The following is a 60,948-nucleotide window of genomic DNA, read 5'->3' as shown; positions in this document are numbered from 1 at the left end:
ATATTTATTTTAATAACATATATGACATTATATTTACAAATGATTAAAGCTAATAGCGTGTTTGTGACATTTTGTTTAGATCATATATGTGTGAACTGTGTACAATAATTATGTATATATAAATATGCACACATGCATGTATAATTTGAAGGAAAAAATATGTATATATATTAAGTATTTATTTTTATATATAATTATAAATAAATATACAGATGTATATACACATGTAAACATTTCTTAAATATATACATGCATGTGTGTGCATTTATCTATACAAAGTTATTATACACAGTTCACACACATATATGATGTAAACAAAAACTTTTATTCTGCTATAGATTAATCGCGATTAATCGTTATGCATCCCTATTCCTTACCTAATTTAAATAGCAGTGTAATTAGCGACATAATGTACAGGCAGATGGTTGTTATTGGGAAATGAGCCCCTGTCTGGGGGGCAGATCATATTGTCGGTGCTTATTTTTGCGATAAAAACCGGCTGCCTATACATTATCCTTTAATTAAAGGGGTAGTTCACCTTAAAATGAAAATCCTGTCATCATTTCCTCACCCTCATGCTGTTCTGAACCTGTATGAGCTTCTTTATGAATATCTTTAAGATATTCTGATAAATTATGTTAAGCACACAATTGACTATCCATTGACTTCCATAGTAAATGTTTTTTCTACTATGTAAGTCAATGAATACCATCAACTATGTGGTTACCATTATTTATTACATTTTCTTCTTTTGTGTTACTCTTACAGGTTTAAAACAACCTTAAGGTAAGTAAATGATGACATCATTTTTAAATTAGATGCTTTTGTACCTTATCTTGCATCCGAGTTGAGTGGACTGGAGAAGTGTGTGCTGGAGAACTGCTTTTGAGAAGAGTCCTTGATTGTCACCTTCTACATGCATAACTCCACCTATATATTTATAAAATATAATCTTACAATTCCCATATACATGATAGCAAATGCTCACACTGGCTTAAAGGCCTACCCCAAGGTGATCCTGTAGTATGGTCCACTCCAGGAATAGCAGAGATGTTTGCCATTTCTAGGCTCCATTTAAAGTTATCAGTACTGATGTCAATCCATCCACATGTATGTTCGTCAAAGTCACAAGAGCCTATATAAAAATACATTTTCCACTAAATGTTACTACAAAGTACATAAAGGAAAACATAATATCAGTCTGATTTCATAAGAGAATTTGAATTAAACATGCACTGTGACAGTAATGTAGTAACTACCACAAAACTCTTCATCTGATCCATCTTTACAGTTGATGAGAAAGTCACAGACTTGCTCTATAGAAACACATTCCTCTGACTGAATGCACTTGAACTGTCCATCAGGACAGGTGGCCAAGCCTGTTGAAACTGTTTACAAAATGCAAAATACATAGCAGTGAGAAAACAAAGCTAGCAACTGTATAAAGACATCAGAGCCAGAAATTTGGAGACAGCATATATTTCATAATGCAAGATGTAACAAGAAGACATTTGGCCTTACAGAGTAGCAGTAAGAGTAGTCCTCTCATTCTGAAGAGGATCAGAGTTTCTTCATTGAACTGCTTTGTTCCTCGAACTTCTCTGTGAATGAAACCTATGGGACATGTCACAGTGACAAGAGATCAGTCTTTATCTCAATCATTTGTAATGAATGAAGGATGTTTATCAGTGATCTGGGTCAAAGTTCACTGTGTACTCAGCAACCTCAACTGTTACTTTTCAGACACCTGCTTTTATGGTTTTAATTGCTTCCTGAAGCAAGATTACAAAATTATCTTTAGTCTCAATGGTATTCCAGCAGTTGTTGGTAACAAGACAAACAATAGTTTGACAGCAAGCTCTGTATATCTCTAAATGTGTGCAATGTTAGATTTAATAGTTTAATTTGCAAAAGGCGGGTAGTCCATCTGAACAGGAGCAACAGTCAACAGGTTCTTAACACACAACTATGATTAAATATTATGTATAATGTATATAGTGCAGACTACAATGAGTATACAGTCCAGTGTACTGGTTACTGGAAGTACTGTATCACCTACATTAGGCAATAGTGTGTTTATATGGAGGATTCAGTAACAGACGCTGGTTCCAAGAAGTGGATTTATGAGCCAGGCAATTATGTATAAATGTATTATCTTCATATTCTACATCTTTTACATTTGCTTTTAAAGAGGTAAATGGCAAAAAATGCGAAGAAAAAAAGAACCTACTGTATTTAGATTAACCTTTGTTTTGTGATTCTTTGACCCCTTGAGGTTATTGAGCAACATATACAGTACTAAAGATATATACTGTAAGAGATAATGCAAGTCTTAAACTTTGTGCACAAAGTGTTTATACATCCTATAATTTAATTGAATGGGGGATGCAGTTTACAAAATTGGGACATGACTGAGAACATGATGTTCTGTCAAATGAAACATTGCAATTGTGCAAATGTGTGGGATTCTTCTTACTCATAACGCTAAGCTTCAATGCCAGTCAATGCATGTCTTCCAATGACTGCTATTCCCAGACCTCTGACCATCCTTATCCTGCAAACTCAGCAGAAAAGACATACACAACAGATTTGCTTGGAATCACTACAGGAAGCAAAAAAAAGGGGAAATGAATCATTTTGTGAGGTCAGCCAAAAGGGAAGTAAAACTTGCTTTCTTCCATCAACCTTATGAAATTTCTTACACTTACATCAGCAGCACAAGTTCAAATAAAAGTGAAGAACAAATGACTGTGATTGTGGTTTTTGCATAAAAGACTAAAATAAAAAGATTACATTTTTGAATATTTAAAAGCATTTGTGCAAATTAGAAATATCTAAACTAACACACTCTGTACCCAGACATGTTTTATGAGCATTTTTATCAGGTTCTTATGCTGTCATGGTTACACACACACAGGAGATAAGGAATATATATCTTTAATCAGAATAACACAATAAACTTAAATGACGAGCAGAGTAACATCAATGACATTCACAAGACTAGATCAGACAGAGACAAAGGAAGAACACAGTTTAAATACACGAGGATGGCTAACAAGGGACAGGTGAAGACGATAATTAATCAAATGAACAGGTGATGATGAGGATGAAACTAAACATCAAACTATGACAGTACTTCACCTCCCCTACTTGCGCTGTAACCAAAAGAACAACAAAGTGGTTGAAAATGGGATAAACAGAGCATGAAAAAGTCAATACAGTCTGGGTGGTGATGGTGGAAGGAGCCCGGAGCAGTAGGAGCAAGGCGTTGTCCAGAGACCAGCAAGGATGAGGCCTCAGGGCAGAGTCGCAGGAGGGAGGAGCCAGGGTGGTGATCTGGCCTGGGGGACGAGCGAGGGTGGTGGAGACCCAGGCTGAGCCGAGCAGATGGAGAGCACGGGTGTGGACGAGGCTTTAAAGGGCCAAGGTGGAGCTGAAGGTGATCTGGAAGACCACGGTGGAGCCAGAGCAACAGAGGACCGAAGTGAAGTTGTAGGGAAGGAGGAGCCCAACAGAGTCTGTGGGATGGAGGGACAAGGCTTTGCCCGAGGAGTGTAGTCCTGAGATGGGGGTGGGACGACGACTGACCAAGGCTGTGCCGGGGGAACGAGGGAGCCTGGAGGTGCTAGTGGGATAACAGGCCACGATGAAGATGAGGGAGTGCAGATCGAGGTGAAGACTAAGGGTTTGGGGGGCGATGGAGTCCGGAGACTGGAGGAGGAGACACAGGAAATGTCTTTTCCGAGGTAGCAGGCAGCTGGGGTTCCCAATGTGCAACCGACCCAACATTTAGATTCAGGACTGAAGAGTTTGCTGTTGATAAAGGAGGAGGAGGGAGAAGGAGGCTGGGTGAGACCAGCTGAGGCAAAGAAGGGCTGGGTGGGACCAGCTGAGGAGATAGACTGTAAACAAGTTCATTCTGATTCAAATTTTATGAGTCCAGTATTAGCTCACCCTCAGTGGTGGGAGTGTGGGCAGAGCTTACCTCAAACCCCTCGAACTTCACCAGGACTCCCACGGCGAATGGGTCAGTCGCTGTGGGCTCTGGCTCTATGTCTGCAGTATGCTCAGGCTCCATGCAGAGGGGAGGTGACTGACTGGTCTCTGGTGTGAAAGTGAGACTCACATCGTCAACCACGGTCAGTGGTGATCCACACGAAACAAGCAACCACTTCACGTATTCGGCAAAGCCACCTCCGAGGACTCTCCCCGGATGATGAGGATGAAACTAAAAACCAAACTATGACATAATGCTTAGGTTTAGTAATTTCACTTTAATGGCAATGAAACAGTCATTAGACATGATATGTTTGTTTTCATAAATGTCATCTTAGTCATTTCATTGGTATTTAACATTTTTTTTAACAAACTTTAACTGCAAAACTCCTTTAAGTACATCCCCACTTCAAAAAAGTCTCCAGTCACTCTTTGGGCCCTATTTTAACGATCTGAAACGCAACGCGCAAGTGAGTTTGTGGGCGGATCTTGGGCGCTGTTGCTATTTTCCCGGCGTGAGAAATAACTCTTGCGCCGGGCGCAAATCAATAAGGGGTTGGTCTGAAGTAGGTTCATTATTCATAGGTGTGGTTGGGGCGTAACGTCAAATAAACCAATCAGAACGCTATCCAACATTCCCTTTAAACGCAAGGGCGCAAGTTCCATGGCGGGTTGCTATTATTATGACAGATTTACCAGCTTTGAAATCGGACCCAAGAAACGCAAGCAAGGTCCAACCCCAAAGTACTCTTACAAATCAAGTTGACATACATTAAGGTTTCTTGTGAAAACATTTGAATTATTATTTACATAAAATAAACGTAATACAGCCACACAACAAACTTATTATTATTAACTTATGAAAATATTTTAATCGTTATTTGCATGATAATTTTTTAACGCAGCCACACAATAAATAAAAACTATCACCACAATGCTCACCACTATGATTCCCCTTATCTCGTGTATTAATATTTTTTTGTGTAACAATTTATGATTTGCAAAAATAACTGTTGCATCTGTGTAGATTAGATGCAAAGTGTATGCGCGTGTGCACGCTATACATTATGGTCAAGCATGCGCCCTTAAAATAGCATTATGAACCACGTGCAACGCGCCACTGACTTTAAACTTTTTTTTTCTGGTCAGTGGCGCAATTGTTTTTTGAAACTGCAAAATAGCATCAGGGATGGTTTGCGCCGGAACACGTCTCTTTTTTTGCGCTGAACCGCCCAGGGAGCGCAAGTTCATTCCCTAGTTTGCCGACGTGCGTTTGTGGAGGGAAAAACCAGCTGTGCGCCGGTGCAAAATACGAATGATACATGCGTCACTGACAAAGTCAATTGCGCTGGGTGCAAGATAGGGCCCTATGTCTTTTCTGAGTACAGGTAAAAAGATAAATAATTTAGTCAATATTACGCCTTCAAATTGGTTTATGATTCTTGCTATGCTTCTCAATGAATTACGGTGAAATGCCACTACATCCAAAAGCCAGGGGGCGCTCTCAGGTAGAAACTTAATATGCGCTGCAGACGAAGAACCAGACACACACAGCTCCAAGAAATGTCTTAAGGATATATTTATATTGCTGTTCTTCAAACCTTTTCAGGTATTTTCATGATAATAAAGAATATGTATGTATAAAGATTATGTTTGACGAGTGTTGCTTTTTCATATGCATGTTTTAAACGACTCAAACCAACATTGATTTCAGATTGATAAGGACTTACTGATCAAAAGCCGTAGTACATAAAGTAGCGTTGCATAATATCTGGGTGTGATGGCTACAGCGTCACACAGAAAATTTTTAAATAATTAGTTTTATTTTCAGACCAGGAATACTCTTAAATCTAAAAAGAACAAAAAAACTAAACGAATGGTTTACAAGTTTAATATGCATTTGTAAAGTAGTAAATGCACACATTTAATCAATCACATAGAAATTAATGCACTTGTAATATGAAGTGGACGCGGGTCCGGATCAAGTTCCCGTCGGGTCCGGATCCGGACCGGAGTCCGGACTTTGAGAACCCCTGGTCTATGGTATTCGACAGCATTTTATCGAAACAACTTGCAGACAAATCTTAAAAACGTTCTTTAATATTAGTGCTGGCATGACACTCCTGGCCTTCTTTTAAACTGTGCTTACAAGCAAAACATTTTTTTTATACAGTAAAATGCTGCATCACCACTAGTTTAAAGACAGGATGTGCAGGGATATTCGTATAAAGCATAACAGGAAAGAAGCTTCCCGATCATAAATTTTGAGAGGAATTTTATTTTTTTGTACTGTTATTGTTGTGCATGCTGACATGGCAGAATTACTGTGACAGTGTTCTACATGTGCAGTATGATCAATTGTTTGAAGGGTAAAATTATTATAGTTTTATTTCTGTATATTCTCAAATGAATCAATTGTATAATACAAAAATGATTACTGTTTAATTAGTAAGAATTTCAATGTACAATTTTGAGACTGTCGGGATACTACAGACAGTAATGTTTATTTTTCACATGTCCCAGACAGACAGAGAGACTAAGAATTAGGTGACTAAGATTTTTCGATTATCGTAAAGAAACCTTTTTCATTTCCAGAAAGATCTTGTGGTCACATTAGTGTTTCAACATTTCTAAAAAAAAGAAAGAGGGGGCATGTGACAGGATATCATTGTGATTTGCACAACCAAACCTGTTTTAAGAGCAGGCCAGCATGAAGAATGTGATAGTTGAGAAGCTCAGACTGTCACTGGATCATCAAGATGAAAATAATTTGTGTTGTTTTTCTGCTTTTATTAAATCTATCAAACTGCGTTGCACAGTCAGGTTTGTAGCTTCTCTCTTTTTCTCCTTATTTAACCTCCTAAGACCCAAGTTTTGGTTTGTTTTTCTTTTCAGATTTCTTCCAGCTATTTTGAGGTTAGGAAGAACCAATAAATATAATAACCAAATATTTTAAATTGAACATGAAGCAGTGTAATTGTACATGTTTGTTTACAACAGGTTCCAGTTACACAGAATTAAGTATTATGGTGCAAACAAAAAAAATTTGATGTCTAAAACTAAAACCGTAATGGAATAGTAATAATAAATTAATTCGCATTGATATGTCGTTGTAGTACCATTTACTGTAAAAAATACTATCAGTTGCTGTTTTGATTTGCTTATATATCATCAATGGTAATGGAGAGTAAATAGCTGAACACTACTGTGTCTCATCTCCCTTATTTTTGTGCAGAAGGAAACTTTTTGATGTATAATGTGGATTCTAACAAATGCATGGCAAACTACCTGGACAGGCTTTATAACTGCGACCCACTCGCTGGCTTACAACAGTTTCGCTGGATTTCAAAGGATCGCATTTTGAACGTTTACACAAAGAAATGCCTTGGAGTTGGTAGTAAGACTGTGGGTAAAAAGCTGCAGTGGTTGATGTGTGAAGACAACAATGTTTTGCAGAAGTGGGAATGCCGGAGCGATTCATTGCTTCGACTAAAGAATGAATCTTTGTATCTTTCTGTGAATGATAATGGTGTGCCACTCATCTCTAAAGACACTGGAACAAAGAGTCAATGGACAATTCATGGAACAGAAAACAACATTTGCTCTCGGCCTTATGAAGGTACGTGTCTTAAAGTGCTTGGCGTAGTACTGGGATGAAGTTAAAATGCTTGTGTTTGTTTTCGTATATTGCTTTTGTGTTCTGGTAACTTAGTTTATAGAGTATGGTGCTACCAGTTAGTCAGATTCCCATGAATCACACAAACAAATAAGACTGAATGCACTGCAAGTGAATTTGGATTTTAAAAATGTGTTCAGTTAGGGAGTCTGTTTTGCAAAGCAGATTATAACATACATTGCATGTAAAAGGACAAGGGTGAATTGATTTTATGGGAATATTTCATAATTGCTATTAATAATTAAAAAGTGCAATATTAAATGACATTACTTTTTTAATTATAAACTAAAAATCAAATTTTACAGTTAATACTGTATGTTTTACCAAGATCTTTATATTGTACTGATGCTATTTAACCTGTGCATTGACAATAAATGATTATAAAATATATTACAATATAATATATTATAATTTTGTAGGTTTATTTAGTATTTTATTGTTTTATGTTAAGTTTATTGGGCCCATTCGTTAAATTATATTTATTTATGTAGCACTGTTTTACAATGTATCAAATCAGCTTTACATGAAAAATGAAATCACAGAAACTAAATATACTGTACTGTGCAAAAGTCTTAGGCCATCATCATCACCACCACCAAATTTGTTGTTTTAGAAGTTTTAATGTCCATCCATATTTATTTTTCAATCTATTTTATTAACAGAAAATACAGGAAATGTGTATAAAAAATAATAATTATTAGGACTAAATGTCTTCTTTGACATTCTTCAAACACTTTGACTTTGTTTAGTGTGACCGCTCTTGGCACTAAACACATCTTGAGCATTTTTGAGCAGAATGAAGTAAAAAGACTAATTTCTTTAAAATTTAAAATTAGGCTTGAATTTTATTTAGGTTTAAGAGTTCCTGCAGTTTCCTGCTATTGCTCAAGTGGAAGGGGAGTTTATCCTGAAAACTTTTTTATACAGTTTTTAATACTACATACACATTTTCTGTATTTTCTGGTTGTATTATTTTTAAAGAGACTGAGAAACAATTATATATGATCACTATAACGTTGCAAAAACAACAAATCTAATTCTGGCATGGTGGCCTAAGACTTTTGCACAGTACTGTATATAATTATATATAATCAATCATAAAATCATATCATTATTTGTTTTATCAGCTAAATGTGGCCCTGTTTGTGAAATTATGAGATTGGGGCGTCAAAGTTTGATTTTACTTTTATTTAGTTGGAATTTCACAAGCAGGGTCTCTTTCTAAAAGTCAATTTTTATTTTTGTTTTCCAGAATTATACACAATTGATGGAAATGCATTTGGGCGTCCATGCAACTTTCCTTTTCGATATGAGAATAAATGGTATGCAGATTGTACCAGCGAGCATGCCAAAAGTCCATGGTGTGCAATTGAGTCTGATTACAGTGTTAACCAGCTGTGGGGCTACTGCCCAACACCTGACAGTAAGTCACCTGTTCAAGTGTTACCTGCATGATAAACAGGACATTTTTAATTATCAGTGGTCCATTATCATGAATTACATTTATAATATGTCAGTTTAAGCAGTAGAAAATTTGCTTCCGTATATTGACGGATATGGGTTATTTTTTTGCAGATACGCTCTGGTCCAAAAATCCTCTGACAAATGTCTATTACCAGCTAAACGATAAGTCGGCGCTGACATGGCATCAAGCAAGAAAGAGCTGCCAGCAGCAGGGTGGAGAGCTCCTGAGTGTTTCTGAGCCTCATGAACACACCTTTGTTACAGGTAAAGGGCCATCAGAGAGACATTGTGCATTGGACCCTCCAAAACTCATAAAAACAGAACGTCCGATGTATATACAGCAGGGGTCTCCAACATTTTTGTTAGCAAGGGCTACCACTTTCTAGTCTACTCAAAACTTTTTGTTTTACTTGGTGATTTTATTTTACTTGTTGATCTGTTTTATCATTGTTTAAAATGTTAACACACTTACAAGAAGCCAAGATAATATAAAAAAATTTAATAAATAAATATTTAATATTTATATTGAGGCTATTAATAGAATGTGCTTTTGGCACCTCACAGATTTCATGCAGGTAGCCTGGTGCCCGCGGGCACCATGTTGGAGACCACTGATCTACTGTACAGTAAAAGACATCTCTCTTTTTTGATCAGGAATGATTCGAAATGCACAAATATCACTATGGACAGGACTGAACAAATTAGATGGGTCCAGTGGATGGCAGTGGACCAATGGACAGCCTTTACGTTATCTGAAGTGGCACAGTGGTAAGACTCATCTTTTAGTCTGACCGAATTCCTGTAGCTCAACAGATGTGAGACTTAGCAGTGTGGTTAATATGCAGTTTAAGAGGCAAATGATTGATAAAAACTAAACAAAACTATGCTGGTTCTATATTACAAGAGCAGAAGATAACTATTTAAAATTGCGATACTGTAGCTTTCCATCTGTCTGAATAATCACAAGAGATTTGAAAATGAAATGTAGACAAAACTGAAATTTAAATGGATATTAATAATTATGCAAAATCATGGAAGGATGACACGACCCAACAAGTTGTCCATTGCAGTCCATTTAACGTGGCAGTGCCTCACTGAAAACGCAATTGTAAGCCCCAAAAATGTACAGATTGGTTATAAAATGCACCATCTCTCTCATAAATAACCAAAACTGCATATGAACACACAAACGTATTCAGAACTCAAGATGCTCACGTTCACAAAATACTTGCAAAACACTAACTTAACACTAAACTCTGATTACGCATGAGATTATGCGAGTATCTGGCAAACGCAAGCCTCTCTTTTATCATAAACCCTTTAGACGTGTGTGCAGTAGGCACTTATTTTGACAAGACACGTGATGCACATGGTTCCCTTTCAGTCGGTCACTACGACGTCACGTCGTGACCGACGAATTGGGAACCGCTTCGCGGGTGACCTATCTGCTTCGAGAAACCTTTAAAACGCCAATGAACTTGGCATGCAGATAATTGCATCTGCCGGCGCCGCCCCGCCGCACAGGTATTTAATGAGCGGCAGGTGCAGTTATCAAATCAGCTTTTTAGCTTCGAAAGCTGGCAGACTGACTGCTCACGAGAAGCTACTCTCTGCTCTTTGGAGAACTCTGCGTGTTTGATTTGGTTGGGCAAAGGCATTTCAGCGGAGGCTCGCGGGTGTTCCACCTCTCTTTTTAATTTTTTTTCTCACTCTTAGTTGAGTGTGTGCGTAGCCGTTCCCCTGTGTGCTTCATCAACATCAGCACATTAAAAGAGTGTTTCCTCTAAAAGAGTATTGCGGTGTTCTGCGTCTTTTTAAAGACAGCATTTCACTTGCACTGAGGCAGGAGCGTCTTTTTAAAGATGTCTTTCTGTCCGTGTTTCTGGATGCGGCAAATGTATGGGTCCCCGGGTGGCCACGATCGTCCTCTCTCGTGCGCAAGAGTGCATGCTGAGGCGGCGTTCGTGGAGGGTTCATACTCCTAAGAGAGCGTGAACCTCTTGGATGGCGGAGACGGGTTTCGTACCTCCGGGAACGTCACCCCCTTTTTTCCGTTGCGGAGCCCCGTTAAAGGTGCGGTGGCAAAACTCCGGAAATCTTATCTCTGTATAAACGGTGCTGAATCGGTTAGCTGGTTCGTCCAGTGACTCTCAGCACCCCCATCCACAGCCAGAGGTGCCGTAAGAGACGGGTGGCGCGTGTTCTACGTGCTCTCGTCCTCTTTCAGTCCTCACGAGGATTCTATGTCTGTCACAGCATCGGAGAGGGGGTCGTCTATTCGGTCGCCGACTCGGACCCACTCCCGCCTTCGGGTTGGGTAGGGGCTCCCGTGCTCGACCCCGAGTGGCGGCCATGTACGCTCGGGAGCGCGGAGACGGTCTGTGTGGAGCGGAGAGCTCCTCCCCCACCCGCACCGTCCCGCCTAGATGATTGGCACTTCAGGACTGCAAGAACAGCCCCAACCTTCTGTGCCTTTCTTCCCGGGGTGCATGTTGGTTGACACGGTCGTGGAAAACTCGTTTTCCTCCCGGAACCGACCGTTCAGCCATCACCTCTCACCTCTCCTGACGGCGGGGCCGCTAAGGGTTATGCTGCTCCAAGAGACCAGCCTCCCTCCCCTCACAGACCCACGGGCTTGTGAGAGGCGGCCTCTGCCGTGCGCGCCATGGCGCGATGCAGGTCCGCCAGGCTACGGCACAGAAGGATCTGCACAGGCGAGGTCACGGTCCGGCAACTAAAGAATCCTGTGTGGCTCTGACCTGGCGCTACGAGCGACTGGGTTCACCCCACAGGCCGCCGGACGTGCTATGCCCACCCCCCGGTGGTCCAGGGACGCCATCTCTGGTTGTGTCTTGCGGGCATTAAGTAGGTCATTAATAATCGCCCTAATGTTCCTTTTTAGACCAGCCATTTCGGCGACGCGGCTGAGAGTGTCCAACAATGATCGGCCGCTTTAGAGCAGACTGAGGCTTCATGCCACGTCGGAGCCTAGCTGCCCCCTCCGTTACGTCAGTATATTGGTCTGCTTTCCGCCGAGGGTGTCCTGCTACGGCTTTTTTCGTTCCTTCATCCCGGCAGCTCTGAGGAACCTGTCGTAAGCTGCTCACCCGCCCACTCAGCCCGCTACAAAGGTGGAAAATGAAACTTAGCGGCTCTGAGTCGGGCGACCTGAAGATGGAGAGGATCGCTCGTCAGGAGATGGTGAAAACATCACTCTCCCCCCCCACCCCGTAGGAGGGCCGGGTGGGGAATCCTTGGTTTCGTTTTGTGTTCCGCCGACTTCAATCGGCACCCACTAACCTCAAAGAGCGAATTCCTCTTCTTTCTCCAGGTCCCCGGAGGCATATAGGAGCTTCGGACGGGCTCAAAACCCTACGTTCTCCTCTTCCTCATTCGCCAGCGGATGTATCGAGCGGGACATCTACAAGGGAGCCCCTTTGCTCAGCATCCATCAGCGGTTTCGGGTAAGTGTTTCATTACACACAACATCTCACAATGCGGCCAAAGAGCACGCGTCGTTGAGTTCCCCGTCTCCGCTCGCCACGGGTACACATCGTGCCGTTAATTTCCTCTCGCTCGGTATCTGGGGGCCTGGAAAGAGCTTCCCAGCCCGTCGCGTTGGCTTTTACGCACGATCCGTCTCGGTTATACATTCAATGTGCCCGGCTACCTCTCAAATATTCAGGCTTCACCACGGTGAAGGCTGCCGATGCGCACGTACTGCGTGCGGAAGATTGCTGTCCTATTGGCGAAGGACGCGAGCGAGCCGGTCCCTCCAGCCGAGATAAAGTCGGGGCTTTACAGCCCTTACTTCATTGTACCCAAGAAGAGTGGCGGGTTGCGTCCGATCCTAGATCTGCGTACTGAGTCGAGAATTCACAGAATTCACATTCACAGAATGCTGTTCAAAATGTTTACGCAGAGGAGCATATTTTAATGCATCCGCCCCCAGGATTGGGTTGCAGCCTTCAACCTGAAGGACGCGTACTTTCATGTCTCCATACTTCCCCGACACAGGCCGTTTCTCCGCTTTGTGTTCGAGGGGTGGGCATATCAGTACAAAGTCTCACCGTTCGGGCTTCTCTCTCTCTCCCTGTGTCTTCACGAAAGTTGCGGAGGGCGCACTGCAGCCCCTGAGAGAGAGCGGTGTTTGCCTTTTGGCGTATTGGCTCATAATAGCTCAGTTTCGTCAGATGCTGTGCACACACATAAATCGTGTACTTAAACACCTCGCTCGTCTCGGTCTTCAGGTAAACTGGGAAAAGAGTAAACTTTGCCCCGTGCAGAGGATCTCTTTTCTCGGAATATAACGGGATTTGGTCGATTTAACAACACGTCTCATAGAAGCGCGTGTTCAGTCAATTCTGACTTGCCTAAACATTTAAAGGCAGGGTTGCGGTTCCACTAAAATAATTTTAAAAAAACTTCTGGGGCATATGGCAGTAGCTGCGGCTGTGACACCGCTCGGGCTGCTCCATATGAGACCGCTTCAGTGTTGGCTTTATGACCGAGTGCCGAGGAGAGCGTGGCTCACCGGCTTTCACAGTATTATAATTACATCGAGATGCCGTCACACTTTCACCCCGTGGTCAGACCCAGCGGTTCTCAGGGTGTGGATGCCACTGAGATAGGTCTCCAGGCATGCTATTGTTGGCAAAAATGTCTCTACAACGGGGTGGGGAGCTACGTACGGCGGGCTCGTCGCTTCGGGGGTCTGGTCGACATTCCAGCGACATTGGCATAAATTGCCTCGAGCTGTGCACTGTATATCTTGCGCTCGTCCGTTTCATCAACGCGATTCGATGCTTAAGATGTATTAGTGCGCACCGACAAAACTGCGGCTGTAGCGTAAATCTATCGCCAAGGCGGTCTGCGCTCTCGTCACCTGTCGCATCTCGCCCGTCTCTCCTCTTCTGGAGTCAGAAGTATCTGAGGTCTCTTCGTGCCATTCACATATCGGGGTCGCTGAACACAGCGGCAGACGCGCTCTCACGAGCGGCTCCACCCCCGGTCGGTTCAGCTGTTTTGGAAATGTTTCGGCAGAGCAGTTAGATCTGTTTGCTTCTTCAGAGACAACCCATTGTCGCCTGTTTTATTCATTATCCGAGGGAACACTCGGCGTGAATGCACTGGCACACAGCTGGCCGCGGGGTTTCCCCCCAGTAAGCTTTATTGCGCAGACACTGTGCAAGTCAGGGAGGACGAGGAGCGCATTCTATTAGTTGCGCCGTACCGGACAACTAGGAATTGGTTTAACAGAATTCACTCTCCTCGCGACAGTCCCTCCCTTGCTGATTCCCTGGCACATTATGGCACCCTCGCCCCGATCTGTGGAACCTCCATGTGTGGTCTCTGGACGGGGCGCGGAGGTTTTAGGTGATTTACCCCAGGCGGTATCTAACACCATCACTGTAGCGCGAGTGCCGTCTACGAGGCAGGCGTATACGCTGAAATGGAACCTGTTTGTTGTATGGTGTACTTCTCAACGAGAGGACCCCCGGGAATGCTCGATCAGTATTGTGCTTTTATATCTGCAGCACCGCTTGGAGAAGACACTTATCATTAAAGTAGATATCGCGGCAATATCCGCGCATCACGTACCCATAGACGGTAGATCCGTGGGTCAGCACGATCTGGTCATTAGGTTTTTAAGAGGTGCACGGAGGCTGAATCCTTCGCGCCCTCCCTCTATTCCTCCTTGGGACTTGTCCATGGTGCTGAAAGCCCTTCAGGACTGCCCTTTCGAGCCTCTGCGGACTGTGAGCGTCAGGTTTCTCACTATGAAATTTTTGACGCTCCTCGCATTGGCTTCTATTAAAAGGATAGGGGATCTTCATGCATTTTCGGTCAACGATTCGTGCCTTCAGTTCGGACCGGTTGAATCCAGCGTTACACTAAGACCCCGGCCGGGCTACGTGCCTAAAGTTCCCACCACTCCCTTTAGAGATCACGTGGTGAATTTACAAGCGCTGCCTTTGGAGCAGGCAGACCCAGCCATGGCTTTGTTATGTCCTGTGCGTGCATTACGTGTGTATGTGGATTGCATTCAAAGCTTTCGGACCTCAGAACAGCTCTCTGTCTGTTACGGTGGTCAGCAGAAAGGGAAAGCTGTCACTAAACAGAGGATGTCTCATTGGATTGTAGACACAATCGCCCTGGCTTATGAAAAACAGGGCATTCCTTGCCCTTTTGGGTTGAGAGCCCATTCAACCAGAAGCGTGGCTTCATCTTGGGCTTTGGCTCGTGGTTCCTCACTTTCAGATATTTGTAGAGCTGTTGGCTGGGCGACACCTAATACGTTCACTAGATTCTATAGTGTTCGTGTTGAGCCGGTATCCTCTCGAGTTCTCTCGTCAGATCAGTGAGAACATCGAGGAACGGCTCCTGTGTCGGCTTGGTGCCTTTCTTTTCGGTGCTGCACGACCGCACCATTATGGAAGGCAGTTAAGGCAAAAACGTTACAAAAAGCTGTTTTTTGTCTCCTCCACCGCTTGGTGGCCGATGTTGCGGAGCATCGGCTGCCAGCCTCTCACTAGATGTATCCTTGACTATCTGGGTGAGGCTAGCGCCCACATTGCGCCCCCTAGTGGTTTCTTTGTGAGTATTTCCGTGGAAAGTTTCTGATTTACCATGTTTCCCTTAGCGGAGTTCGTTCCGCGCCTCTCTAGTGTTGCTAAGAGAGTGTATTTTTTATAGACCTCGTGTCTTTTTATCCATCACCTTAGTGGTAGACCCCTAGAGGGTTTTCTTTCCGCAGCGATCTTAGTCCCGCCTGACGAGTTCGCTTCCCAGTTCGCCTAGTCACTATCGTGGGTTAAGGAACAAGTAGTGACCGGCCTCTGCTTCAACCCCATTTCCGTTCCCTTAAAGAGGAAAGTCGGAGGGTTTATGCAGGCACTGGAAGGGTCAGCTTCAGTGGCGCTTTGGTAGGGATTCCCAATTCGTCGGTCACGACGTGACGTCGTAGTGACCGACTGAAAGGGAACGTCTCGGTTACATATGTAACCCTCGTTCCTTGAAGGAAGGGAACGGAGACGTCACGTCCCGTCGCCACAGTTTGCTGTTCCACTGCTGATATCGGCCGGACCCTTTCCTTCTGTCCAGCTTTCTCAGCAAAAAATAGCTGATTTGATAACTGCACCTGCCGCTCATTAAATACCTGTGCGGCGGGGCGGCGCCGGCAGATGCAATTATCTGCATGCCAAGTTCATTGGTGTTTTAAAGGTTTCTCGAAGCAGATAGGTCACCCGCGAAGCGGTTCCCAATTCGTCGGTCACGACGTGACGTCTCCGTTCCCTTCCTTCAGGGAACGAGGGTTACATATGTAACCGAGACGTTCACATGACGCTGCGAACACATTTGGCGAGATGAGCCACACACATGATGGGCTAAATACATGGTGTGACGAGACTTGGTTTATCACATCCTAGATTTTTTGTGTCACACTATTCAGTAAGTTAAGTAGTTGTGATGATCAAATTGTTTATTTGTCAAAGGATACCCAACAACACAACCAGGCCAGAGCTGTGGTGCTCTGAAAGCACCTCATGGTTCTGAATGGACAAATGAACTTTGTTCAGAAAAGTATGGATACGTCTGCCAAAGAGGGCACTCTGTTTCCACCGTTCCACCTGGTAGGATTTCCATTTAAAAAATTTTGATTCATAAAATATTTAAAACATATTTGGTTTTGGTTGTTAGAAGTGTGTTGTTTGTATCTGGATTTAGTGGTGCACACCGGCTATTGCCAAAGCCCATGGATTCCATATTCAGGCCACTGTTATCTCCTCCATCGCAACAAGAAAACTTGGTTGGAGGCTCGAGATACCTGTCAACAGGAAAGAGGAGACCTGCTGAGCATCCTGAACACAGAAGAGCAAAGCTTTGTCATCACGCAACTCGGATACCGTGAGTGTCAATAGATTCACTTTTAAATGAAACGCACTGAACTATAAGCTAATGAGCGTTTGTGATATTAAAGAGGTTCTTCTGTATGTCACTGATCACTATCGATGTTTTCAGGAAAGACGGATGAGCTGTGGATCGGTTTCAATGATCGTAAAACTCAAATGCTGTTTGAGTGGAGTGATCAGTCCAGCGTGGCGTTTGTCCCATGGGAAGTGGGAGAGCCAAGTCACAACGCTCTCCATAAGGAAGACTGTGTTTTAATGAGAGGGGAGGTAAAATGACAGCAATATGATGAATTTTTTTTTATTCAGAAATCCTATGTATTCTATACCTAATGATCTTTAGCTGTCTTTTTTTTTTTTTCCGTTATAATGGATTTATGGTCAGATCTTTTGCACAATAACTGTTTCGTCTTTAGGAGGGAAAGTGGGCAGATGAAATCTGTGAGCACAAGCGTGGATTCATCTGTAAGAAGAAAACCAGCTCCACAGCCTCAAAAAATGACACGGTTATTACAAGTCCAGGCTGTAAACCCGTAAGTGTTTATAGTTGGGAAAAATATTGCCAAAAATTTGATTTGAAGATGTATTCTAGCCATTTTATTAACAGATGATTCAAGTGTTGATTCTGAAATCTAGTTTACGTCAGTGACCGAGTTACAATTACTGACAGCTGTTTAATATCTTTGAAAAGGGTTGGACCAGGTATGGGTACTACTGTTACATGGCAGCATCCGAGACAAAGACCTTTGAAGAGGCAAAACAGATGTGTGTTAAAGATGGCGCTCAACTGGTTGATATCACATCCAGGTCATTAAACCGTTGTCAATTACTTATATTTTTGTTTATAGTACATTTCAAATTTAGAGGATATTTCAATGTCAATTTTTACTCTACGAAATATTTGAAGTTCTTCTTCAGTCATCTGATAAATAATCATGTTTTTGTTCCCATTAGGATAGAAAATGCATTCTTGATTAGTTTTGTTGGAGCACGACCGGAGAAGTATTTCTGGACAGGGCTGTCCAATCAAAGGGATCGACACACTTTTGAATGGACAAACACTAAGAAAGTTCCATATACTCATTTCAACACTGGAATGCCAGGTACAGTATTACGCTAAACAGAAAATTATAGAGAAATTAAAGTGTTTACTAATGCTAGCACCATCATGGTTGACTCATGGTGTAGCCTTCTTTTGTATTTAAAAAAATAAACAGGAAGAAAGCAAGGCTGTGTTGCCATGACGACTGGAATGCTTGCCGGACTTTGGGATGTGCTGAGTTGCTCGAATAAAGAGAAATACATTTGCAAGCAAGCAGCTGAGGGAGTGGTTACAACTCAAGCGCCACCGACCTCCGCACCTCTGAAATGTAGTGAAGAATGGGTACCAATTGGATCTAGAAACCTTTGTGTCAAGGTAAAATGACAGTAATGACACAATCTATTGGTGCATTTTTGCCAATATCTGAGATTAATTATGTATGTGTAATAATGTTGTTCACACCGAACAACAACACAAATCCTAAAATGTTATTGCAGGAACAACAAGCAATTGTGTCAGCATCAAATTGTGTTTAGTAGATATTACCATATGTTGAATTTTTGTTATTTAAATAAGTGAAAAACAAATTAAAGTATTAGTCCACTTTCTTAAAATAAAAAATCCAGATAATTTACTCACCACCATGTCATCCAAAATGTTGATGTCTTTCTTTGTTCAGTCGAGAAGAAATTATGTTTTTTGAGGAAAACATTCCAGGATTTTTTTCATTTTAATGGATTTTAATGGACCCCAACACATAACAGTTTTAATGCAGTTTAAAATTGCAGTTTCAAAGGACTCCAAACGATCCCAAACGAGGCATAAGGGTCTTATCTAGCAAAACGATTGTCATTTTTGACAAGAAAAAGATGCACTTTTAAACCACAACTTCTTGCTTCCTCCGGTCGTGTGACCTCACGTAATACGTCAGCATGTCAAGAGGTCAAGGATGACGTATGCGAAACTACGCCCCAGTGTTTACAAGTGTGGAGAAAGAGGACCGTTCCAACGTTGTTGTATGTGGAATGATACTAATTAATGTCTTTGTGTCAGTTTATTGTTTAAAATAGTCTGCAAATGTGCGTTTCATATATGTAACGCTTGACCTTTCCACAGCATTACGCAATTACGTGAGGTCACGCTGGCGTGTCACAGGACCGGAGATAGACGAGAAGTCGTGGTTTAAAAGTGCATCTTTTTCTTGTCAAAAATGACAATCGTTTCGCAAGATAAGACCCTTATGCCTCGTTTGGGATCGTTTAGAGTCCTTTGAAACTGCCATTTTAAACTGCATTAAAACTGTTACTGTATGTGTTGGGGTCCATTAAAATCCATTAAAATGAAAAAAATCCTGGAATGTTTTCCTCAAAAAACATAATTTCTTCTCAGCTGAACAAAGAAAGACATCAACATTTTGGATGACATGGTGGTGAGTAAATTATCTGGATCTTTCTTTTTTTTTATTGACTAATCCTTTAAAGAACATTTTGACTCTATATTACAGAATAAGGAAATTGGTAGTAGAAGACATATTTTATTTACAATTTTCTTTTTTTGAAGTTTTTTGATGTAGCCTCCAACCAAAGGAAGACTTGGAATGAAGCTCTTGACTTCTGCCGAGAGTTAGGTGGAGATCTCCTGAGCATCCATCAGGAGACTGATGTTCCTTGGTCACAAGGAAGGTAATATTTATCTTGCATTTCATTAACAACGGCTGAAAAATATCCAGCTAATAATGACATCAGTGTTTGACAAATCATATGGCTTTGCTTGTAGTATGTACGCTGCATGGGTTGGTTATAGTATTCAGGATCCTGCTGTGGGTTATGTGTGGAGTGATGGTTCTGCGGTGAGTACATCAATACACCATACTTTGTTGTTCACCTGCGATTTATAGATCACTTACTGTCAACTAGTATAAACAATTATTTTTAGTAAAACCAAGCAAGCAGGTACATAATCCAACATTGAAAATATTGCTTTCGTTTACTGAACTGTTCCCGCAAAATACACTCTAAAAACGGCTGGGTTATGTTTGACCCATAATGGGTAAGTAAATATTGGACAGAACACATGCTGGGTTAAAAATTACCCCGTGCTGGGTTAAAAATTAACCAATGTTGGGTTGTTGTTATGCAACCATGGGGTATAATAACCCAGCAGTTGGGTTAAAATAACCCAAAATTGGTTCAATTTTTAACCCAGCACGTGTTCTGTCCAATATTTATTTACCCATTATGGATTAAAAATAACCCAGCCATTTTTTGAGTGTATGGAAAAGTCTGAAAAAAGATTTACTTTGGTTAAGTGTGAATGTGAGAATTTACATTTGATGTTTTTTTTTTTTCGAAATGTATTCTCCTTTAGTCATCTTATCAAAACTGGGCCAGTGATGAACCAAACAATTTAAACAACATTGAAAATTGCGTAGAAGTTGAAGTTTCATGGTGGGACCGTAATATTTGGTGGAATGATGTGACTTGTCAAGACAAGAAAGAATGGTATTGTCAAATCCAAAAAGGTACAACCCATTTTTTATCTAATAGGGGTTTCATTAAATTCTATCATTATTAGATTATAAATACTATTTTAATAAAGTACAAGACATTTTACCACTATCCTCTCTTTATAGGAAAGACCCCAAAGCAAGTAAATATTACAGAAATAGGTCAGTCTTCTACTTATTAAACACTGGTCACAACATGTGACATGTTCTCTTTCATACTGTTTGACGACCAAAGAAGAGCCAAAATTTGTAATGTCTTACTTTTAATTTCAGAGTATAATACGACCGAGGATGGCTGGATTGAATTTAAAGGGAATCAATATTATGTGTCTTCATACTCATCTGTCTCTGTGAATGAGGCAAGGAAAATTTGCAAGCAAGGACATGGTGATCTTGCGGTTATCAATGATGAGGAAGAGCGTGTGTTCATCTGGCATCAGGTATGACACGGCGTACAGATTTATCGAATATACTTGTATATTGAATTCACTGATTCCCAATACATGATATGTTATTCTGTCTGTCACAGGCTAAAGACATGCACACTGATGTTATTATTGGTTTGGCTGTTGATTTGGATGGGTCTTACCAGTAAGTTGAATGTGAAGAACACAAGGATATATTTTTTATCAGGCTTTTATGTTTAGGTTTAGTAACGTCACTTTAATGGCAAAGAAAAGGTTAAAAGTCAGTAATTATACTGCCTTATTTTCACAAATGTCACTTTAGTCATTTCATTGGTATTTAACTCAATAGTCTCTCTATTGCTGCAATCCATCTGTGCATGTGAGCTTTTTGACAAGACCTACTGTAGTTGCAAAAAATCACTATTGATGCAACCAGAAACAATGCAAAGGATGAAAGTCAGAATGTTAAAATTGAACCACACATTAGGGGGCACTGTGATCCATACTGTATGTGACTGTACATACTCCATGCTGTACTCCATGTTTTGTCCAATTTGCACTTAAAGGACTTTGATGAAAAATCGACATGGCATTTAACGGTTTTTGCCAACAAACCGGTATTTCTGAATGGCTCAAGGCCAGGATTAAGCAGTTTTAAAGCAAAGTATTTGATTAATGTATAATATGTGCCAAAAGCATTCAGCTATTATCATTATTTCATTTTTGATGGAGGTGGCGTCTAGCGGCTTTTGCATTTGAGCTTCTCGTACGTTTATTGCTAAAAAGTATTTAACAATCCAATGGCTGCTTTCATCCAGATGGATAGATGGCTCCCCTGTAGTGTTTGAAGCTTGGGAAGCAAATCAGCCGGCGCTCTTGAACAGTGAGGAAAGATGTGTGAAGATGACCATAACTCAAGGTACATCTGCCGATCGTCATTCACATACGTAACTTCAGATATGAATTGTGTTATTGACCACTGATAGATTCGAAGCATTCTGCAAAGTTTTGTACAAATATCAACACAGGAAATGACTGCAGATTCCCCATGAACTTCTTTTGTGTTAACAGATGACCTATGTGATAAATTAAAACCCATTCAAAATAAATCTATTGCATTTGAACTTTTCCAGGACTCTGGGAAACTGTCAACTGTGGTGATGAGTGGGCATATGTTTGTAAGCGAAGTGAAGCTCCTCCGGTCAATGCCACAGTGGCCCCAACAAAAGAACCAAAAGGAGGTTGTACTCGAGAGTGGAAACAATTTCAGACAAAGGTGAATAATGTAACCTTCAATCTTTTAAGAACACATCTTCACATACTGTAATACTAACAGTGTTATACTGCATGAATTGGTTTCACAAGATACATTGATGCTTCAGCTAAATTGTGTAGCTATTTGCAATGAAAATTAGTAATTGCAATTTATGTGTTGATAATTAATACTTGAGAATAAATATATTATAATAAATCATTTGCCATATACTTTTGTCCATTTCCATAAACCTAGTGCTACATGATAAGAGAAGACACAAAAACATGGAAAGAAGCGAGAGAATACTGCAGAGATCTAGGTGGAGATCTGGTATCTGTCATGAATGAACAACAACAAGGTACAATTTTATCACTGCTCGCAACTCTAGATTAACTGTAATATTTATCTGTAAAAATGGCTATAAAACAGCTATTGACCAATCAGAGTCAAGGACTGGGAAGTACAGCAAAACATTAGCACATCTGGTGACAATAGAAAAATTCTGCTTTTGTCTTCTTTTTCAAATGTTTTATATATAATATGCATGTTAGATTTTTATTTAAAAAAAAATATTTTTATAATATCCCACCGTTTTTAAAAAAACCTACAAATGCTATGCTGCTAGATTTGATTTGTTGCTGATTAGGATATTTTGTGAATAATGCATCATGTTGGACTTTTGCAGCCTATTTTACAACAATGCTACCTGATAAAACTACAGACCTTTGGATTGGACTCAGCAATCTGGCAAATGGAAGGTTCAAGTGGACAGATGGAAGTAGTGTGGAATTCACACATTGGGCCAGAGGAGAACCACACACGTATCATGTAAATTGCAAATCTTAATACATTTAAATAGTTAAAACTTGGTGTCGATTTAATGTTATCTGCATGACCCGTGAAAATGATTTTCATTTAAATACTTGTTGTTGCACTTACAGTGGTTTGGGTATCATTGGACTAAATATGTGTCTTCAAGCGATGAGGTAATGTGAAAATGTGATGTTATACAGGTCATTAATGAAAATAGAATAAAGGGCTACAATGACACATTGCTTGTTTAAACAGGAATGTGCTGTTATTGGACATGGTTCGAGTTTTGACTTTGGAAAATGGGTGGCAACCGACTGTAATGCAACTCACGGTTTCATCTGCGCCCGTGATATTGGTGAGCCTAGCTAAATCTTCTAGACATCTTGTAGATTTTTACATTTTGTTTCATTTTTTTCATCTCGTGGCTCTTAAGGCAAATAATGAATAAATAAATCAAATGTTTACATTCTTTATACTTTCAGATCCTGCATTGACCTCAGTGCCGTTTGAATTTCCTGACACTTTTGTGAAGATGGGAAATTCATCGCTTAAAGTGATTAGAGAGAACCAAACATGGGATGAGGCAAACCGCCGGTGTGAGTCGCATGGCGCTCATCTGGTCAGCATTCGGAGCTCAATTACACAAGCTTATGCCCAGTTACAGATCTTCAGAACCCAGCAGCCCATTTGGATCGGTCTTAACAGTGTAAAGGTAGATTATTAGTTAATATTAATGTTGCTCTTTAAATAAAGTATTCGCCCTGAAATGAAAATTCTGTTATCATAATTCACCCTGATGAAAGTTTAGGCTTTTACATATATATATATATATATATATATATATATATATATACAGTCTTGTTCAAAATAATAGCAGTACAATGTGACTAACCAGAATAATCAAGGTTTTTAGTATATTTTTTTATTGCTACGTGGCAAACAAGTTACCAGTAGGTTCAGTAGATTCTCAGAAAACAAATGAGACCCAGCATTCATAATATGCACGCTCTTAAGGCTGTGCAATTGGGCAATTAGTTGAATTAGTTGAAAGGGGTGTGTTCAAAAAAATAGCAGTGTGGCATTCAATCACTGAGGTCATCAATTTTGTGAAGAAACAGGTGTGAATCAGGTGGCCCCTATTTAAGGATGAAGCCAACACTTGTTGAACATGCATTTGAAAGCTGAGAAAAATGGGTCCTTCAAGACATTGTTCAGAAGAACAGCGTACTTTGATTAAAAAGTTGATTGGAGAGGGGAAAACCTATAAAGAGGTGCAAAAAATGATAGGCTGTTCAGCTAAAATGATCTCCAATGCCTTAAAATGGAGAGCAAAACCAGAGAGACGTGGAAGAAAACGGAAGACAACCATCAAAATGGATAGAAGAATAACCAGAATGGCAAAGGCTCAGCCAATGATCACCTCCAGGATGATCAAAGACAGTCTGGAGTTACCTGTAAGTACTGTGACAGTTAGAAGACGTCTGTGTGAAGCTAATCTATTTTCAAGAATCCCCCGCAAAGTCCCTCTGTTGAAAAAAAGGCATGTGCAGAAGAGGTTACAATTTGCCAAAGAACACATCAACTGGCCTAAAGAGAAATGGAGGAACATTTTGTGGACTGATGAGAGTAAAATTGTTCTTTTTGGGTCCAAGGGCCACAGGCAGTTTGTGAGACGACCCCCAAACTCTGAATTCAAGCCACAGTACACAGTGAAGCATGGAGGTGCAAGCATCATAATATGGGCATGTTTCTCCTACTATGGTGTTGGGCCTATTTATCGCATACCAGGGATCATGGATCAGTTTGCATATGTTAAAATACTTGAAGAGGTCATGTTGCCCTATGCTGAAGAGGACATGCCCTTGAAATGGTTGTTTCAACAAGACAATGACCCAAAACACACTAGTAAACGGGCAAAGTCTTGGTTCCAAACCAACAAAATTAATGTTATGGAGTGGCCAGCCCAATCTCCAGACCTTAAACCAATTGAGAACTTGTGGGGTGATATCAAAAATGCTGTTTCTGAAGCAAAACCAAGAAATGTGAATGAATTGTGGAATGTTGTTAAAGAATCATGGAGTGGAATAACAGCTGAGAGGTGCCACAAGTTGGTTGACTCCATGCCACACAGATGTCAAGCAGTTTTAAAAAAACTGTGGTCATACAACTAAATATTAGTTTAGTGATTCACAGGACTGCTAAATCCCAGAAAAAATTTTTTTTGTACAAAATAGTTTTGAGTTTGTACAGTCAAAGGTGGACACTGCTATTTTTTTGGACACACCCCTTTCAACTAATTGCCCAATTGCACAGCCTTAAGAGTGTGAATATCATGAATGCTGGGTCTTGTTTGTTTTCTGAGAATCTACTGAACCTACTGGTAACTTGTTTGCCACGTAGCAATAAAAAATATACTAAAAACCTTGATTATTCTGGTTAGTCACATTGTACTGCTATTATTTTGAACAAGACTGTATATATATATGAACACTGAATATATATGTATTTTACCACCCCTGTGACAGCTTGGGAACATTTCTTTTGACAGTGTACAATGAAAGTGGATATATACAGTCCAAAAGATACAAAAATGTACAGTAACATGTAGTCATAATGAATCACTTAAGCATTACGTAGAATAACACTGAACAGCATCTAGTGTAAATATTTTTTTCACACATAACACACATGTACTTGCATTCACTTTCAGACAAATGGTTACTTTTTATGGATAAATAACTGGCACATGAATATGGAAAAATGGGCCTTTGGTGAGCCACGGCCAAACCGCCCTTGTGTTTACATGGATGTAAATGGACAATGGAGAACAGCCTTCTGCAATAAAACCTTTCACAGTATCTGTGAGCAGTCAACAGGTGAGTCCAACTACTGTTCTCTCTACATTTCTTCTTGAAACTTTTCATGTAACTCTAAACTGTACTATAAACACAACTATACCCATATTAAAGACCTACAACAAATAATTCCCATAGAGATTCCTCCCACACCTCCGGCACAGTATCCCGGACAGTGTCCCGAATCAACAGAAGATAGCCCACTGAGGTGGATCCCGTTCAGAGACAGCTGCTATTCTTTTGTAAGAGACCCCCAGCCATGGGGCAGAGCCTCACGAATCTGTCTGACATGGGGTGAGTAAATGAACAGATCGAAATGGCAGTTTTATCATGTTATAATAAATGTTTTTTTATTGTTGTATCACTATTAGTATTATAAATTTGCTGAATGTGCATAAAATATGTTTGCATGTTGATTTTCTGTCTATCAGGAGCATCACTTGTAAGTGTTATGGATGAAGCAGAGGATACGTTTTTACAAAACAACATCTTGATGCTGGAAAATCACAAAGATTATTGGATAGGTCTTTTCCAGACCTTTAAAGGTAAAGCTTTATTCTATTTTATCAATTGATCTTCTTCAAAGACCGACTCATGTTGGTTATTATTTAACTAACTTTGGGTCTGTGCAGGACACTTGTTATGGACGGATGGCAATGTGGTAGATTACACTAACTGGGAACCTAAAGAAAATTATGTTGATGAAGAAGAACATTTTGAACGATTTTTTGACAATCCCTCTTGTACATATATCTTTGGCGACACTAAAAAATGGCGAAAAAAGCATTGCGAATATGCCTACCTACCATATATCTGCAAAACAGCCAAAGGTAAGGATTGTTAGAGCAGAATTCACAAACACTTCTTTATTTTTGACATTTTGTATTACAGGGCAGAGTCAAAGGCAATATATCTTGCTACTGTAGCTTTAAAGCTAGTTTTTTTCAAAAAACTTGTAAATGTTTGATAGCCTACACAGAATAAACAAAATGATCTACTGTATCATACATTGAGAAGTAGGGAATGCTGGCTCTGATCTCCCTTCTATCATCATACTACATTATAAAAGATTTTTAAATGATAAGATCATCTAAATGTTTATCTAAATATTTATTAATTTCTTATGGCAAAAGTGATCAAGCTTAAAATGATCATTTCATCTAGCCTCATTCTAAAGCAAGTTTTAGTCATTTATACTATATATTATCTTTAAATATCTCACAGTAATATGATCTGCTTTCCCTGCAGTAATATATCCAACACTTAAGGCTCCAGATAAAGGTATGGTGACTTAATTCCTAATGCTTTTCTATTACTTACAGTTTTTTAAGAAACACTGCTTGAAAATGATTCAAGCCATTTAAAAAGCAATAAACAAGTCTGCTCATATGGAAACCTAGCTAAAGACATTTTGGTAACACTTTACAATAAAGTTGTATTTGTTAACAATTACCATAGGTAGTGCATTAGCTAACATGAACTAACAATGAACAATACATCTGCAGCATTTATTAAACTTTGTGCATGTTAATTTCATTATTTACAAATTATTTTATAAAATTAATTATTGTAAATGTTCCAATTAACTAATGCACCATGAACTAACATGAATAACTGTATTGACATTAAAGCTACACAACAGAGAATCACTAATGCCGTTTTCTGATTTTCACAGGTCCTGAACCTCATAGGGTTTATACTGGATTGGCAGTGTTCTTGTCCATTGCAGGGTTGGGTGTATTAGGACTCCTTGCTTACATTTACATCTACAAAGGTCCAAAAAGACTTTCTTTGCCTACATTTGAAAATCCCTTATATAATAACACGGAGACATCTCGTTCTAGAAGTAAAGACTCCAGAGCGTTGATTGACAACATTGAGATCGCAGAATAGATCTGTCTTTCATGCTGCATGAAACCTTCATATGTTTATACTGTCTCAGTGCTGCTCATTGTCTAAAGCATTTGGTGAAAATTCACAAAGTATGACTATCTAATAGATTAATCTGCTTATTACACAGCTACTTACAGTACAACATACAGTAACTAAGTACATGAACATACATATTGAGTTGATAATTATTTTGTAAAAAACTTAAGAGACTGTGGCCGTCACTCTTAATAAATTGAAATAAAAAGGTACACGTAAACTTTATAGGCCAAATTTTGCTTCGAGTGTCATCTTCTATGGATCCACACAAAGGAAAAGATGCCACCCAGCATCTGAAGTTTTAGATATTATGTAAATTCAAATCATAAAGCATTTTCTTTTTTAAATTCTTATTTTATGCAGATGTCATATACTGAATGTGTATTTATAATGTAGTGTTAAATGCTTCAGAGCATTATTTCTTGACTGCTTTTAAGTAGTGAATAAAAAAATGAGAACTACTGTACATCTGTGAATCAATAAACAATACAGAAATGAATAAATGTGAAGTCTCCAGTGGTACAGAAAATTCTAAAAAGACATTTTACAGTTAGATTGAATATAGAGATATTCCAGTGCAGCAGCAACTCTTCTCAGTTTTATCAGTCCATATCTACAAAGGCATTTATGAGCTATATACAAATGCATAGAAACCATTTTTAAACTATAATGTTTTCACAAACTAATGCATAGAGTATCAGAAAACCATATAGTATCATAAGATGCAAATAAATGTTATGCTTTTAGAGGTATCAATAACAGAAGCCTATTGGTTAACGTCTGTGAAAATGACAGCTTAATTGCGTTCGAGCATGCCAGTTCATTTGCCAGCACTGGAGCAGAGTTCATGCTCCAAGCTTCTGCTGCTATCCAGAAGAGCTAGAATTTTCTTTGCATTGATATAATGTTGCCTAGGTACTGCAGTTTGCGCTGAGCCTCTCTGACCCTTGAAGGTTTTTGCACCTGGGTCAAACCCACTCTCATTGAATCGGGTTGTGGCTAATGCGAGCGTCTTTCTCTCGTTGTGCCACGTGTCCGATTCTACACCTTCAGCGGTACTGCTCCCCATGTTACGCCGTCAGAGACGTAAACAGCAACGAAGTCACAAGCCGGAATGAGCTCATGTTGCAGTCTCTCTACTTTGCTTTTGAGAACAAGTTCTCTTTGCCCACGAAGACCTGTGCCCGCAAAGTGAGAGAAGTGGTTTTATTTGGAAATTGCAAAACTCGGGCTTCAGTGGTCCTCCCTGGTCGAACCTGAACAGGGCCGACTCGACAAATGGTTTCTGCAGCCAGGACGCTGCCAGCAGCCCTTCCATCAGAGACCAGCCACTTCTTCCTGGAGGTCCATTAGGAGCTCATGTGCTCTTGGCGCGGACCGCGCTTTACCTGCTCCCACAGTTCTGTCACCTAGATTCTCTCTACATTGACGGTGCAGATGACACCAAACTCCAACCACACGAGTAATACAGGTAGGTGCACTTCTTTCCCTTATTCGTCAACGGTTGGAGAGCGATGTCTAACCACCCTCCCAATATGTGCCATTTCACTTCATTCTTTCCTTCTGAATCGTATGCCGCTGATGGTCAAGCCTTTCCTGCCCTTCACGCAATGGGAGTGCTGCAGTTATATCAGGCCAAACTCCTGTATGACATAAACGAGATGGGGCCTGACCTGCCGTCGTAACCATGCGGCATAACCAAGAACACCACCCAAGCATGTGCCATGGCCAGTCTTGTGATGTTAGTGCAACAGCTTTTGCTCAACCTCACGGAGATTAAAGATGCGGGTTGTGCGACTCTCCTCAACTGATTTCAGTCATTGCATTAACAAGGATACATCGTAATTTACTAGTCATGTCAATAACTTAGCAACACAGAATAAATCCAAACACAATTTATTAGCCAGGCAGGAAGGTCATAATTCAAAGAAAACAGAAAATCCCCCTGAACCATTTACAACATTTCCTTAAATATCCACAGTGACAACGCATATAGGAATTTGGTACTGACTGGTTGTTGTAACTCAGGGCTGTCCTTAATTTGCATACAGTGGGTGATTGGTTTATGTCTAAGATGGGAGGTGTCTATCAACATTGAGTGAAGTTTGCTTGCTTAAGTTCTGTTGTCATATGAGTGAGACCATTGTAACCACTTGAATTGCGATATTTCAATTGAAAACAAAAAAGATCAGTTTCAGATTCTTTGTGCATGTAGAATGTAGCATTTCATATACAGTTTGCTTTGAGAGAATGAGAATACGGATGTATGACACCCCTAAAGGTGTGATCTTTGAAAAACAAATGTGGTCTCGATGGGAAGTCCACTGTGAATCGTAGAGAGTTGTGTTCAATTTTTATCACTTGTAAGAAGTGGTCAGACACAATTGTAATGGCCTCATGACAGCCAACCACATGACATGTGTTTGATGTCATGTTAATACATCAAGCTAGGTAGTTTCTTAAGTTTGATAATTAATCTGCTATATCATGTTTATGGCATATTTATGAAGTTTCTATTCTTAAACTGCATGTTCGTAAAACTATTAAGAAACTATCATTTCAACAGATTTCCTGTTTTTCTGTCTGAGCGAAACCTCTCAAACCTCAGGTGGGAAAGATGGTAATGTCTATAAATGGTGTTTGATTTGGCTAAAGTGGGTCTTCCTTATGCTGAAGCTTTTCTGTGTTGGATGATCTTCCAAGAAATCCTGTAGAGATCAACACAAAGTCTCTGTGTTGATTTTTATTTTCACTCAAATGTCACCTGTGAAAATATAACCCATAAATATGTAGAAGCATGTTCTAATATTAAAATTGATATTCATAATGTACTCTATGATAATGGACTACTGATAACTCAAAATGTCCTGTTTATCATGTAGATAACATTTAAGCTGGAGTGAAAGGAAAACTTACTGTTAATGTTGTGTGTTGGGCAGTTACCCCACAACGGTTTAACGCTGTAGTCAGACTCATCCTTCAGTCTTCATCCTGATTCCTAACGTGACACATTGTACTAGGGAGTTTATGTTTTAACCTTGATCCATCCTGCCTTCACAAAAAATAACCATGGTCTTACTACAGTTAAAAAAAAGTTTTCCTTTTATTAATCAATTGACTAAAAACCATGATCAGGGCTGGACAGGGACAAAAATTCGGCCCTGGCATTTTGGCCCAAACCGGCCCACACTATAATTACAAATACCACCCATCTTTGCACGCCTTTAAATATGTATAGCAATAGCAACTCCAATTCCATAAAAGCACTAAACCCAATTAATAGCAGGTAGAAAAGAGTGAGAGTTGACACAACAAACACTTCTAGAAGGTGTTATTTATTAATGCAATGAAACTGTATAATCCACACTTATGAATCCTAAAACAAGCTTTATCCTTAAAACATTTGTAAACATTTTTGTTAGGTCCTAAAATACACTATTCACTTCACACTGCAGCCTATTGTTAGGAACGACAAACACAAGGATCCCAGCGCAGAGGTGTTTATTCAGATGTATAGGAGATGACACTCAGTGAATATGTATAAAAGATGACACAAATGTGAAAGTCAATATGTATAATAGAAGACACTCTGTGAAAGTCAATATGTATAATAGAAGACACACTTTGAAAGTCAATATGTATATAAGAAGACACTCTGTGTTCGTGGTGATGTATGAGAGGAGGAGACAACACAGGCGAGACAGGCTCAACGGAATCCTTTTCGGGAAAGGCTCAGAGTGGGAAACACAGCACAGCCGTGGAACGTCCACTCGCACATCCGAAATCCTCTAAGATGAAATCCTGGCGGGGCACAGAGAGAGAGAGAGGCGGTCAGAGTCTTCAGCAGAGTCTGTGCTGGACAGCGCACAGCGGCAGTCCGAGTCTTATGGGTCTTTCACATAGGAAGCGGTGTGCGCTGCGAAACCCATTCATTTCAATGGCTTGCGCCGCGCGAGGGCGGTTTTTTGTTGCGCCGAGCAAAGCGCGAGCGCAGCGGAGCGCAGCTTGCGCTCACGCCGCGGTCAAAGTTCAAAATAGTTTAACTTTTGCGCTGCGCTCTGTGACGATTACCCGCGCGGCCAATAGAAATGGGCCATCCAACAAGCAAAATGGACGAAAGCTTATACTCGGGATTCTCAGAGCTTTATAATACAAGTTTATGCTCCTACAGAGACATCGGAAGGAAAGCCGTGTCATGGAAACACGTAAGCAATTCAAGTTGGCATGTTAGGTGTGGTTTAAGTCAAGCAGCTTGTTGTAGGTATGCTTAAAGTTACGTGAAATGGAGATGAGCAACAGCAGTCTCTGTATTCCTCGTCGACTATTTAACGCAAATATAAACACTGTAGTAATTTATTGAAAACCCCGCCTACTTTGGTCTGGCCATCAGAGCACAATCGCTTGGCTGCGCCGAACCCAGCGCACACCGCATCCCATGTGAAAGCCGCATAACGCAGAATTACGCGCCCGAGAGCGCACTGCGGCTGGACAGCGCAAGATGTAGACTGGCGCTCGGAGAATCCACAGACAGAGCGTACACACACCACTCGGGAGAGACTGACAGCGGGGCGGGGAATCTAACGGGGTAAAGGCAGCAGAGAGCACGGTGAGTAATCCAAAATCGATAACTAGAGACAGATACTAAGACACGACAGGACTAGAACTAGACAAGCTAGCGGGCAGGTACATACAAAGACGAACTTGCAAAGAACAAAGGAAACGAGGGGAATTTAAATCAAACCGGATTGGGCAATAACAAGGATCAGGTGTGGGACGCCGGTGCGAAGAGTCAGAGACAATGAGATCACCAGGTGGAAGGCGCACACGTGTGGAGCTGTCAAAACAAAAACACAACACAAGTGAAACAAAGACAAAGCAGCCAATAAAACCGAAATCATGACACCTATAATAAATAATGAATAAAACAAAAATATTTCTAACTGATTAACTGTCATATTATATGTTGATGACAGTTTTTCTGAATTGATAAAACACTAAACCCTAATCTCTGAACCAAATTCAAAGCGCCCTAAACACATTTGTGAAATCATGCACACTTTTTGCACAACTCTAAACACAAACTTCTGAATTGGCAAAATTTGCCATTGGATTGCTGACTTTTTACAAAATACAAGTGCTGCTTAGTAATGTTGAATTATTATTACCTGTACTTACAGGAAAGTATTCACTACATTCAATTAACTAAACTAGTGTGATTACAGTAATAGAGATTTGTAACATTATCTGTCAAGTGTGTTGTTATATACAATAAACATATATTTTTCTGTAAGCAGATCTCCTGTATTGTTTGATTTTGCTTGAAGAGAAATGATACGTTTTGGAACAGACAATCAACGAAAAATCTACAAATCAGATACACTACGTAGTCACAGAGCAAAGAGTGCAATTATTTTATTGCAGCTTTATCATCATAATTTTGTGTTTTTGACTCAGTTTTATTAAAGGGGTATCTATCTAAACTTGTGTTTTGAAAGCAGTTCTGCTTACCGCAGTCACTACACTCACTACTCCCTCGTCTCTCTCCCAATTTCCTCACTGACACTTTGCGTGCTGGTGCTGACCGTGCCCCCACCGCCACCATCATCATCACCAGCGACACAAGTTGAAGGTCCTGCTGCTGCAGAAAACATTTGTGTTATTTTAACACATTTTGCAGCACCTGCCTGAAGAGACGGTTTCTTTTTGTCACGCAGTTTTTCTGCACCTCCCTTGCGTTTTTTCTCCATCTCTTTCTCTTTCTATTTTGACACGTGAACTGACCGACGATGCAGGCTCACTTGCACAGAGACCAAAACGGTGATTGGGCCAGCTTAATGTCATTTAAAAAAAGAACCGACCGACGATGCACGCTCACTTGCACAGAGACCAAAGCAGTGATTGGGCCAGCTTAATGTCATGTAAAAAAAAGAACCAATGCTGCTTAAATGTCAGTGGGCTGGTCTGTCTAGAAAAAAACTGGTCTGTCGCTAACTGGGCTGCTCAGACAAAGATAGAATGAGATGTATCGGCCCAAAAAGAATGTCGGCCCACCGGGAACCTGCCGGTTTGCCAGATGGCCAGTCCACCCCTGAAGAGGGACCACAGGTCGGACGATTTGACTGGCTCAAATAGAGGACCATAGAGCCTTCAGGAATGCGAAGTAGAAGATTTTAACCTGCTCACACCTCTGAGAAACTTGACATCAGTAACAAGACCATCATTAGGTAACAAGCTTTTGGGAAATGCAGCCCAGGTTGTGTTTCCCGACAGATTGAATGGCAATGGGGCGTGGTTTGCCGTTTAAGCTGCTATAGATTTTAAGTGTGGAGAGGCTGCGGCCACCGCTGCCCAGCATCTCCTAAAGGAAGAAAGAGCCTGTGAAGAAAGACAACTTTTGCGAGTAAACGTACCTTATGGAAGGGTATATAATATAATATACTGTTAATCTGGAGCGTACGCTTAAAAACAAAAACCAAAACTACATACACTAGGTCTTGATAAATATCTGCTAATTACTATTAGTAGTACTACTATTGATAGTACTACTATTCCTGATTGACTTTAATATTACTTCATTTATAACATTTTACTATCCAAATTTAATGTATTTAGCTCTATTGAACTTATTTTTTGTTGTTGTTTGTTTTTCAGCACCTTCCCTACAAAGTTTCTGCATAAAGATTTAGCCAATGAAGAACTGGATTCCAGGGCCTCAGAGTCTTGTCATTATATCAAATAAGATAAAGGACAAAAACAGTAGATGTAAATGGTAGGAGTATCCAGTATGTGCAGTGCATGATTTTTATCATTTAAATTTTATTGCTATTTTATTTGGTATAATACTATGTGTTTGCGTTGTTTATGGTTAAAAAAAACATAATTTTTACATACGTAAATTTTTATAGCTCCAGATAGCTTTCCTCAAATGCATTTATTTTGTACGAAGCTCGTTGATTTGAAAAGCGCTGTGTCCCTGATTGTCAGCTAATCTGTACGTTGTGATTGGCCTGAATACCTCTGATGTCAGCTGGAAATGTGACGCTCCTTACCATGTTTGAAAGATTCTCACACAATTCAATGCTTACAGGAGTTAACTTACAGGCTGTGAGTCCGAAGCGGGAGGAATTATGATAATGTCGTCCTTCTCTACATCACCAATCTTAGGAAGTAAACTGCTGCATACAATCAGTGCGGTTTTTGTAGTCCAAGAAAAGAGATTTACTTTGGAGATGATAACTTGCGTCATTGTTTACTTTGGGGTTTGTACCTTTTGTATATCATTAACATGTACTAATACACACCTACACACCAAAGGAAATGTAATCGTAAATCGGACCTGTTAACAGAGTAGACGCAACGATGTGACTGACTTCAACAACGCACAGCAGCATGCAGCTGCGCTCACTCAAGGTGATTTTATTAACACTCCAATCACATTAGGTACACACCCACATTAACACTCACAGGTGTCTGTGTAGAATCAATCAATCAAATAAGCAAAACAAAAACAAAACAAAAACATTATACAAGTTGAGAGCACACAGTTAACACCCCCACTTGCTCTCACATGGCAATAAAAATACTGTGACAGTAAGTGCATTTAAAACAGTGCTTATTTGGTGTCACACAGTACATGATGGTTAATGTAACATCATTTCCCAAAAATAAATGCAGCAAACTTCATCAGCTTACACTTGGTTGCAGGCTTTGTCAATACATCTGCTACCATTTCATCAGTTGGACAATACTCTAACAAGATTACACCATTATTTACAGTAGACCTAATAAAATGATACTTGATGTCTACATGTTTGCATCTTTGTCTGCTTACGGGATTTTTTGCTAAAGCTATTGTACCTTGGTTATCTTCATATACTTTAGGTGGTGAGTACTGACATTGATCAAGATTTTCTAACAGATGTTTAAGATAGAGACACTCTTGGATGGTTGTGGCTAGTGCTATATATTCTGCCTCACAAGTGGACAGTGCGACAGTGGGCTGCTTCTTGGTCTTCCATGAAATCAAAGCACCACATTTGGTTAGACTCACACAATAGCCTGTTGTACTACGTCTGTCATTACTAGCTGCCCAATCTGCATCACAGTATGCTTTTATTCCCAGTGTCTCATTACATTTTGTATAACACAGCTCTTTGTCAATTGTACCTTTAAGATACCTCAGTACATGTTTAACCGTGGCCCATTGCTCAACAGTTGGCTCTGTGAAATACTGTGCCAGTTTGCTTACCACAAAGCTTATGTCAGGTCTAGTACAGATGGTCAAATAGATAAGGCATCCCACTGCCTCTCTATATTTTTTCACATCAGTCATCTTTTCGGCATACTCAGTATAGTCCAATTTTTGTTCACAGGGTGTGGATCTAGGTTTGCAATCCTGCATGTTAAACCTTCCCAATATTTTTCCCACATATTTTGTTTGTGACATTTTCACACAGTTTTCACTCTGGTTGAAATCAATACCCAAAAAATGCCTTAGTTTGCCCAAATCCTTCATTTTGAATTTTTCTGTAATCATGTCCTTCACATTTCTGAGTACATTTTCATTACTTGCAGCAATCAACAAATCATCAACCCATATAACAATTATCACTTTTTCATTTTCTGTTTCCCATGTGTAAACACAGTGGTCAGCTTGATTCTGCTCAAAATGGTTTTTGGTTAGATACTCATGTAGTACTTTATTCCAATTTCTGCCAGATTGTTTTAGCCCGTACAATGATCTTTCCAATTTACAAACCAATTTTTCATTTGTGTCTGATTTCACCTCATAGCCTTCTGGCTGTTCCATGTAAATTTCATGGTCTATTGGTGCGTTCAGGTAGGCAGTTTTCACATCCATTTGGTGCAGAATCAGGTTTTCTTGCGCTGCTTTTTGCATTATCACTCGGATACTTGTTAAATTAGCTGTAGGAGAAAATGTCTCCTCATAGTCTACACCTTTCTTCTGACTGTATCCTTTTGCCACATAACGTGCTTTGCACTTTTCAGAACCATCTATGTTGTTTTTGATTGCGTAAACCCATCTACCCCCCACTACTTTCTTACCCTCAGGCAAGCTACTTAGGGTAAATGTGTTATTTTCTCTAAGAGGCTGTTTACACTTGGCATTAACATGCGTTTTCATCGATCGGATCACAAGTGGACGAGAGAGACACATTACGTTTACACCTGGTATTTAAATCCGTCTCTTTTGTCCACTTTCGACCGCATCTGTCCTGAATACTGTGAGGGGGTGGTCTGTGAGACGGTGGGCGAGTCTCTCTGCTGTCATTCAAACCCGAGCGGGAGTAATTATGAGTTTATATGGACGCAAACTAATATTATGTCGGAGTCCACTGCTTGTTTAGCAAGTATACATGCTGCACAGTGTTTTGTACGTTTATATGTTGGAGCTTTCTCTGAATTTTCAGCGCAATTGATGAAATAGGATCGCGCAACTTTCACACGCTTTCAAAACGAAACAACGGAGATCAGCCGCTTTAGTTGTATCAATGAAAGGCTAAAAATAGCGCTGTTCACCGTATGTTTATGCCAGAAGTCAAAAAAGACGTAAAACTTGTGTTTAATACCTCAGATTAGATAAATGGGCGGAGAGAAGGCGGTCGCGTGTGGCTGTTCGAACGCATTCAACCACATATGCGTTCCGCAACTCCAAAGCGATCCGATCGAAAGTGGTTTCGACTACCTCTGAATGTGGTTGAAAGTGGTCGAAAGTGGACGAGCTCAAAACGTTTTGAACACCGTTTACACCTGGCATTAACGTCGTCCACTTGTGATCCGATCGACGAAAACGCATGTTAATGCCAAGTGTAAACAACCTCTAAGTGACTGCATCTCCTCATCCATCGCAGCAACCCACTCTTTTGATCTGTCTGAGGTTACAGCTTCTGTGAAAGTTACAGGTATGTTACATGTCACTCTATAACAGTAATCTATGTTAATCTGTATCTGATCAGTTTCCTCATCAGATGCCTGCTGGGAAACATAGTCATGGAGATAGGCTGGCCTCCTCCTCTCTCTAGAAGGGTACCTTGAAGGCTCAGGCATAGCTTCAACTGTCTGGGTCTGTGGACTGCTACTCACTTCTTCCTGTTTGACTGGAACCTGGTCATTTACAGTATTTGCATTCAAATTCTGCCTAGTCTTATTGGCCCTCTGTTCCAGATCATCATCATCATCATCATCATCATCTACAATGGTGGTCTGAGTATATTGCTCAACACAGGTCTTAGAAATAAACCTGACTAACCTGTGCTTTTGCACTTTCCTGCTGTCAGGGAAATAGATAATGTATGCTGGACTGCTTTTGTCATAACCAATAAAAACACCTTTTTCACATCTTGGATCCAGTTTTCTTTTATCTTGTTTATAAGCAAAACACTCTGAACCAAACTTTTGCATCTTGGATAGATTGGGCCTTCTCCCTGTTAACATCTGAACTGGTGTCTTTTTGGTGCGTTTGTTAAAACACCTGTTCCTGATTATGGCTGCTGTCTGCACTGCGTAAGGCCACAAACCTTTAGGTAAACCACTCTCTATCAACATGCACCGTGCCATGTCAAACAGTGTGAGCCAATTACGCTCCGCTGTACCATTTTGATGGGGAGAATAAGGTGCGGAGGTTTCATGTTTAATACCATTCTTAACCAACAGTGTTTTGTAATGTTTTCCAGTAAACTCCGTACCATTATCAGATCTAAGGCGTTGAATTTTACCATATGGGGCTGTATCTGCAAGAAACCTCTCTGTTGCTTGCAGTGTGTCACTTTTATTCTTAAGGGCATATATAAACACTGCACTGGAAAAATCATCAGTGAATGATAAGACATATTTGTACACCTCTCTGGAATCTGGGTGAATTGGACCTGCTAAATCTGTGTGCACTAACTCTAAAGGTCTTTTAGCCCTCACATCAGGTTTTCTGTTTCTAGTTTGTGTAAACTTGCCTTGGGTGCACACTTCACAAGATGGAGGTTTGTTCATTGGACCCTTAATTTTCATGCCATCAACAATACCCTCTAAACTCTTAACATCATCAAAATTACAGTGTCCCAATATGTCATGCCATGTTTTAAAATCATAGCATCCCTTAACTCGGTCATCACATTCAACAGGTACTGTATGCAAGTAATATAGTCTATCATGTACATGTATTGGAAATTTTGTACCGTCTTTGTGCATCAGAATGTTCTCGCCTTTCTTGAAAATCACCGTTGCTCCGCTGTCAGCCGCTGCTTGCACTGAGAATATATCCTGCGGGTAAGAGGGAATGTACAGCGCCCGTCTCAGCATAGTTTTGAGGTGGCGTCCTCTGCTGTCCATCAAGAAGACCTCTGCATCACCTCGGCGCTCTGCCACTCCTTTGCACTTTGTGCCGTCAGCCAACTCCATGCAATTTGTCCCGGCTTGGAAGTCATCATCACATAGCTGCCAACTTCTGAGTTCAGCTTGGAGTAAAAATTTTTTTTTGGGGGGGGGGGGGGGGTATGTGGTAATAATTTTTAAGTCCTTAACCAATTGATAATAGTGTGGATTTTAGCTATTTCTGTATAAAATAGTTGGAAATTACAATACAAATCTAATCATATTTTACAAATTAAATTGAAATAAAAGCTTTTACTGAGTTTAAATGACTGAAATTAGAGTCTTTATTATTATTTCATACACTTCTATTATGCTTTCCTTCTGATAAAAGTGCCAAAAAAGTTCTTAAAATCTAATGAATAGGCTACTGGTCTCTGTAAAATGTACTGCAGATAACAGTAGCTTTGATTCAGTTTATCCACTGAGAAAGAGAAGCATAAAGTGATGATTTGTGATTGATTGGTGATAGAGGGACTGTCACAATCAAATAAACCAAATGAGTAGTTTATATTAAACTAAAGCAACAGATAATGTGCATGTCAAGACCATATAATTATATTTCGTATATATTATTGTTTATAGATGTCAAATATCAATTGACTTTTTTCTCTTTTATTAAAAACTGTCACAGCAAACATCACACAGGCTTGTACTGATTACAGACATGCACACGCGGGTGAGGGTTAATTAAAATGGCTGTTTTCTGAGGGTATCTGTGTGCGTGGAATCCGGGCAGGTCTCTGCTTCTCATCCCAGAGATGTTCACGAGTCTCTCATCTGAAGTCTGAGTCGAGTCTGAAGTCTTTCAGCTGGAGTCCGAGTCAAGTCTGGAGTCTTTATCACTGAAGTCCGAGTCGAGTCTGGAGTCTTTTGTCACGAGTCCGAGTCGAGTCTCGAGTCATTTCATGCATTGCCGAGCGGAAAAAAGGTCCATTTAAAAAATCACAATGGAGCAAGTTATTAATGTATTAGCCGTGCAGCTTGTAATTACCTAAACTTAATGCTTGCCTGTACAGTACACAGAAGAAGGAATGCGCATTTTTTTGACGAAGGCACTAGCAACAAGGATATTACGACGACGCCAAGACCCATATATGGTAAAGACAACTCCAGCGGAAACAGCTAGATGGTCAGTCACATTTAATGTTCGCTACATCAGAGTTAATGCAACAAATGCGTTTCCATCTCCCTTTACTCGCATTTACTCTTTTTGTCATAAATCAAAAACCACCTCAAGCGAGCGTATAAACTTTTTTGCGCATTAAGGGATTTTTATTCGAAATTTGGCATTTCCATCAATCGTTTTTGATGCAATACTTCAAAATTAGCATAAAATTATGGTGATGGAAACCAAATGGGGCGAGCAGAGTTAACGTGACTAACCTTTGTGGGTGTGTTCTCAGGTGTCTAATAAAGTTCGAAGTTGTTGTCCCAGTATCCTTTATGGTTTTTCCACATTCTTTGCATGTGGCTGTCCTTCCAGAAATGCCGTCTAAAACATTTAAAAAACCGAACGATAGAACATAGGGCACTGCCGGTCCCGCCATCTTTATGAGACTCTTATCACATTTCAGATTTTACGCGCCGCACGTCATTGAATTCTATAATAAGGGTCCGGTCCGATCCCGTTTACTGCAGTACAGCATACACAAAAAAACACACATAATCCTTTTACTGAAATCAGTAGTTAAGGATAAAAGACTCGAGTTGATTTTAAAATATTCACGAGTCTTTTATGTCGAGTCGAGTCAAGTCTGAAGTCATTTCAGTTCGAGTCTGAAGTCGAGTCTGAAGTCCTTAAAAATGCGACTCGAGTGCGACTCGAGTCCGAGTCACTGACTCGAGTGCCCATCTCTGTCTCATCCAGACCTTGACGCTTTGTGTGTTCGACTGGTGCGGCGCTGACTGATCGGCTTATGACATCAGAGTAACGCGAAGGTAAAGGCGGACCCTTTAGTACCATTTCGAAATGCTCTCGCGGTACTCTGATGTCCTCGCTGCCGAACTTCCTGCGCAGCGCCACATAAAGTGAAATGCTCTTTGACTTTTTGGAGCAAAGTACCAGCAACATGAGAAGTGGTGGCACCCAAAAGACAGTGAAGGTACGCTAAAATATTAAAGTGTCAGTACTGCGAGCACTGGTTTAGCTACTTACATGGTGCGTTGCTCTTTCACCATCGCGCAGCCGCGCACTCGCTCTGTAGTTTAGCTGGCGCTACGGCATCTGTAAACAAAAACTCCACCTTCTTTGATTTGATTGGCTTTCGCATCATTTTGACTTTGACGAGCGCTTTATGTTGATTGAGGCAGGCCAGATAGAGATAGCTAGGCATTTTACAGTATGTACAATTAGGTATATTAGGCAATTATTTCATGACTTTTATTAAACTCAATGCGAATGTCAATGGTGGGCACGAGCCTGCGTGAGAAAATGGATGTGTGGCGTGAGAGCGTGAGAATGGGGTCAATTGCGGGTGTCTCACGGTGAATGCGTGAGAGTTGGCAGCTATGTCATCAAACCTCTTGAATTTGGCAATATCTGTGACAATATGCGAGGTTGCCCCGCAATCGACCATCAGGCCTCTCGTGTAGAGACCCTGGCTGTGTGGCTGGGATCCTGCCGCCCGATCGGTCACCAGGAATACGTACTCGTCTGTCGCTTCCTCTGCGGCCCTCCACGTTGCGTCCTGACGCCGTCTCCTTCTGCAGGTTGAGTCGCGGTGTGTGTTGTTTTTGCAGTGGCTGCACCACAGTTTGCGCTGACAAGCGCGAGATATGTGTCCTTTCAGACCACACCTGTAGCACACCACGTCCGCTGCAGCCTGCTCAGCTCCACGTTCAGTTGAACTTGCGCTGGCGGGTCTCGCTGTCCTTTGTCGCGCCTGCACTGCCATTACGTTGTCCTCGGCGGCTGGGGCACGCATCTTCTCGATGTCCTCGTAGCTTCGAAGCTTAGTTTTGAATTCGGCAAATGTTATTGTCTCATCTGATTGCGTTACATGGATGGCAAATGGTTTAAAAGTCTCAGGAAGCCCCTTCAGAACCATAGCTATCAGCAGTCCGTCACTCAAAGTCTCTCCAGCATTTCGTAATGCCGTGATAGCGGTTTCCGCACGAATAACATATTCAGTCACACTCTCGCTGCTTGATTTTTGAAGCGAGGTCAGCTCAGTATACAGGCTTATTACTCGTGGCTTTCCTTTACTGTACCTGCATAATAGTCTCTCAAAATCTTTAGCGCTGCACGCCCATCATCGGCTGCCTCCCGCATCACTAGCGATAAACTTTTATCGTCCAAGAATTGTATCAATTCTGCATATGCCTCAGCATTTGACGCCGCTTCCGCCGGTGTCTCAACACCCTCGGGCTCCGAAGTGATCATCCTTTTCAGTCCTTGCAGCCGGAGGTGACCCAAAAACTTTGTCTCCCAGAGTTCATAATTTTTCTCGTCCCCATCGAACAAAAGCCGCGACCAGCGACCGCTATGTTCTGACGATCTTCTCGCGTTACTCATGGTGCTACTTCAGCACACTATAAAACAAAAAACGCGGTGTATCTTGACTTACTCTGGGCCCATAACCTGTTAACAGAGTAGACGCAATGATGTGACTGACTTCAACAACGCACAGCAGCAGCTGCGCTCACTCAAGGTGATTTTATTAACACTCCAATCACATTAGGTACACACCCACATTAACACTCACAGGTGTCTGTGTAGAATCAATCAATCAAATAAGCAAAACAAAAACAAAACAAAAACATTATACAAGTTGAGAGCACACAGTTAACAGGACCATAGGTGCTCTTTAAGTAATCTGCAATATCTACATTTATGCATTTGGTGGAGGCTTTGCAAACTGAGTTGCACATGTAAGTCTCGCTGGTATCATAACTGGCATCTTATGCTGGTCCCTAATGCCTAATGCTCGTCCACGTCCAAGGGTTGAACAACTTTGGGCCATATTTTAACGATCTAAGAGCGTGGAGAGTCTTTTCAGCACTGGGACAGCGCCAGCGCCGTGTTTACTTTAGAAAAATATTACAAAGTCATTATATACAATAAATATGGGGTAACATTTAAAAACATTTCAAAATAAACGCAATATTTGCACTTTTTAAAAGCAAAAAAAAAAAAAAAAAACGTGTATGCACATTGTCGTTCCATTTATAGGCGCACCATTACTAACGTTCTCTTTAAATAAATAAAAAATTGTTGCAATTGACTTTACACTTTAGACCAGGTTTTAGTTGGCCAATGGCGTAGTCTGTCAGTTGTTTTAAAATAGCAATGCGCTAACGATTTTCATACCAGCATGCCCATGCATTTGCTATTTAAACAACATTGCGCTGGATGTGAAAATGATAACTGAGTTGGTCTGAAACTATAGCCTAAAACGCGTCAAGCTTTGCGGTGCATTACGCGGGTGTATGATAAGGCCCTTTGAGTATAACAACATCTTGAAACTATGGTAATAATTACACCATATTCAACACATTGTGAACAATAGGTAGCCTTTGAATGTGAATCAACGATTTTTTTTCTTTTATCTGTCATTCATGTGGTAGTTTCTCGCAGATTCATTTATCAAAAACACATCTTGACTCTTTTGAGTCCTGAAGTCATTAGTTAAGAATTAGAAATTCACACTGAATACTTCACACTTAAACATATCATTTTATTTTTATTTTTTAATACTGCCTACACATTTCCTGTATGCTGTTTGTGTTATAATAAAGAATAATTATACGCTTTTAAGTGTTTATAGTGGGTATTACAGTATTTCAACGCAAAATCACATTTTTCACTGATGAGTTTGCATCTCTGAGGTGGATCTGATTTATAGAAGCTGCTCTTTTGTGAGGGACCTCAACCATGCACTCTCAGAAAAAAAGGATAAAAGCTATCACTAGGGCAGTACCCTTTAAAAAAATGACACCTCTGTACCTAAAGACTGCATTTAAGTACCTCATGTAAACATATTGGTACCAAATATATTCATATCTAAATGGGTTCATATTACCTTTTTAAGGAGTACTGTCCCAGTCTTGCTGGTATCATAACTGGCATCTTATGCTGGTCCCTAATGCCTAATGCTCGTCCACGTCCAAGGGTTTAACAACTTTGGGCCATATTTTAACGATCTAAGAGCGTGGAGAGTCGTTTCTACTTCCTGCTCTGCTACTGTTCGGACGCTTTTGCTTACTGCTCTGCGCTTTGCTCTATCGCTTTTTATATTTTATTTTTATCTTATAATTTTAACTTCAGCAAATCAGCATAGTGCTCAAACAACAAAGCTTGGCATCAACGTTAATTTACAAACTTTCGGGACTGGAGGATAAAAAAAGTGGAATTTTTCATCCGTCTAGCCTCCCACCGCCATCAGCTTACATTCCAGAAGGAAAAACACAGCTGCCTTCATTCAAAAGGATAAGAAAAAGAAATGCCTCATCAACAATCTACTTGCTGCACAAACTGCCACAGACTTTTACAAAGGATTGCTGTTCTTGAAACAAAGTTACTTACAGGACTACCAAACCAGACGGAACACACAACAGAGCTTCGTCATCATGGACGCCCTCAGCATACAGCCGGTGAGTCCAATGAATCTAATGATCAACACACTAATCAATGGTACAAACAGGGAGCAAGACCCAAAATCACTCGAGAAATCAGACTGTCACGAGCATCACATTTTGCCGCAATAGCTTCCTCTACCCCAGATACAGCTAGGACAAGGATTGCAAACACTGACTTTCTACCACCACCTATACATCTTGAGAACAGATTTGAAGTATTAATGAATATGAGTGAGGAATCCCCAAATGTGACAAATGTGATTGAACACCGATCAAATCAGCCAGCAGCTAACACTGATGCTAACCACCGCTCAAGATCGAGCAGACAGCGGCACTCAGCGCAGAGCGCATCCGAGCCCAGAACTCTGATATTGGGTGACTCAATTATCAGAAACATTATCAACAGGGACTCAACTACATGCTGCTTTCCACAAGCAACTGTTTCTGATGTAAACAGGGAACTTCAAAACATTCTGATGAAACATAAGACTGTAAATCGAGTTGTCCTTCATGTGGGGAAGAATGATATTCACAAAGAGCAATCTGAAGTCCTTAAGAGGGATTTCAACAAACTTTTTGAAACACTCAGAACAGTGAAAGTTCAGCCGTTCATCAGTGGACCACTTCCAGCAAGAGGAACAAATAGGTTTTCACGTTTGCTTGGACTTAATACATGGCTGCAAAAAACCTGCAACATAAAAGGACTGAACTTTATCAACAACTTCAATCTTTTCTGGAGTCAGAGACAACTATTTAAACAGGATGGCATCCACCCAAACAGACTGGGTGCAAGAGTGCTAAAGGACAATATCTATTTCTCCCTTCATCATCCTTCAGCAGTGTGTGCCAATCCACTCAACCTGAACGGCACACACACACCTGGACAGAGTATGAATGACCACAGGACTTCTCTCCAGCACCTGAATGGACATGACGTCAACATATCCCACAAGGACAGAGATAACACCACGCAGCCACAACAACCACTGCTCATGGACACAATCTCAGCTGAGCCCTGCCCACAGAGCTCTCCACAGTCAGACTGTGTCAGATTAGAACGGCTCCAAGATTCAGCATCCAAGGACGACTTTCTGGAAAACAGCCAGGAAAACCAGGACAACATATCACAGCCTCCGGTCACATCAGAACAACAGGACTCCTCACTAGATATGTCATTCCTCTCTCCAGCATCCCCGCTTTTGACCTTCTCTGGAAAAATGGAGGAACTGGTTTATGCTGGAACTAAACTATCCCACTCTATTGCTGCAAGCCCCCAGATTTCAACCAGAAAACGGCAAGCCCCAAAACCACCAAAGCCAGTGGGCCCAGTTCCCCCTCCTCGGGAGCTCCTGTGAGAGCTCTTCGGTCTCAGACACAACGCCAAGGCACACACCCTCCTCCATCCAATGGCGTGTTTACCCACCACGCAAACCACGCAATTGCTTGGGGCCCCACGGGCTTGGGGGGCCCCCTACTGTCCACAAGCGGTTAACTTATTTAATGATTTTTTTATTTAATGATTGCAGAGTTATAAAAAGTCTGCGTGGTAAGCATTCTGCTTTTTTCTTATTTTTTTTTTTAAGATCACACACTGAAGTTGCAGTACTGTATTAATTACATCATTTTAAATACATCTTATAAGGAATTTGCCAGCAAAGGATATATCTGAGATAGGCTTAAAAATATTTTTCTGTACAAAAGGGAGGCCTTTTGGAAAAAGTTTGGAAACCACTGCGGTAATACCAAGACCTTTATGTTTTTGACAGATAATGATTCTTTATTCTTTTGAATAAGACCCCTTATGCAACAAACATATACTGCAGTATATTGGAAAATATCATGTAATATATTAGGCAATATATTACCATATATCGGATTTAATATTTCTATTTCCCAATATATTGTAATATATGCATAGAAAATATCATGTAATATATTAGGCAGTATATTCCCATATATAGGATTTAATATGTATATTTTCCATTATATTGCAGTATATGAATAGACCATACATGTATATATTGATACAAAATATATTGTAACCAAGACCAAAAAGGGCACTATGTTTTTCCATGTAATAGTTTGTCTTTATATGATTTAATATACTGCAATATATGCAGGGGCGTCGCTAGATCCCTTTTACTGGGGCACATGCCCCAGTGTAAATCTTTTGTGTCCCGGTGTAAATCTCAAGTTTAAATTTTAGCAGTTAACTAGTGTATTCCTATACAAAGATAATCGCGGCAAAAACGGATCTATATGCAATGTAGTTACCCAATTTACGCTTGTAAAAGCGACGAAGCAGTCGCATTGACTCGTGCACACACGTATCCATGTCCATGCACGTCTTTGCGTTCATCTGCACACAACCGCATTCAAAAGGTGACGCCAAGCGAGTTAGCTTATGAAAACATGACTAGACTAAAGTAAGTTTCTAAATAATAATAATAATCTTATTTTGACTCGATCATTATTGGCTTCTTTAGATGAACATGTTTTGTGCAAAGCAGGGAAAGCGAAGCAGACAAGAGAGATGATGAGTTTTAAGGAGGTAAGACAAACTACATCCTCACCCGATCAGGTCTGAAACATTAGAGGAAAAATCTCAGGAAAACCTCGTCAAGTCTGTAGAATTGAATTGTTGCTGAGACAGATGTAAGATGTTCTTAAGATTATCTAAGTGTACTTTACTGTGCTATTTTGAGGCACCATGAATATGAACTAACATGCACTTTTAACATACTATCTCTGTATAAAAAAACTTATTTAGTTAACACTTGTATTAATCTTGAACACAACTTTTATACAAAGATGGGTTCAAGTTTACTACAAGTGGTACCTAAATACATTTTTTAAATACATTTTTAGCACATTTTAGTTCATATTTATGGTGTCTCAAAATAGCACAGTGAAGTACACTAAGATGATCTTAAGAACATCTTAATATACTAAAAATTTGTCTTTAGTACTTCTTAAGTACAAAATTAGTGTGCGAAAATAAAGCACTTAAAATGGAAGTGTACTACTTTTTCACCTTGGTTAACACATGAGTCAGTTTTGGTGAACTGTTACTTCAAAACTCTACACACAAATCCTTACATTTCTCAGTGCTTACACCATCTGGTCATATGGAAAGCACTAGCATTCAATACTGTTCACTCAAGTCAGCACAGCTTAGCAAACAATTACCAAGCTGGAAACACTAAAAGTCAAAATTGAACACACAGCAATCAGATCCTTCAATAGATACATAAAAGGGCCTGAATCTGTTCATTGAGCTTTGAAACAATGGATCCACAGAGAAATGAAGGAATAGGTCGAGGAAGAGGAGGAGGAAGAGGAGGAGGGAAAGAAGAAGGACATGGTGAAGGAGGAGAAAGAGGACATGGTAAAGGAGGAGGGAGAGGACATGATGAAGAAATAGGTCGAGGAGGAGTAGGAAGAGGAGGAGGGAGAGGAAGAGGCAGAAGAGTAGGGAAAGAAGGAGGACGTGGTGAAGGAGGAGGAAGAGGACATGGTAAAGGAGGAGGGAGGGGACATGATGAAGAAATAGGTCGAGGAGGAGGAGGGAGAGGAATAGGAGGAGGGAGAGGAGGAGGGAAAGGAGGAGGACGTGGTGAAGGAGGAGGAAGAGGACATAGTGGAGGAGGAGGAAGAGGAGGAGGACGTGGTGAAAGAGGAGGAAGGAGATGAAGGGCAAGGTGACAAGCAATTTCAAGGTGAAATACAAGCCACTCTAGTTGACCATGTCCTGGTCCATGGTATGACTATGAGGGAGGCTGAGCAACGAGTAAAGCCTAATTTGAGTCGCTTTACTTATGCCTCCATCTTCAGAGCCTTCAGGGAGGAAAACAGATAGGTGTACTTACAGTAAGACTGCTCTATACAGTAACTTTAGTGTGCATACACTGTTGGACTATGCTACTGGAATAAAGAAATGCATCAAATTGCCTTCCATACAGATAGACATATCAGCAGATGAATGCAAGGGGTGGATCAGGCAAGAGGATTTTACCCTTGCTGTTTGGCTAGGACCAATATAGCCTGTGATGTGGATGAGATTCTCTGGCCTGACCCAGAACTAAGACGGGATGTTGAGGCGAAATATTACAATTTACAGTTGTGCTGTGTATAGCACATGAATGAATAAAAATGCATACATTGATTGTGTCTTTTTGGTCATGTGAAAAGGTTTTTGAGGGGGAGAACCACAAGCAACTTACCAGTTTTGGATATATTGTTTTGAATTGATTGCACAAGTGTGTAATACTATATTGTAGTGTGTGTGTTTTTGAAAGCTTGTGTGTGTTGTCTGAGGGAAAAGTTTGGTATTTCAGTAAGAGTGAATGGTTTTGAGTGTAGAGCTTCATTTTGACCTGAAAATATGATGTTTGCAGTATTGTGTGAGACTTTATGGAATTGTCTTTACTGTTTTGAGAATATGAGGCATAGTTTCAAGAAATGTGTAATAATGTTAGGTATAACGAAGATTATAATTGTATATATGTATCTTTTGCAGTAACTGTTGAACTGTAGAATAGTGGGTTGAGCAAAGGACATTGTATAGAAGTGTTGCACACTTCTTGCACACAGCAGGCTTTCAAAAAAGTCAGCAAAAAATGGGGGGCCTGTGCCCCAGTAGAGCTTTATATCTAGCAATGCCCATGAATATATGGATGTGCTATGTATGTATGTATGTATGTATGTATGTATGTATGTATATATGATTTAACAATTTTTTTTTCTTTCCAAATAAACAACTACAGCATATTCATGAATATGCATGGCATATAGCCTAAAGAAAATATTAAAGACAAAAATCTGCATTACACAAATAACAGTTTTATTGAAACAGCAGAGACCTTTCTTTCATTTTCTACATTTGTCAGTACTCTACTCAGCACCGACTGCTTCAACCAGAATGCGTGCCAAAGGCGATGGAGCATAATGCTTGAGTAGGAAGCTGAGATTCAGGCGCGAGGAGAGGACAAGGACACATACCTGTGACTAGCAACAATGAGGCTGATAGGTCCTGACCAGAGATGTATAGTAACGAAGTAGAACTACTTCACTACTGTACTTAAGTACTAAAAGACAGTATCTGTACTCTACTGAAGTATATATTTTTTCTCCTACTTCCACTTTTACTTCAGTACATATTTTCGATGAGTTTAATACTTTTACTCCGATACATTTTTTATGTGCTGCATAGTTACTCGTTACACTCAAATGTTACGAATCATTCCAAACCCACATTATCACTGCCAGAGCGGTGATACACATTAGAAACACACACAGATCGTGTTCTAAACCAATCGGAGATAGTGAAGGGCGGACCCCTCCCTCCCTCTCACTCCCAAATATGAGCCTGGGTTGTGGACAAAGTGAAGCAAATAGAGAACCAAAGTGTGCGAGAAAGACAGAGAGAGAGAATGCGTGAGAAAGGGCGAGTGTGCGTGAAAGAAGGAAACTTAAGTTCATTGAAACACCTTGTACCTTTACTGTACCTATTACCATTATATCGACTAAAATTTAATTATTTGGTTAAATTAATCTAAATTATCTGAACAGTCCTGTCTTTGTACTCCTGCTACAGCCAAAGGAATTGTGAGTGTCCTTTAGCTAAAACATTTGAAATAATATAAACAATATTATATTCAAACTTTTGACTGTTTTCTTTAATAACTACATTACACAATACTTGTACTTTTACTTTCAGTACTTGAGTAGTATATTTTAAAATAAACTACTTGCAATACTTAAGTACAAAACATGTTTAATACTTTAGTACTTCCACTTAAGTGCTGTGCTTAAAGAGCACTTCAACTTCTACTCAAGTCACTTTTTTGATAGAGCACTTGTACTTTTACTCAAGTCTGGGTCCCTAGTACTTTATACATCTCTGGTCCTGACCTATAGTCCTAACTCATACTCCTAATCAGTAGGTGGCGGTAATGCACCTAAAAGTTGTTTGCTAACCACCAGTAAAACTTGAGAAGGAGACCGATCGTTGGCATGCTCTCAACCCAGGAAAAACTTCAAGCTTTACAAGGTACATAGTTTTCAGAGGTGGTGCTTTCCAGTTTTGATTGCATCTCTTCCAGGAGAGATTTTTGTGAACCAGAGGGGAAGGAGTGAGAAGGGAGAGAGTAATCGTTGTTGTTTTGTTCCACAGATGCTGTTTTAAACCAGTTTCCACGGCCGAAGCTGATGTTAGAAAATCCATCAACAGTAGAATATGCGAGCTAAGACACCAGGTGAAGTGCAAAAGCATGGGTATATAAGTAATTTAAACCAGTGAAGAGCCAAGATGGACTCCTAGCCAGGATAAAGGCCTGTTCTTTTGGTAATTTATGTCTTTGCTTTTTCACATTGCCAAAGCTCCTTGAAAGTTTGTTTATATCTATTATTGTCTGTGCATTTTGTTTATATTGTATTTTTAACTGTATAACGGCACTGCAGAAAGTTTGAAATAAATAGACCTTTGTAATTTAAATTGCTTTCATTTATATTTTGTATATTTTCTGTTTTATGTCACTCTTTTAAAATGTAATTTATGTTAATGTAATGCAAGACATTTATGTAATGTAAAGCAAACCACATTGTCTGACCATGTGCAAAATCTCTTGTGGTTGTAATAGGTCTGTTTAGCTCTCTACCTCAAATTAGTTTTAGTATGTGTGCCTGATTAAAAGAAAATAAAGGTGGCTTTTGATAGATTATCCATTAGTCTGTGTTAATATGTGGTATAAATGTGTGTACATATTTTTATGTATATATTTCTATATAATTTTACATATTATTTAAAATATATTCTACAATATAGTAAACATACATGTGACACTATATCTGTACATATATTGTTAATACATTTTTGCATATCAATCGGAATACAATATGGTGGATATTTGTAAATATAATATTGCATATTTTGCGATATATAAACACATATATTATATTCACGTGCAATATATTAAAAGCGACAATTATTTATATTTATCAATATACTGCAATAAATTACATATATATAGAATATATGTATCAACATATTACTCATGTATTTTACAATATACTGCAATATATTGCATACATAAAGAATATATGCATCAACATATTACTCCATACATTGCCAATATATACTGCAATATATTACATAGATAAAGAATATATTTATCAACATATTACTCCATATATTGCCAATATATACTGCAATATATTACATAGATAAAGAATATATTTATCAACATATTACTCCATATATTGCCAATATATACTGCAATATATTACATACATAAAGAATATATGTATCAACATATTACTACATATATTGTCAATATATACTGCAATATATTACATACATTAAGAGTATATTTATCAACATATTACTCCATATATTGCCAATATATACTGCAATATATTACATACATAAAGAATATATGTATCAACATATTACTACATATATTGTCAATATATACTGCAATATATTACATACATTAAGAGTATATTTATCAACATATTACTCCATATATTGCCAATATATACTGCAATATATTACATACATTAAGAGTATATTTCTCAACATATTACTCCATATATTGCCAATATATACTGCAATATATTACATACATATAGAATATATTTATCAACATATTACTACATATATTGCCAATATATACTGCAATATATTACATACATTTAGAATATATTTATCAACATATTACTACATATATTGTCAATATATACTGCAATATATTACATACATATAGAATATATGTATCAACATATTACTCCATATATTGCCAATATATACTGCAATATATTACATACATATAGAATATATGTATCAATATATTACATACATTTAAAATATATGTATCAACATATTACTCCATATATTGCCAATATATACTGCAATCTAATACATACATTTAGAATATCTGCATCAATATATTACTTCATATATTTCCAATATATTATGGGATATATTAAATAGTATAATGAGATGTATTTAATCAATATATGAAAACGGCAATAATTGCAGTATTGTATAATATATTGCAATATATCACTTACATATATATATAATATATTTTTATATAATATATCATGATATATATTACTTTGTAAATTTCACAATATATGGAGACACATTAAATATATTGTCATGTAATATATTGAGAAATATATGTTTGTTGCATAAGGGACAATGGGCACTATTTGTATTTTTAAACCAAGAATTTTTTTCTTAATGTTGGGGCATGGGGGGCCCCAGGTCCTTGGACTTTGCTTAGGGCCCCCAAAATGGTAAACACGCCACTGCCTCCATCTACTGTAGGTGAACCAAAAACAACTGATAATGGCTCTCAGTGATGTGTGTCGGGTTCCTGCTATGAAAATACTAATACTTTTATCAAATGTTTACAAAAGCAGGAACTCAGTGTGCCTATATCTTTCTCTATTTCTGTTTTAGTACATGATAGAAAGTGTAAGGCTAGATCAAATCGTGTGGCAAATCAATTTAATCTGCTGCCTGTGACTTGTCAAACTAAGATCTCTGTTAGGGAAAAAAATTGTACTGTTAAGTTAGCACTTTTAAATATCTGTTCACTTAAAAACAAATCACTTCTAGTCAGCGACTTAATAGCCACAAACAACCTGGATTTTATGTTTCTAAATGAAACATGGCTAGAAGAAAGCTACAGTGCAACAGTCCTTAGTGAGACAGCCCCTCCTAACTTTACTTTTATGAGTGTCTGCAGAACTGCTAGGAGAGGTGGAGGTGTAGCTGCTCTTTTTAAAGATGTCTATCAATGTAAGCAAGTGTCATTTGGGAATTACCCGTCTTTTGAACATCTAGGAATTGTGTTGAAAGGTACCCCACGCATTCTACTGATCATTATTTACAGGCCCCCAAAATACTCTCCAGCATTTGTTGAGGACTTTACAGAACTGTTATCAATGATTTCCTCAGAGTTTGACTCTTTTGCTATTGCTGGAGATTTTAACATTCACATAGATAAGCCAGAAAGCATTATGACAAAAGATGTCACAGCTGTTTTAAATACTTTTGATATGACTCAACATGTACATGGACCCACACACAATCGTGGACATACTCTAGATTTAATTATCAGTAAGGGTGTAAACATTTCATCAATTGTTATTAAGGATGTAGCACTGTCTGATCATTTCTGTATTTTCTTTGATATATTAATCTCTCCTACTATTGAAACTAGATCTGTGTCTGTCAAAAAGAGATCCTTAAATGAGAACCCCAGTGTGCTATTTATGAAGGCTATATCTTTAACACCAAGCATATCTGCAGACTCTGTTGATTTTCTCCTTGATTCCTTTAATTCGAAAGTTAAGAGTGCAATCAATGATATTGCTCCTGTAAAAGTCATGAAGAAGAATGGCAGGCAAAAATCACCTTGGAGAAACTCAACAGAGGTGCAGAATATGAAGAGACAATGCAGAAAAGCTGAGCGCATGTGGCGGAAGACAAAACTTGTAGTCCATTATAATATCTATAAAGACAGCCTTCGTGCTTTCAGTGTGGAACTAGGCAAAGCTAGACAGACTTTCTTTTCAAATATTATAAACAAAAACATAAATAACACACGCAGTCTTTTTGCTACTATAGAGAGACTAACAACCCCCCCAAGTCACATTCCAAGTGAAATGCTCTCAGACAGCAAATGTAGTGAGTTTGTTAACTTCTTCTCTGAGAAAATCAATAATATCAGAAAGGTGATCAGCACATCCTTGAGCTGCGCCGGGGTCAGACAAATCAGACCACAACATCAGAAAGTAGTTACGATGTCTGATTTCGAAGCAGTTGATGGTAAAATTTTGGAAGAAACAGTACAGCATCTTAAAAAATCAACCTGCGCCCTTGACACACTCCCAACATCTTTTTTCAAAAGTGTCTTTAACTGTTTAGAAGCAGATCTCCTAAAAGTGGTAAATTCATCACTTATCTCTGGGACTTTTCCAAAGTCCCTGAAAACTGCAGTTGTTAAGCCCCTCCTGAAAAAGAGCAACCTAGATAACACTGTATTGAGCAACTACAGACCAATCTCAAATCTTCCTTTCATAGGCAAGATCATTGAAAAAGTTGTTTTCAATCAGCTGAACAAATTTCTAATGGTTACTTTGACATTTTTCAATCTGGTTTCAGACCACACCACAGTACAGAGACAGCGCTCATAAAGATAATACATGATATTCGCCTCAATACAGACACAGGCAAACTATCAGTGCTGGTGCTACTCGACCTCAGTGCTGCTTTTGACACTGTCGATCACAACATACTTCTTGACAGGCTGGAAAACTGGGTCGGGCTTTCTGGGGTGGTCCTAAAATGGTTCAAGTCATACTTAGAAGGGAGAGGTTATTATGTAAGTATAGGTGGCCATAAATCTGAGTGGACATTCATGACATGCGGAGTCCCGCAAGGCTCAATTCTAGCCCCACTCCTGTTCAACCTGTATATGCTCCCACTAAGCCAAATAATGAGAGAGAACCAAATTGCCTAACACAGTTATGCAGACGAAACTCAGATCTACTTAGCTCTATCCCCTAACGACTACAGCCCCATTGACTCCCTGTGCAAATGCATTGATGAAGTTAACAGTTGGATGTGCCAAAACTTTCTTCAATTAAACAAAGAGAAAACTGAAGTCATCGCGTTTGGAAACAAAGATGAAGTTCTCAAGGTGAATGCATACCTTGACGCTAGGGGTCAAACAACTAAAAATCAAGTCAGGAATCTTGGTGTGATTCTGGAGTCTGACCTTAGTTTCAGTAGTCATGTCAAAGCAATAACTAAATCAGCATACTATCATCTCAAAAATATCGCAAGAATTAGATGCTATGTTTCCAGACAAGACTTAGAGAAACTTGTGCATGCTTTCATCACCAGCAGGGTGGATTATTGTAATGGCCTCCTCACTGGCCTTCCCAAAAAGACCATAAGACAGCTCCAGCTCATTCAGAACGCTGCTGCCAGGATTCTGAGCAGAACCAGAAAATATGAACATATCACGCCAGTCCTCAGGTTGCTACACTGGCTACCAGTTACATTTAGGATTGATTTTAAAGTATTATTAATGGTATATAAATCACTCAGTGGTCTAGGACCTCAATACATTGCTGATATGCTCATTGAATATAAACCCATCAGATCACACAGATCATTAGGATCACATCAGCTAGAAATACCAAGGGTTCACTCAAAGCAAGGAGAGTCAGCTTTTAGCTATTATGCCAGTCGCAGCTGGAACCAGCTTCCAGAGGAGATCAGATGTGCTCCAACAGTAGCCACATTCAAATCCAGACTCAAAACACATCTGTTTAGCTATGCATTTACTGAATGAGCACTATGCTGCGTTCGAACTGATTGCACTATATTTTATATGCACTATTTTAATTATTTTCTATTTCTCTTGTTTTTATTCTTATTTTTAACTGTTTTATACTTTTATTCCTGTTTTATTATTTTTCACACATTTAAACAGTTTTTATTAAAATCACATTTATTTTCTTTTAATTGATATTTTAAATTCATGTATCTTTGATTTTTGTTTTCTCATTTCTATGTAAAGCACTTTGAATGACCTTTGTGTATGAAATGTGCTATACAAATAAACTTGCCTTGCCTTGCCTTGCCAGTGACAGCTTTACCCTTTTTTTAGAGCAGAACAATGATAGTCTATTTGACATGAGTTAATAAATGAACATGAAAAGATTAATAGGTGGTTAATGTTATCAGAAAGCAAATCACTATTATTATTAATGTAAGGAATTATTTGCTAAATGTGAATAATACTCCATGCTTTCAGGGGCGGGTCTAGAGAATTTTTCATGGGGGGGCCGGACTGGGGCACAGACTTAGAGAGGGGTGGCACATTTAAATACATATAAACAGTGAATTAGTGTAACTTGCCCTACATTGAAGGTAATAATACTGTATACTGTATCCTGATACATTCAGTACATTTAAACCTCCTGATGTGTATTTGTTTTAACCTCCCTCTGGTCTCTGCATGTAATACACATACCTTGGTTTGCAGAAAAGTCAGTGGACTGATGCTGCGTCTTCCTCTCATCCATCTCCTCATGCCTTTCTGCTTCTATCTCTTTTTTTCTTCAAAATTAAGAAATTCTTTTTTGAGACCTTTTCATTGGTCCTATTGCCTGTATCTGACTGTCTGTCTGTCCCTAAAGAAATAATAATGCATTTTTCTCAGTTACTTTGTCAAGTCATAAACTAATTTATTTCCTAAAGTTGAATGTTGTCCGCATATCATCTTAATAAAGATATTACATTGGGTTGTATTAAATGGCATATTGCACAGAGCCCCAGTGAGTTAATGTATAGAAAAAAATAATGTTTCCTATGTTGTTTTCTTTAAATATGCCACTAAGGCTGTGGTCTGTTGCATGAAGCTATTTGAACAACAAACTCTTAATTTTTAGAATTCAGAGTAAGTTTGGAGTCGACAAATCCAGATAAATCCAAACTGGTTTAGATCAGGATCAGATGTTGGACAATGCTTGGTTTAAACTTTGTGTTTTATCCAGAGTTTGCAAAGCCTGTGCACCTGAAAGTGAAACCAGCTTCATGCAACAGAAAATGTACTTAACAAAAGGAAAACAGTTAATAGCAATGAAAGTTTAGAGGCTGAGGAAATTGCAAACGTTTATTCATAGTCGTATGACATGTTAATATTTTTGCATGCGCCGAATCAACGCAAAGCTCTCTCCGTGTGTCGACTATTGAGGGCACTTGTCGTCTTAAATAAACCCGCGCACACACAGACGCCGCAGCTTAAACAGTCACTCCACATAAAAACGTTACGTTGTTTTTCATTGATCTATTCCATACACTATGAGACACATGTTTCCATCCACATGTTTTATCCGAATTAAGTGATATCGAATGAAAAATGCCTTATGGAAACAGTAAAATTCTATTGAATTTCATGAATATCGACTCAAAAGAAATACGTTCGATCTCATCGGATTTTATCTTGATCGATATGTGGCTTATGCGATAAACGCTGATGGAAACGTTATTTGCCGAATAAATAATGATTTGCGATCAAGGTTTAGGTCATTTTATGGTTGCAACCCACACACAAAACAAAGAAAAAAAAGTTTTAGGTTCGCTCTGGCACACATGGCGTGTGTCAACAAAGTCAGATGTAACAAACGACGAGACGAGATTCATTTTAAATTTAATTTACCAGAGAAAATATCAGCTATTTTAGAGCTGAAGATTTTTGCCCGAACCCGATGGGTTCGGTCAGATTCGGGCTTCATTTCTTACATTTTCAACGGGCTCGTGCTCCGCCTTTGCACGGTAAATGAGCGGTCAAGTTCAATGCTGCTGGATGCCCTATCAGCAGTGTTGGGAACGTTACTTTAAAAAAGTAATTAGTTATAGTTACTAATTACTTCTCACAAATAGTAACTGAGTTAGTAACTCCGTTACATTATTATAAAAGTAATTAATTACCAGGAAAAGTAATTACTGCGTTATTTAAAAAAAATTAATATTTCAAATAACTTGAATGCCCCTTACAAAATTAAATATGTTAAATTAATAAAATGGATACTAAAGAGAAATCACTAATTTTGTGGCAGCATGTGACGATGTGAGGTGCTTCATTAGATCAGAATTACTTGCCACAGACGTGGAGAGACTTTTTCTTCATGGGCATAAGTTGCACATTACACAAACATTCTTGCCTTTCACCTCAACAATGGAAAAGTAGTGCTTTATACTTCGTGTTTGCGACCGCTACCTTTGAGCTTGTTGTACTTGCCATCGCCCTGTCGCCGGTGTTTTCGGAGTGATTGATGCGCGATGACCGGGCTGCATGTCAGTGCTTTGAGATGGGGCACAGTCAGCAGCAGCACCGCTGCTCGTTGAGAAGACAAAACGACGCGTGACATTTTCATGTCAGTCTACAAAAGTCTCCAACCACGCCGGAAAAGATAGCTAGATTTGTCCTATAAAGTCGCTAAAGTGATAGAAAGTTGCTAAATCTAGCGACAAAGTGACCAAGTTGCTCAGACTTTTTAACACTGCTGCTCGCTCCTCTGACTTGGACTGCGCGTGTGGGCGGGCCTTTTTGTGAACTCTGCCTCTGGTTGGCTACCGATGGAAATTAAGCCAATCATCATTCGTTATGTTTCTCACAACACACACAAGGGAAAAACAGTGTTTGGCTGAGAGAGTGAGCATACGCGGCTGAAAATCACTACAGTAAGATCAATTTTAGTAACGCGCCGCATTTTAATGTCAGTAACGATAACGGCGTTATAACGGGGGAAACAGTAATTTATTTGATTACTCGTTACTAAAAAAAATAACGCAGTTACTAACGCCAATTACTTATAACGCCGTTATTCCCATCACTGCCTATCAGTAAGCGCAGGACCACGCTGAAGCCATTTACAGTGGATTTAATAATTTCCTCAACAAAAATGTCGCCTAATCTTGGTGAGTAAAGGTTTTTTAATGTATAACTAAATACATAATTTAGACAGAGGATATAGACTAATGTTGGCATGCCGAAGCAAATCCCACGGAACCTTTATCTTAATTTCGTTATTCTCAAATAACCATCTTATTCAGAATGTATTATCTTAATTTAATTCGTTAAGAAATTATTGTTTTTATTGGCATGTTGGCCTATTTATAATTTATTGCATATGCCTATTTAGAACGAGATGTTACGATGTTACAGAATACAGATGACTTATTTTTTTTCTTTGTTTCAACTTCCAAGTGACGTGTAGCCCAGTTAGTCATTAATATATAATGTTAAAACATGTGTAAATTACTCATTCTTGATAAAAGCTGTTCCCTTTCAGTCGGTCACTACGACGTCACGTCGTGACCGACGAATTGGGAACCGCTTCGCGGGTGACCTATCTACTTCGAGAACTATAAGAAACGCCAATGAACTTGGCATGCAGGTATTTGCATAATGCCGGCGCCGCCCCGCCAGGTGCGTATATAAGCCGCAGGTGCACAATACCAAATTAGCTTTATTGCTTCGAAGCCGGCAGACATCTGCTCACGAGAAGCTATTCTGAAAAACTGATCTTCGTAGATCCTGTTCTGTGGGAAGAAAAAAGATCTCAGCTTGCCAAAGTTGGTTGGGCGAAGACACCTCAGCGGAGGCTCGCAGTGTTTTTCTCTCCACCCTTTCTCTCTCTCTCTCTGTCTCTTAATTTAGGACTTGAGTTCGAGTGAGTGCGTTGCCTCTCCCTGTGTGTTTCACCAGCTTGCACAAAAGAGTGATTTCCCTAAAAGAGCAGCACGTTTGAGCTTTGTGTCTTTTTAAAGACAGCCACTCATTCGTGTCACGGTCGGGGTCGTCTTTTTAAAGATGGATTTCCGTCCGTGTTCGGTTTCTGGATGCGGTGTGTTCATCGCCCCCCGGGATGGCCACCAGCGTTGTCTTTCGTGTCTGGGGCTCCAGCACGCAGAGGCAGCGTTGCGTGATAGTTCATGCTCCATCTGTGAGGGCATGACTATGGCGGATTTGCGGAGACGGGTGTCGTTTCTCCGGGAACGGCGCCCGCCTTCCAAGTCTGGTGCTGCTAAGAGCGCAGCTACCAGACTTGCGAAGGATGACCTCCGTATAACGGTGCTGGGTCGGTCTGCTGGTTCGTCCAGCAGCTCCCAGCGCCCTGATCCGTTGCCAGCGGAGGTCCCGATGGAGACGAGCGGCCCGTGTTCTACGGTGTCCTCGCGCTCTGTCGAGCCTCCACCCGACGCGATGTCCACCGTAACATCGGAAGGGGGGTTGTCAGCCTCGGACGTCGATCCGGATCCGCTCCCGCCTTCGGGCCAGGTTGCGGCTTCTGTGTTCGACCCCGAGATGGCAGCCATGCTCGCTCGGGCAGCGGAGGCGGTCGGCTTGGAGTGGACTAAACCTCCCCCACCTGAACCGTCCCGCCTCGATAATTGGTTCTTCGGCGGTGCCAGGGCTTCTCAGTCCTCGCCCCCGGTGCCTTTCTTCCCCGAGGTGCATGAAGAGCTGACGCGGTCGTGGAAAACCCCGTTTTCCGCCCGGAACCGACCGTTTCAGCCTTCACCCCTCACCTCTCTC

General features: G+C 39.9%; 1 protein-coding gene across 1 annotated transcript; it reads left to right on the top strand.

The window, feature by feature from the left end:
* Positions 1-6,661: 6,661 nt before the first annotated feature.
* Positions 6,662-28,319, top strand: mrc1b (mannose receptor, C type 1b). Its single transcript, XM_065276499.1, has 31 exons — positions 6,662-6,819; positions 7,232-7,615; positions 8,925-9,095; positions 9,248-9,400; positions 9,791-9,904; positions 16,633-16,770; positions 16,865-17,044; positions 17,159-17,316; positions 17,463-17,579; positions 17,738-17,853; positions 18,001-18,149; positions 18,264-18,463; positions 19,649-19,770; positions 19,865-19,937; positions 20,456-20,609; positions 20,721-20,756; positions 20,868-21,034; positions 21,124-21,185; positions 21,820-21,920; positions 22,135-22,277; positions 22,512-22,614; positions 22,942-23,084; positions 23,198-23,242; positions 23,325-23,424; positions 23,552-23,781; positions 25,780-25,945; positions 26,063-26,218; positions 26,356-26,469; positions 26,557-26,754; positions 27,173-27,205; positions 27,600-28,319. The coding sequence occupies exons 1-31, from the start codon at positions 6,756-6,758 to the stop codon at positions 27,815-27,817; spliced, it is 4,308 nt and encodes a 1,435-aa protein (XP_065132571.1). The 5' UTR covers positions 6,662-6,755; the 3' UTR covers positions 27,818-28,319.
* Positions 28,320-60,948: the final 32,629 nt, after the last annotated feature.

This window comes from Paramisgurnus dabryanus, chromosome 6 (assembly GCF_030506205.2).
Source record: "Paramisgurnus dabryanus chromosome 6, PD_genome_1.1, whole genome shotgun sequence".
In the NCBI taxonomy this organism is placed as follows: Eukaryota; Metazoa; Chordata; class Actinopteri; order Cypriniformes; family Cobitidae; genus Paramisgurnus; species Paramisgurnus dabryanus.
This window is presented reverse-complemented; position numbering and strand designations above follow the sequence as displayed.

Coding starts and splice junctions, on each gene's coding strand:
- mrc1b (XM_065276499.1), top strand. CDS start 6,756: ATGAAAATAATTTGTGTTGTTTTTCTGCTTTTATTAAATCTATCAAAC. Junction 17,317..17,462: donor GTGTTTTAATGAGAGGGGAG/GTAAAATGACAG, acceptor TTTCGTCTTTAG/GAGGGAAAGTGGGCAGATGA. Junction 25,946..26,062: donor TATCTGTGAGCAGTCAACAG/GTGAGTCCAACT, acceptor TAATTCCCATAG/AGATTCCTCCCACACCTCCG.